Raw genomic sequence first — 67,983 nt, 5'->3', positions numbered from 1 at the left:
CAACGGAAAATTTTATTGTAAGAAATTGAGTTAATTGAAATTCATAAGATAGAAAACAATAAATAATTAAATAAAATTTTATAATTATCTAGCTATTTATATTTATATAATATTTATATATAAAATAACAAAAATATATGATTATAATTAATATTTAAATAAAAAATCCGGGCGTAGCCCGGACCGGCCCTAGTATATATATATATATATATCTCCTTGTACAATCATTTGTAAGAGTTATTCTTGGGTTCACCCCTAGGGTGAACCTCTAGGTTCACCAGCCAATAAGATTTCTTTATTTCAAATTTGATATCTTTTAAAAAAAGAAACAAAATATTATCAAGTTATATTATGTTTTTAAAATAAAAAAGTAAAAAAAAAATAACAGTTACAGAAAAAAAAATTAAAAAAAAAATTTTAACGTCGTCAGCAAAACACTAAACCCTAAATCCTAATCCCTAAATCCTAAATTCTAAACCCTAAACCCTTGGGTAAACCTAAACCCTTGGGTAAATCCTAAACCCTTGAGTAAACTCTAAACTATTGGGTAAACCAAACCCTAAACCCTTGGATAAATCCTAAACTCTAAATAAAAACACTAAACCCTGAAACTCTAAATCCTAAATCCTAAACCCTAAACTCTTGAGTGTTTTAGTGTTTAGTGATTTTGATTTAGAGTTTAAGATTTATCCTAGAGTTTAAGATTTATCTTAGGGTTTAGGGTTTACCCAAGGGTTTAGGATTTAGGGTTTAGGATTTAGGATTTAGGGTTTAATGTTTTGCTGACGACGTTAAAAATATTTTTTTTTGTAATTACTACTATTTTTTATTTATTTCTTTTTACTTTTTAACTTTAAAAAGATAATATAATTTGACAATATTTGTTTCTTTTTTTAAAAGATACCAAATATGGCATAACACAATCATAGTGGTTGGTGAACCTAGAGGTTTAACCTATGGGGTAAACCCAAGAATAAGTCCATTTGTAATGAAAAATTTAAACTGTCTTGAGAACTGGTTGTGTTAGAGAATTTGAAATTGTTTGGAGGCAACTGCCCCTACTTACTATTTATATATCTGCTTCTGATTGTGCTTATGGTTTGTCTGAAGATTCATATGTTACAGAGTTCTCTCAGTTTTCTCTTTCCTGTCGAGAATGATGCTCTTAATGCTTGCAGCATAAATATTTGGATAATAGTATGGTTGCAGAAAGACGGTTGTTTTTGTACAAAAAACTTAATGCACTGCTATACATTATCATATACTTTATATAGGTAAACAACATCTCCATAATAAAAGTGACACATGATGTGAGTTATTGTATCATCAACAATCTTCGATTTGTAGGCTTCTCTTAATGTTGTGGAGCGTGACAGAGACGAGGTTTGTAACGGATTCCACAGACTCCATATTCAGCTTTGCTGCAGGAGATTGGTTGACGAGCGTTTGGAGGGCCAGTGTGAGCAGAGACCCTCCTTGTGTGTTTCTGTCCTCTTGTGCAGACGAGATGACCAATTGTCGTGATTCTACTCCATCAGGTATGATTGAGAATCCACAAGGGAGGATTTGGATGTTGCTTGGATCATGTCCGGCAATCACGAGCTGTGTCGTGTTGATATCTACAGGAGCGTATACAACCACCGACTCATATGAGTTTGTGCAGCTGTCCTGCAGCACCCATGTGCTCTTTTCTCTCGATTTCACTGTCTGGAATTTTTGGGGAGACAATTATAAAAAAATTGATTTAAGATTTACACCAAAAAAAAATAATAAAAAATTTAGAATATATGGAAGTCGAGCAGAAAAACTGAAATGACAAAGCAAACATACCTGGATAGACACGGAGTTGCCCCTGTCTTGTCCCTTGGATAAGCTTACAATAGACTGAACATGAGCTCCGTTTGACAAAGCATCCCACTGTTGATATAGATATATATATATATGAGTGGAATTAATCAAAACGGTTGTACATGGTTGATTGTATGTAAGTGTATGTGTGGGTTTTAGAAAGGTACCTCATGGCGACGAGTTTCATCTCTAAAGAAATCAAAGAGAAGAGTAGGAGAAACAGGTAACCAGAGGGAGGAAGAAGCGCAAACTATGACTCCGGTAGGCTCGCCAGGATCATGGAGGTTTTTTCTGGATGAAACCCTCATGTCTTGTCCAGTTTTGGTGGTGATCTTGTTCCACTGATGGTAGCTAGAAGCAGCAATGGCGCGGTAGAAGCTTTGTGTCATCCTCTGCGCCATCTTGAGTACGCTCTTTCTCCCGGCCAGCGTTGTAACTCCTGAGATGATAATAATTTGGGTTAATTAATCTGGGAGGAATGCAAAAAAAAAAAATTAAAAAATAGAGAGAGTAAATGGACTGACCGAGAGAGTCCTTGGTGGGGACGTTGGTAGCCATGAAGAAGACAAGTCGTTCGCAGTGGAGCTGAAGGGTGGCAACCCAATGACGAGCACCAAAGGCCAAACCGGTGTTGACAAAGGAGCGGAAGAGAGGCTGAACTGTGGAAGCAGACAAGTCAAGGTGCTCCACCCAGGTGACCTTGGAATGGCCGTTGGAGGTGTCCTCTATAATGCACCCTGAAGGGCGCTTCCGACATCTCAGCAGTGAACCCTCCTTCTCTGTACTGTTGTTGTCCTCCTCCACAGAAACAGATACATCCACGATGACCCATTTCTCGGGACTCAGCTGCCGGCAACTTCTCACAAAGTAGACTTCTCTTGTGGGGACAACTGGAGTGAGCAGCTGCATCTCCCCAAACATCTGCCAATGTTAACAATATCAATATTGACAATATAATATAATATGACCATGCATGTATTAGCTCAGTTGTATTCATTAGTTATCACTAAAGGTTATTAGTACTCACCAATTGAATGGCACCGTCGATCCTTGAAGGCCCTTCACCCTGTCGAATTACATCAACCGTCACCGCCTTTGAGATCAAACATGCAAACATCTCTTTCCATTGCTCCTGCACAGATACACACATCAATATTTTTCGTTTCTACATAATGATGTGTGTATAGGATTAGTATATATTCTAAATGAAATAAGAAAAAAAAAAGTACCACGTCCATGAAACTTTGGGCAAGTTTATGTGCGTCCATAAACACGATCCCCACATCTCGGGATGCTTCAATGGTTTTCCTCCCATGAAATGAAGAGGCCTGAGCTTGAGGAAACTCCTTGAGATACTCATCGTAGTTGAGAATCTCACGGCCAGTCTCAAGGCTTCGGAGCCATAGAGGTTCGCCGGATGTGGCCATCTTCTGAACTTCGAGGGTGGCTCGGTTGGCAATCTCCACAATGCGGGACTTCTCGAGGGCAAAGACCCCCGTGTAGAGTTCTAGGGAGCCAACACGTCGATGTTGATCATCGGAGCATGAGGCCTGAAGGGGATAGGGAGTCCGTCCGAGAGCCGCACGAAGCTTGTCGAGCTCGGCTTTTAGTTTGGTGTTTTCAAGGTGGAGATCATCGGGGCTTCCTCCTCCTCCTCCTCCTCCTCCGCAGTTGGGGCACGAGGAGGAATTAGCCTTGGAAAATGACTCTCTCATCGCTTTGTTTTCCTCTCTCAGCTTCTCTAGCTCCGCTTTCAGCAATGAGTTTTCATGCCGTTCTTGAATAGCCTGTATTCATGTTTTATTTTAATTATTAACTATATTTGTTTTCTATCTTTTAAAATCCATATCATCACGAGTAGTAGCTAGCTAGACGATACACATATATACCTTGATCTGGGTGCGGCGGTTTTGGAACCAGAACTTGACCTGGCGAGGAGCAAGACCTAATTGCTTGCTCAGCTGCTGTCTTTGCTTCTCGTCCGGATGAGGTGTTTCTTTGAACAGCCTGCATGCAACCTCATCAAATTCACATTCCGACCTTTCCAAATTTCCATCATTGTTCAGATATAAAACTACCCATTACATTTATTTTTTTGTATTCTAAAACATGAAACTCTTAGATATGCTTGCAAATGAACCCTAACTACCTATACATATAGCGCTCTCGATCGGCTATAATTATGATCGAATGAAACAGTTTAACATATGTCCAACCAGAAACCAAATCATGTACGGAATAAGAGAGAGAGAAAAATAAAGTGTAACTAAACCAAATCATTGTAACTAAACATCGGCAATATATTTTTCCATTACATGAAATATGCCCTCTCTATATACATAGGGCATGATGATCGATGACTAGTAGTACTCATTAACGTATATATGTATGTGGAGACGTGGTGATGTACATTAAATAAACATATATATTTGGGGAAAAGTTGAGATAATTGTTTTTTTCATCAAGTTGAGATAATTTATAATCATCATATTCATATATGAAATATATATATATATATATATATACATATATAGAGTGTGTTAACATGAGCAAGTACGCACAGAGAGGCAAGACCAATGTAATGAATATGTTTCTTGTTATGAAACCCTAATATCAAATAATGGGAATACCTGAATTGTCATATTCATGTATGAATTAATTGTATGAAGAAAAGGTTACTGGTCAAGGGAAGAAAGAACATACGCTTCCATGTGTCTAATCTGATCGGTGGTGTGGCGATGATACTTCTTCCTCTTCCTCTTGTTTCCCTTGTTTCCTGCACCATCCTCTTCCTCTTGATCCTCCTCACCCTCCAAATTGTCCTCTGATCTGGATCTCGTGGGTCCAGAGTTCTCGCTGCTCATCTCCACCGTCCGATCCTCATCGTCAGCTACTCTTCTTCCCAGAAAGTCCTCCTCAGGGTTCGTGCTGCCGGAGGATGCATTCCGAAATATCCCAGCCTTTTATACATATAAATCACCATTAAAATGTAAATTTATACAATAATATATATAACAGTATATGGATTTGTGCGAGTAGAAGTTAAAGATGGTATACGTACGAGAGAGAGGGAGAGGGCTGGAGAGGAGAAGAAGTCTTTGGTGGGTTGTTTCGATGACATCTCGACGGCCATTGACATACGCTCCGAAATCTTAATTTGCTTTATCTTCCCTCTCCTCCTTCCTTCTATTTATATTAATCTCTATATTTATTGTTTCTATTTATTATTTTATACCAAAATGTACTCTTATATTACATATACAGATAAGGCTATATATATTCCAATTATATAAACGGTCGTTTTTCAGATATTTCTCTATTGCTTGACTTTTAGGTGCTTCGTTTAATTATAATTTAACCCTTTCTTTCTGGTTATATACATATGCATATATATACTCACCATTTAGTTTACAATTATCACACTTGATTACTTTAAAACATGGCCAGCTTATACATCACTGCAGCCATTGATGTAGATTATTTTCAAAAAATAAATATTAGACATGTTCGTATGAGAAATTCGGTTGTGGATTTGGAAAATATCCGTTCCTATACAGATTTAATTTTGTTAACAAAAAAACAAAAAAAAATGTTAACAAAATGTTCGAATTATTTCTGCACCGCACAAACGATTGAAAATTAGGTATTTGAACATAAGTTTGCCATTACTCATGAAGTTAATCGGTTTAAACTACATAATTAAGTTCATATAAATTACTGTAGACAGGGAGTAGGAATGAGAATAAGGGGTTGCATGATTTAAGGGTATACAAACAAAGACGAACTTCTCTGTCTCTTCTTTAATTGAATTGAATTACATGTGTAGAGAGTAGAGAGAGAAAAGACATATGCATATGTCAGGTCATTGTTTTAAAATAAAAATAATAATAATAGCTAGGTAAAGAGAGAGAGAGAGAGAGAGTTGACTGTTAGATACTGGGATAGACTCAACTAACTTTAAGCACCTAATTTTCCAACCGCATTTTCTGCTTTCTTCTTTCCTCCTTAATTACCATCATTACTCCTAATATTATGACTTCTATTTCTTTATTAGAGATATTGTAATAGTTATAGGATTTATAATATGTACTATCTATTAATATGACATCTTCTTTCAAACAACATCCAAGTAACTTGCGTATACAGAATGCAACATTACATCTCTATATTTGTTCTAAAAACATATCAATATATAAACTTGGTTGCAACTATAAAGCAAGTATCTTTTCAAAAAAAAAAAAAAAACTATAAAGCAAGTAATTGCGTGAGCATAGGAAAATGAAAAAACATTGGTAGAGAGAACAGGATAATAGTATCAGAGTACTTACATGGAAACCTTAAATGCCTTGTGCTGTGTAACTTAATTATAATAATGCTAATAAATATTCCTGAATCCCAAACTTACATGCTTGTAGAGTCAAGCAGTGTATAGTACTCCGTAATAAACAATAGTACTAGTAATTAGGAGTAGCTAATAATTAATTGTGAAGGCCGGAGAAGAGTTGTTGAAAGCTAAAAGAATAATAGATGACGTGAGCAGGGACATACAATTTGCAAGGGAAAGATAACTTGGGGTTATTTTGGGTGGTCAACGAGAGGGAGAGAGGGCATTGACGGATCGTTACTCATTAGTTTCAGTGACCTTAAAAGGAAATGAATGCTCTTAATGGGTTTGCCTCCAACCCCTTTCCATTTCCTTCAGCCTCTCTTTATTACTTAATCACCATGCACCTAGACCTACATATGATACTCTACATCATCATCTTTCATTCTCTCTCTCTCTATATATTATAATATATACTCACTCCGTTTCCGAAATTAAGATGTTTTAGATTTTTTATTTGTTCCACAAAGATATATTTTTCATATGTTTAAAGTACTTTTTATACTTTTAAGAAACATTAAATGAAAAAAATTTGAATTGATTAAATTTCATTGGTGAAAAGTTATTGAAAAGTGTATAATAAAGTAAAAAAAAAATTAGATATTAAACATTTATTGAATTATTAATAAGCGTGAACATTTTAGAAAATCATACTTTCGATAACAGAGGGAGTATATATGTACAACGCCACCTAAGTACATGCATGTGATCTACTTGACATGTTAATTTGATTATCTTATTATATAAAACGGAAAGATTTGTACAGTTTAAACATTAATATATAGGGGATATGCGACATCCATGACATATCGCACAGGTTGTTACTTGCGTATATATATGTTATTGTAACCATCGTTCAAACAAAGTAGAGTACGTACGTAAATGAAACCCCTATACGTACGTTAATAGAGGAAGGTGTAGGGAAGGAAACTGTTTAAGGTGTTAATTATTAATTACATTAATTTATATATACATATAGAGAGAGAATGTGTAGTGGCAATTAAGATGGAGAAGCAATTATCAAAAGCTTTCATCAGATTAATTCATATTTTCTTCCTCTACTATTCTCTTTGTTAGTCGTACGGCCGATTGAATTGTTAGTTAGGAAAGGTAGATAGATAGCAAATGTATAATAGAGGGAAGCAACCATAACATTTACGTTTACCACATTCTCTTTAGTTAATTAATGCCTAACCTATCTATATCTGTATCCTCTCTGTATTACTTTCAATTACTACTTAGGATTTTGGGTAAAAGTTTCCCTTTCCACGATAAATCTCTTACACATGTTGGCAAACTCCAAAGGCAGTCCGTTTTTTTTGGGGGGTTTTCTTTATTCAGGGCGAAAGAAAACAACGAACTTTGGAAGTGTGCGTAGGGCCTACCGAACCAATTAATACAAACATCTAGCTTGGTTCATGCAACTGGCTATATTTTTTCTGGTTTTAACAACTGACCATCCTTTTTATTTACATCCTTACAAATTACTACAATCCATAAAGAGAATTGACCCGCCAAAATATGTTCTCACACTAAAGCAAACGTGTTATGCAAATGTGACACTGAGTGTTCAAACGTGTAAGGAGAGAATGGTGTCATAGGAGATTGTGCCAGCTGATAAAGACTGTGAAGACGACCTGCTAACTTTATTTCTTAGTACAATGCATACGATTCACTTTTATACAAGATAATTCATAAATACATATATGTCAAACGTTCCTACTATTCTTGCTACTTCCAACCACAAAACGAAAGATGGATAGTTAGTTGCGGACAATCAGATGAAACTAATTTAAGACACGATATTGTGACAGAGCTAGCTAACCAGCCACTAGCCAATGACTACGTACGTACCATATATATTGAGATACACCATAAATTAGATCTCGCACATTTTGCCGTAGGAATCTTACATAGAAAAAGAAGAAAAGACACACACAACTGACAGTAAATATATAAAAAAAGCAGATCATTATATTTAGGGAAAATTCTCAAAAATATGTGAAGTAATTTTTATTTGCATAGTACATATTGGTGGAGATTCTTTCTTCTTTTACTGTGATGATATCGCAAATTCCCGCGGGGATAAGACATTTGATATCAACAAGATACTCGTTCAAAAATCACTAAAGAAGAAGAAGAGAAACCGACCAAACTAAACCTTACACTCTTGGACCCAACATATCGGATTTGGGTGAACAATGATCTGACTGGTAGCTAAAAACCCTAGTTTCTCTATTTTCATCGGACAACTCACGTGTTTTATGGACAATATATATATTTTTTTTTTTGAGAAAATTTTATGGACAATATTCCCTTTTAAAATAAATAAAATTAAATATTTTGAGGGTAAAATAAAGTTTTTCTAAATAATAATATATAATTTAACAATGTATGAAACTTTTTGAGAATTTAAGTATAAATCAAATAAAAACTATGCCATATATATTTTCCATACATATATCAAATATCAACAACATAATTCAAATTTAAATCCTAAAATTATTTTGCTTACACACGTGGCTAAGTGTATCCAGTTGCCCCCTATCTCTATAATATTATTTGAGAATTCACTTTCATACATGGCGCACTCACGTTAACTCTCACAATGGTTGATTACATAGATACCCTTAATGAACTAAAATATTATAGATGATTGATATTAATAATCTATTTCCTTTTTCATAATAATACTTTAGTTAACTTTTTAATTTAATTTTCCTTTTTGAAAACTCACATAAATAAAAAAAGTAAATATTTTATAAAATATAAACATATAAATTTTTATATATAAGCGAACTTTAATTATTTTTTCTAAATTTTCCTAAAACAATATAAATAAAAAAGAAAATATATAAACTTTTAATATATATATACATATATAACGTAGCTTCACGAAATTTTTTTATAATATAAAATCTTTTAAAATCTTCTTCTAAAAGATAATAATATTTTTACTTTGAATATATTAACTTTAATATATTTATTGTTATTTCTTTTTCATAATAATATTTTAGTTAAATTTTAATTTAATTTTCCTTTAACAAAACACATAAATATAAAAGTAAGTATCTATAAAATATAAACATAAGAAAATTTATATATACAGAAATTTTAATTATTTTTTTTTAATTTTCTCAAAAGACCACAAATAAAAAGGGAAAATATATAAACTTTTACTGTATATGTATATAACCTAGCTTCACAAAAAAAACTGAAAATATAAATTCTTATAGAAATCTTCTTCTAAAAAATAATTTTTTAAAAAAAAAATTGAATATAATAAATTTAATATATTGTATTGTTATTTCCCTTTTTATTAAAACTTTAATACGTTTATAACTTAAATTTCCTTTTTTAAAATCACATAAATAATAAAAGGTATATATATAATAGAAATTATATAGATTCTTTTATATAAACGAATTTTTTATTCTTTGTATTTATTAAAAACATAAGCAAAAAAGAAATATATATAAACTTGTAAGATATACTTTACAGAATAAATTGAAAAAATAAAATAACATAGATATCCTTATTCAAAAATAATAATTTTATTATAATTTTTTTTTTATCAAATGATTAAAAGGTAATGTTAAACAACATAAACTGAATATATAATATCATTTTTTTCCAAAAAAAAACAAACAATAAGATTTTGTGACTCTTACCAAATACATATTTAAAAATGTGACGCTAATAAACAAGATAAAATAATATTTTTTGATGAATATTAGTTTGACTAAATTATTATAATTTTTAGTAACAAAAATTTATCATATAATATTCCTTTTATAATTACCAACTGAAAACTGAATATACAATTCAAACAATGTTAGAATGAACATTAGACTTATTAATATTTCTTGATTTGAAATGAATATAAGCAAATTGATGGGGAGAAAACTTATGAGTTTTTGGTGTAGCTATCTTATGAATTTCTCAACACTTCAATCTTTTAATTTTATCAAAAACAACATATATCTAATTATACACAATATTACAAAATATATTATTCAATCTAAGCAAAATCTAACTAACAAGGTTATTCTTATTTTAGTCTAATTGTAAAAAATCTTTTGATTTTTTTTTTAAATAGAACCCAATACCAAACTATGAAGAATCAAATCAACCAATTGTTATGATTTAATTATTTTATGTATTCAGAAATGTGCATGAATTTTTAAAACATTAAATGTTATGTATATTAATGCAACTTTGATTTAATATATTATTTCCTATTTTTCTGAAACAACATATATCAGATATACAAAATTTTATAAAATATATGTGCAAATATAAGACGATGAACTGAAATTTTATCAAAAAAAAAGGATGAACTGAACTACTTGAAGTTAAAAAGATAATAATTCAACTTTAACATAATTAAGAAAATAAACAAAAATCATTGCTCAATTTAAAAAGAATAAAAGTAACTCAATATATCAAAATAAATATTTGAATAAAAATCACATGCCTAATTAAGATGGTAACATAATGATACTTAATACTATTTATCATACATATAAATTACAGAATAACCTAATACTTATAGACAAACAAAAGAATATATTTAATAATTCTTATAATTTAATTATTTCACAAATGTTTATGCACATGCACATGATAAACACCAAAGTATTATTTCACATATATTTTTACTGTGAATATATTAACTTTAATCCAAGATTAAAAGCCAACTAGAACGAAAAGAAAGAAAGCTGTAAATGATAAACACTAACGCTCCAATCGCATCTTGGATGAAGAACTTAAAAGTTGAAACCTTCCGTAATGAATAAGTATAGCAATTTAACCAAAGAAACCTAATTAGCTTCAAACCGGCAAACATCGTTCTTACTTTGATCACCATGTATATTATTTCAAGTTAGTTTGAAAATGTCTCCTTAAGTGAGGACTTTGTCTCCGGAGAACTTGTTTATGTCGGCTTTGATTCTGGAGAAATCCTTTATTTTCTCCGTTTTTGTTATCCGATCAATGTTTCTCTCTGTTGTAAAATACTTTGATCAATATAATCTTCCTCAATCCCTACATCCCCTAAATGTTGAACGCTCTTATGCGACTTTAAAGGCGATTAGGGTTTCTCCCTAGCGCCACCGTCGGAGCCTCCTCTCGCTCTCCGTCGAAAACATCTGTCAGTCAGCCATGTCTCTTGCAATCTCCTCTTCGATTCTTCCACCCCCTCCTGTGCCTCCAGATCTGTTGTTTCTCCAGCCTTTCTCAGATCTCAAGCCAGTTCCTGCCAGTCGCGATCTTTTACTTTCTCCGTCACCTTCCGAAATTTCAGTCCTTCCTCTGGTTTCTCCTGTCGAAGCAGAGGCGGGTTGTTCTTTTCAGCCACCGACGTCTCTTCAGGAAAAGCCCGTGCTTTGGGTAGACAAGGTTAAATCCAGTTTTCAGTCTCTTTCAAAGGTAGTTTCACCTTCTATCTCAGACGACGGTATTCCCTCCATTCTAGCACCGGATTCGATTTCTCTGGTTTCTTCAGATCTCTGGAAGGACCATCTGGTGGTTTTTTTTCATGGGACTCCCCCTTCAGCTGCGAAAGTTTTTAATGATCTAAACCCAATATGGGGGAAGAACGGTCGGATTTCAGTCAAGCTTCATTCAAAGTTCAGCTATCTCATTTACATTCCCTGTGTCATTTCGAGGAAATGGGCATTAGACGTGGGATTTTGGCACTCAGGCAATTGCTCGTTCACGGTTGCTGCTTGGTATCCTTCGATAAACCTATCTTCAATGAACCTGGTTTATGCTCCAGTTTGGGTTCTGTTCCGGAAAGTTCCCAAAGAGTTATGGTCCTTGGTTGGTTTCAACACTCTAGCGTCTGCTGTTGGGTTCCCTGTGCACTCTGAATTCTCAGACCTGAAGCCCTATTCTAATGGAGTTATAAAGCTGCGTGTTGTTGTTGAACTCGACAAACCGCGTCCGTCTACGGTTAGAATCTCGGATAGGAAGGGCAATTCAGTTCTTGTTTCAACAGAATTCCCCAAGATGCCTCCCAAATGCTCAGGTTGTGGGGAGTTCGGCCATTTCAAAATGAGATGTCCCTCTTCAATAATCTCGCCACCGAATGAAAGGAGGGGTCTTGGTGGTCAGGCCTTAGCTGCCTCTCAAGTGTTGGAAGATAACAGTAATTTTCAGCTTGAACAATTTGCAGTGGATGTCTCTGCTGTTCAAGCAGCTTCTGATCAGTCCTCCAAATCAAAAGCTCTTATTGTTGATGAGGGTTTATCGTCCACTGCAGATACTCTAGATGATGTTCAAGCTCGCAGATTAGTTCGATCTAGAAGCCTACCTATTCATCACGGTTTGCGAGCTGAAAAGTGCTCCTCGCTTGTCTGGGTTGAAGTTGCGAGTCGTTCTAAACCGAAACCAAAAGAGCCTCCTTCTCAGTCGAGATCATCTGTCCCTGTCACCAATTCCAAATTTGCTGAAGAGGAGGAGTTAATTTATGAAGCTCAGTGCATTTTAAGAGCTCGTTTGGCCGCTGTAGGCACCTCCAATCCGGAGCCCTCGGCATCTATGTCAAGAAAACATGCTCGAAGGAAGATAAGACAGCAGCTTTATCTTCTGACAACTAGTGATACGGGAGATGGTTCTTCCAACTCTACTGCGGTTTCAGTTAAGAATAAAGATTTCGGTTTAGCTTCTGGTGGACAGGCGCACTCGCGTTCTGTTCATTCTCAGGAGGCTTAGTGCTCAGCACCCCCTTTTTTGTCTCTCAATGAAGAGTTTTTTTTGGAATGTAAGAGGCCTTAATGGCAATAGAAGGAAAAATACGGTTATTAATTGGATTAGGTTAAACCGTCCACTTTTAGGTGGGTTTTTGGAAACACATGTGCAACAGTCTAATCTTCAACAAATAATGAGCAACGTTGTTCCTGGATGGAGATTTGAAGGAAATTATTCGCAGGAAGCTCAAAATGGTCGTATAGTGGTTGCTTGGGATCCATCAATTTCAGTGATGTTTTACTTCTCCTCTCCTCAGCTGGTGCTTTGCGGTATTTTAAACCCTCAGACAAACGAGTCTTTTTCAGCAGCTTTTGTCTATGCGAGAAATACAAGAGAGGAAAGGATTGTTCTTTGGGCTAAAATTTTGGAGTTCGCTCAGTCAATGGCTTTGCGTAACTCTCCTCTCATTGTCTTAGGGGACTTCAATCAAGTTCTCTCTACATCGGAAATCTACTCACTGACTCCTTCGGAGGTCTGCTTGCAAGGCATTCAAGATTTTTCAGACTGTCTCTCAGAAAGTGGCATTTTTGATTTGGCGTTCAGGGGATGTCCCTTAACTTGGACAAATATGAGTATTTCTAATCCTAAAGCTAGGAAACTCGATAGGGCCTTGGTTAATGAAGCATGGCTAGATCGGTTTCCAGACTCTAACGCCTTCTTTGATGTCCCGGGGACTTCTGATCATTGCCCCTGTTTATTATCTTTGTCAAACAGTTTGGCTCCAAGGAAATCTCGTTTCATGTTCTTTGCAATGTTTGCTTCTCATCCCGATTATCGCCATCTTATGGAAGAGGCTTGGAGGTCTCCTATCAGAACGGCAGACCCAATGTTTTCCTTGTATCAGAGGATGAGAAATGCAAAAGCATGTTGTCGGTCTCTCAACAGAAATAGTTTCAGCAATATTCAAGCCAGGGTCAAGGAGTCTCTTTCTGTTCTTCAGGACATTCAGAGGCAAGCCTTATCTAATCCGTCACCTCAGCTGTTTAATGATGAGAACAGAGCTCGTGCATCTTGGATGTTTCTAGCAGCTGCGGAGGAATCTTTTTTGCACCAAAAGAGTAGAATACGGTGGCTGAATGTTGGGGACCTTAATACATGGGTTTTTCACAAGGCAGTTCGGGCTAATCTCTCAAAGAATGTAATTCATTATCTCCTTGACGAATTGGACATGAGAGTTTATGATTCTTCAGCTCTGAAAAGCATGGTCCTCAATTATTATATGAGTCTTCTTGGAACGACAAATCAGGATGTCTCACCTTTTTCAGTAGTGCAAATACAAAATATTCACCCATACAGGTGCTCTGAAGACTTATCAGCTCAGCTGAGCGCCTTGCCAAGTGACGAAGAGATCCGTAATACTATCTTTTCTTTACCCAAGAGTAAAGCTCCTGGTCCCGATGGGTTCTCGGTGGAATTCTTTCTTTCTTCTTGGGAGTTGGTTGGCGCAGATCTGATTAATGCAGTAAATGATTTTTTCGTCAATCCTTTTTTATCTCGTCAGGTCAATTCCACGGTCATTGCGTTGCTTCCTTAAGTACCTGGCGCTACAAGGCTTTCTGAGTTTCGTCCTATATCTTTGTGCAACACGGTCTATAAGATAATCTCCAAGATTATAGGAAGCAGGTTGAAACTTATCACTCCTCTAGCGGTTCAACGAAACCAGGTTGGTTTTATCACTGGTGGCCTCCTGTGTGAGAATGTTCTGCTTGCTTCAGAGCTTGTAGCAGACTTTAATAAGCCAGGCGAGGTTTCCAGGGGATGCTTGCAGATTGATATCACCTAGGCTTATGACAATGTCGATTGGCAGTTTGTGTTGAATATACTCGAAGCTTTCGGTTTGCCTGAGTTGTTTATTATTTGGATTCGAAGCTGTGTTACTTCTCCCCATTATTCTGTAGCATTTAATGGAGAGTTAGTGGGTTTTTTCCCTGGAGAAAAGGGCTTGCGTCAAGGAGATCCGATTTCTTCATCTTTATTTGTCTTGGCTATGGACATCTTATCTAAGAGTTTGGATAGAGCAGCACGAAACAGTTTATTTGGGATACATCCTCGTTGCTCTTACCCACTGATCACTCACCTTTGTTTCGCCGACGACATGCTGATATTCTTTGACGGCTCATCGGAATCCTTGGGAGGAATTATTGACCTGCTAAACGAATTCTACTATGGCTCTGGTCTTCAGCTTAATCTAGCCAAAACATGACTTTTTCTCGATGGGGCAAATCATTCGGTAACTAGAGAGTTGGCAGAGTCTTTTGGTTTAAGTCAAGGCAGCCTACCAGTTCGTTACTTAGGCGTGCCCTTGATGCCTCATAAGCTGCGTCCTCAAGATTACCAGCCGTTAATTGACAGAGTCAAAAAGAAGATCAAATCGTGGACAATCCGTAATCTCTCTTTTGCTGGTCGACTCCAGTTAATACAATCAGTTCTCTATGGTATGTTCAATTTTTGGGCCTCGGTTTTTCCCCTACCCAAAGGTTGTATTGATGCTATAGAAAGATTGTGTAATGCTTTTCTTTGGACGGGAGATTCGGAGTCTGCTCAAGGAGCTAAGATATGCTGGGAATCGGTGTGTACTCCAAGGAAAGCTGGAGGCCTGGGTTTGCGGCGTTTACAGGATTCAAACAAAGTGTTCAGTCTTAAGCTTATTTGGCTGCTCTTTGCAGCAACAGGATCCCTATGGGTGGCTTGGGTAAAGCACAATATTATCTCTGGTCGCTTGTTTTGGGATGCTGATTTTTCTGCTTTGGGTTCTTGGATTTGGAGAAGGTTGATGGACCTGAGACCTCTTGCTCGCCCTTTTCTATCATGTTTCATACGGTCGGGAGAAACGGCGTTGTTTTGGCACGACAACTGGACCGGGTTGGGTCCCTTGATCGAGATAACCGGAGCAAACGGTCCGCAAGTTTCAGGTATAGCTTTGTCAAGTGTGGTGTCTCAGGCTATTTTCGAAGGGGAGTGGACCGTGACGAGAGGCCGTCACAGAGTCATTCAGTTGATGCGTGCGTGCCTGCCTGCTCAACCTCCTACACTTATACATGGTTCAGACGATTACTTTTTATGGAGAACTTCTGCTGATACTGCACCTAGCCAATTCTCAGCTTCTAGAACGTGGAAGGCGTTGCATCCTACACCAGCAACGGTGCCGTGGTATAGCTCAATTTGGTTCAAATCTGGAATTCCAAAGCACGCTTTCCATGCTTGGGTCTCGGTCCGACGTAGGCTTCCAACACGAGATAGACTTCTAAATTGGGGAATGAGTGTTCCCTCCACATGTATGCTCTGCGGTTTAGCTGATGAATCAACAGATCACATATATTTCTCTTGTTCTTATTCTAGGTCAGTATGGGATTCTTTCTTTACTCAAACAAGTTTTAATCAGCCATATACTTTCCGTGAGGTCATCAGGTGGGTTCATCACTCTACCCCGCCTGGAAAAATAAGAACAATTTGCAAATTGGTTACGCAAGCCGTTTTCTATGCTATATGGAATGAGAGGAACAAAAGATTGCATACTTCGGTGGCAAGGCACCCTCAGCTTATTATAAGGGAGATTCAAATCATTCTGAAAGCCAAATTGTATGGTATGGATCAGAATGTAGGGAACACCAATAGGATCAGTTCAGTTCGACCAAATCCAGGGGACAGATATCTTCACTTATGGTTCCAGAACTTTCCATCATGACCTGCTTCCTTCAAATCGTCATCTAAAATTATTTTCTTGTTGCACATGTGTTTATCTGTTGCTGCCTATTAAGCCTGCTTCTACTATGTATTTTCTGAAACAATATCCCTTCCGGGAAGTAGGAAAGATGAATAAAGGTTTTAGTTAAAAAAAAAAAAAAAAAAAAAAAAGAATATAATCTTCCTCGTTGAAAAAGAAAATCTGCCACTGAGTGTATCAACCCATTCACTGGCACCACTACAAACGATAACCATAACATGTATATATATACATAATGTTTGGTTTAGTGTCTCAACTCTCAACCCATCCACTACTAGTCTACAAATGATCATGGTAACCATAACACGTATATATCCCTTATATACTAAAGCACAAGTCATTAATCCAATCATATTTTGCCATTTGGTTTATATTAAAAAAAAATTAATTAAACAAAAAACAAAAGATTAAAGTAAAAATTCTCTAATCAAAAAAAATATTACGATCCATAATTTTTAAAACCGTAAAATTTCAAAACCCAAAAATTTTCTCAAGCATTACCACCACGTTTAAAGTGAATCATGTCATTTATATAACTGTCATACTCACGATTCAAACTGTTTATCTTCTATATAATTTTTAACCTATCATTTTGTTTCGTTTATATCCTCTCCCTCTCTATCTCTCTCTTTTCATAGTTTCACCTTTTTAATCATCTTTTAGGTTTTGAGTGAGGAAAGAAATCGATACAGGTTTATAATTACTTTTTATCCAGATTGAATTTTCTCTTCTTCACAACTTGATACTCTCTTTTCACATAATTCACAAAATTTTCAGTTGAGTTTCCTCAAGCTTCATTCTTCAAATACTAATAGAAATAAAAGCATTGTCTTTATAAAAATGAACGCATTGTCTTGTCAACAATGAAGGTAATAAGAAGTATAGAAACTTTTATTTATATATATTATTTTTGAGGTGGGTTATCTTTTCTGTTTTTTTGAGCCAATATAATTTATTCATAGAATATACTTTCATATGTAACTCTTTCAAAGTCTTCGTTCCTGGAAAATGAATATGACTATCTCACTACAAGAAAATATGCCTATAACGAGGAAAAATTACGAGGAAATATATTCCTCGTAAATTTAAGAGAAAATTACTACGATTTTACGACAAAACTGAATTTCATCGTAAAGTCGTAGTAAAGTTACAAGGAAAATGTTTCGTGGTAATTTACATGTAAATATACGTCGATTTTACGAGGAAAGAGAAAATTCGTTGTAAAGTCCTTGTAACTTTACAAGGCTTTTACGACGAAACATGTTACCATTAATTTTTGTGAAAACGTGTTTTAAGCATGCTTTACCAAACTGATACCCTCGGTTTAGAGATTTTGGAATAACTTGATTAGCTGCTATCAAAGTTACACCTCGTGAACGAATAATTGCTAGAGAAGAATCACTTTTGCAAGAAGAAGTGTGTATCACTGAAGTGAAAGTATCTGAACAACAAACTGATGACATCCTTCTAATTGATGTGGATAACCGTCAATATGAAGATCTTTTCTACGATATGACGGATGAAGAAAGTGAAGAAGAGTTCGATGCAAGCGATGATAATCATTGTACTGATATTGTTTAAAACTCGAATGATTCAGAATGATGTAATATATGTTTTAAATATTTTTAAAAAAATATATATATCAGTTTAAGACTTAATGCAAGTGTATATTGTTTGGTTATAATAATTATTTGTTGGCTTTTAAGGATTTAATTGGAGTTTAGGGTTTAAGAGAAAATAGGATAAATGGGAGAATGGGGGGAATGGGGTAAAAGGGATATGAGGTTATAGGTAAGAGACTTTGGGGGTTAGGGATTTGATTTTCAGGGATTCAGATATAGTCGTAGTAAATTCGTCGTAATGGAAAACACGGGCCTGGTATATTCCTTGTAGATACACGTGTCCTTGTAAATTCGTTGTAATCATTTTCTTGTAAGTTCGTTGTAAAGATTTCCTTGTAAATTCGTTGTAATGCTCCCTTGCAAATTCGTTGTAACTCTAAAAACGCGGGCCTGGTAGATTTGTCGTAAACATGTGTCCTTGTAAATTCGTTGTAATTCTTTCTTTGTAAATTCGTTGTAATGCTTTCCTTGTGAATTCGTTGTAACTTTACAAGGGTTTTTTTCACGAAACATGTTACCATTATTTTTGGTGAAAACGTGTTTAAGCTGTTTTACCAAACTGATTTTGTTGTAAGCATTCTCAAGCCAAGCAAGTTAACTTCATTTCATACCTTCGGTTTAGAGATTACAGAATAATTTGATTATTTGCTATCAAGTGGTTGTTTGATTATAGTACTTATAACTTGCGTTTTAAGGATTCAATTGGAGTTTATGGTTTAAGAAAAAATATGATAAAGGGGATGATGTGGTAAAAGGGTATGGTGTAAATAGATAAGTGATTTTGGGGTTTAGGGATTTGATTTTCGGGGTTTCAGATATAGTCCTAGTAAATTCGTCGTAATAGAAAACACACGGGCCTGGTAGATTCCTCGTAATACATGTGTCCTTGTAAATTCGTTGTAATGTTTTCCTTGTAATTTCATTGTAAAGCTTTCCTTGTAAAGTCGTCGTAAAATTTTCCTTGTAAATTCGTCGTAAATATTCCTTGTAAATTCGTTGTAATTCTAAAAACGCAGACCTGGTAGATTCCTCGTAACACTAAAAACGCGGGCCTGGTAGATTCCTCGTAAAATTACGACGACTTTACGAGGAATGTTGTTTTCTTATATAAACTCGAAACATGAATGAGGAATGCCTCCTTCATTCATCTCAAACCACTCCTCTTCTTCTCTCAAAGGTATGTTGTTTTTAATATTAATTTAGGTTTAGGTGGTTAGTTTAGGTGGTTAGTTTAGGTAATTAGTTTAGGTGATTAGTTTAGTTAATTAGATTAGGTGGTTAGTTTAGGTGGTAATTTTAGGTAACAAAACTATATTCAAATATTAGGTTGAGACATTTAAACGACTGATTAGATATTTTTTTTTAAAAATTAAATATATTTTAGTTTTTTATAATTTTATATAATTAATTATATGAATATGTTTCTTTTTTCAAGGTGGCTCCTAAAAAGATGGAACTGACGGTATGAATAAGCTTCATCAATGAAGCCACAAAGACGACTTCATCCTACTCTTCGAGACGGAACCCATAGATGAAGTACGAGACTCTCCAGGAAGAAACACCTCCAACAACTACTTCGACGGCGTTCTCCCTTAGCCTTTTATTTTTCAATTTTTTGTTTTCTATTATTAATTTGAATATTATTTTATGACATTTATATATTTTTTTAAAAAAATATTTTAATTTTCAATATTTTATTTTATAAATTATATATTTTGATTTTGAATATTTTATAATAATATAATAATATGACAATGATATGTAAATTTCTTGTAAAGATTACGAGGATTTTACAGGACTTTACATTAAAAGACTTGTAAATTCGTCGTAAATTGTACAAGTACTTAAAGACGACTTTACAAGGAAACTATACGAGTCTTTTACGATGAAGCGTAACTACGAAACTACGACGAAATACTCTCTTTCGCTTTTACAACGAATTTATTTCGTCGTAAATGTTACATGGAAGTTACGACGAATCTTGCATTACGACGGACGTTTTACAACAAAACGCTATTCCTTGTTAATTCGTTGTAACCCTTCTATTATAACGAATTAACAAGGAATATGACCATTGTAATAAATATGTTTTCTTGTAGTGTTTGTACCATTGATCAGTTGCAGAACTTTGATTTAAAAGTAAAAAGCAAAATGATTTCTTATGTTTAGATGATAATAAATCCAATCATTTGTTGTTTCCTATATGTTTAGTCATCACTATAATTCCAAAAAGTCACGCTTAACATTACCTGAGTTAGTACATGTAACTCAAGTATTGACTATGTATGTAAATTTAGTTGATTTGTTTTCTACAAAAAGTATATGATTTTGTTTTACAATATGCATCAAAATTAATTAAGGAATCCGCGCAATAGCGCGGGCAAATATCTAGTGTTGTATAAATTGTTATAACTCAGTCATAACTATTATTAACCGTCCGTTTATACACGAGCTTAACTCTGTGATTGTCTTTGCGTGCGCGTATACATGCTATATATAATTAATCTTCTTTTCAGGAATTCAAATAGAAATACAAATGAAAATGCAATCGTAAATATATACGACCGTGTCCTAAAATAAGGTAGTGACGAAATGTATGTATTTAGCAAAACATACCAACAAAGAAGTTAAATAACAGCTAGAGACAAGCATCAGATCATGATCCCCTTTTTCCAGTGTGAGAGAAAAAAACTAGCAGTGATTTGTAATGAATATTAAAGCCACCGACAGAGTACGTATACTTGAAGAAAACAAATAATACTGACCGGATTCGTACTGGAAAAGACTAACGAAAAAACATATGGTGAATAGACTGTGGGAAGATGCGGCTAGGCCTGCGGTTATTATCCGAACTGAACCTTCCAAACCGAACCGAACCAAAAAATTAGGTTTGAAAGTTTGGTAACTTAAAAAATAAGGTTTTTGATTTGGTAATTGGTTAGTTTGACTTTTAATTTTTTTTTACCAAACAATTTCATTCTTAACCAAAATTCCGAATTAAATTAACCAAAATCCGAATTGAAATAACCAAACTTAGCGAAATCTTTAAATTTTATTCAATTTAAATCAAAACTTAACCGGAATTCAAAAAATTCAGTAGAAAATTTTGAAACCGAACTAACCGAATTCTTTTCACTTCGCCGAGATTTCGACCGATCCGAACTAACGGAAAAGCCTGAACCTGCATGCCTAGATGTGGCTATATATCCAGAAAGAGTCGCTGGAAACACTGGAAACGAATATCATGTTTGTGAGCCTTGGTGGACCGATTTGTTTGCTGCCCAAATTAGTGGGCTCGGATAGGCCCGTCGTACTTTATAAGCTCGATCTTTCTGGTTTTCCCATTAGTGTAATTGGGTTTTAATTGGCGTATTCTATCAAGAAACAAAACAATTCGTCAAGTAAATGATATAAAAAAAAGCATAGAACGACGCCGTTTATGACACCCGCTGGTGGCACCAGAGGAGGAGAAAACAAAAAAAAAAAACTTGGATTTGGATCTAAAAATTCGATCACGACGCATCTCCTAAGCTCGCTCTTTCTGATTGATCCCAATAGCCAGGTAGGCAATATTAATAAGGAGATGCTCACCTCGATTGAATCTCTCTCTCTCTACCGTACATCAATGATTTGATTCGTATTGATACGTCTCTGAATTTCGTAATTTTAAGCACAGGCGCTTGAGATGGATCTGATCCGGTGGTGATTTGTGAGATTCACGTCGAACAAGTTTCAGATTCGTGGAGATGGCTTGGTTCAGTGACAAAATATCTCTGGGAGGATTCCCGGATCTCACTGGGGCAGTTAATAAATTCCAGGAGAGCGTTAAGAACATCGAGAAGAATTTCGACAACGCCCTTGGCTTTGATGACAAGCCCGAATCTGCCGGTGAAGGTACCTTTTGATCGATCTTCTGTTGCAAATAATGATACCATTTTTGGATTGTGTTGAGAGAGAATTTGCACATTGTATTTTTTGGATTTTAGTTTCTGATTAGCTTAGTCCTGTGCTCACAACATGAATCTATTTTTTTCTTTTTAATGTAGCTTCAAGTATGTGGCCACCTGTAATGTCCTTCATGGGTAACACCTCTGATGAGAAACTTGATACATTGGAAGACTCTGAGAAATCAGAAAATCCACCTCAAATCGAAAGCAATGAAGAAGAAGGATCTGGTGAGGTAGCCACTGAACAAGCAGTATCCGTTGAAGCAAATAAAGAAACAAATGTGACAACAGAAGCTGACCAAGCTGAGGTAACAGAGACTGTTCTTTTAGATCCCAAAGATGGTGAACCTGAATCTCAGATGGCTCTAGAAGATTCTCGAGGAAACTCGGTTCAACAGCCGGGTGACACGAGTAGTTTAGAACCTGATGAGAAGCCTGAATTGGCAGCTGTTTCACAAGAGTCACAGCTAGAGCCACCCAAGTCCGAAGATACTGGATCAGAGGCAGAGGAGCCTATGCCTGAGGAGGATGCTGGAACAAATGAAGTTTCTGTAGGAAACAGTGATGCTGTTTTCTCTCCTGTGGTTGCTGATACGGATGAGACAAAAAACGAGCAGGAAAGCCAGAGTGAAAATCTGGAGAAGAGAACATCGTCTGTAAATGTTGAAGTTTCACCTGATACAGATAATATTAACAGGGTAGAGCCCTCTGATGCTCATCTGTCTTTAAGTACTGAGTCGGCTGGTTCTGCTAACGAGTCTTCTGTGCTGAAGAGATCCCCTTCAGATGAAATTTCAGAGAGAGTTGTAGATTTTGTTTCTCGTGAACTGGATTCAAGACTTGATGGTAGTGAATTAATTGACAGCCAGCGTTCGAGCTCTGCAATAAATGCTTCCGACTCTGTTGATGTTGTTATGGAATTAGAGAAGACAAAAAAGGAAGTGCAAATGTTGGAAAATGCACTGCAAGGTGCTGCAAGGCAAGCTCAGGTACAATCTTAAGGTTTCCATTACAGGGTTGTTCTACAGCTATGGTGGTTCTAGACCAATTTTTTATGGTAATTTGTTTTTACAGGCAAAGGCTGATGAGATTGCGAAATTAATGCATGAAAATGAGCAGCTAAAATCTGCCACTGAGGATTTGAAGGTACTAGAGAGTACGCTGAAAGTTCATATTTAATTAGATGAAATGTTGATTGTCTGACTCATTCTTCCTACCATCTTTGTTTCCTTTGTGTTGATTCTTAACCTAAATTCTTATACCCTTTGTGCTCTGAAACAGAGGAAATCCAATGAAGCTGAAGTTGAGTCTTTGCGAGAAGAATACCATCAGAGAGTTGCTACTCTTGAGAGGAAGGTATATTTTCCTCTTTTGATTCTTCTTTTTCTTTATAAATATACCTTCATGGTTCATATCTTTGTAGGTTTACGCACTCACCAAAGAAAGGGATACACTTAGAAGAGAACAGAACAAGAAAAGTGATGCTGCGGCCCTTCTGAAGGAGAAAGATGAAATAATAAATCAAGTTATGGCTGAAGGTAATGAAACCTTTTGGAGTGCTTGGGATCATGGATAGTTATTTCGGTGCTCATTGTTAATTGTTTAATGCATCCCGAGAGCGAACTGTAACCGTTTGAAAAATGAAAGGACTTCATTTTTTACTCAGCTTGAGCCTTTGATGTTAATGCCCGTCATTTCAGGCGAAGAGCTTTCGAAGAAACAAGCTGCTCAAGAGGGCCAGATCAGGAAGCTGAGAGCTCAGGTATGTAATGAATGTTTACGCCTTTCACTTTTACTTGTACCTACAATCTTATTGCTTCTTCTCTCACCTGTTTATTTTGTTCGCGTGTTAGATTAGAGAGGTGGAAGAAGAGAAGAAAGGACTGATCACAAAGCTTCAGGTAATTGATGTCGCGAGCGATGCTTTTGTTTTTTTTTTCACTATGTCATTAAGGATGAAACATTTTGGAGGGCCAGTCTTGATTTTCCAGAAGCTTTTGTTATAGCATTGTTCGAAATTTATCTTCTTGTAGGCATGATAAATATCTAAAAGAGCAAAACTTTGGTGTCTTGTTTTTTCTGTCATTTGTCAGTCAGAAGAAAATAAGGTAGAGAGTATTAAAAGGGACAAGACAGCTACAGAGAAGCTGCTGCAAGAGACAATAGAAAAACATCAAGCCGAACTTGCTTCTCAGAAAGAGTATTACTCGAATGCATTAGCTGCAGCAAAGGAAGCTCAAGCATTAGCGGAGGAGCGTACCAACAATGAGGCGAGAATAGAGTTAGAGAATCGTCTAAAGGAGGCCGGAGAGCGGGAATCTATGCTAGTACAGGCGCTGGAAGAATTGAGGCAAACCTTAAGCAAAAAGGAGCAACAGGTTTGGTCTAGTCGATCATATTCGGGACATTTACTACAGGGATCGGTGATATTTGTTATTATTTTGTTGCAGGTAGTGTTTAGGGAAGACATGTTCCGCAGAGAACTTGAAGACCTTCAAAGACGTTATCAGGTAAATCAAGACGTTTTGGGATGAAATAATAGCTCGTTTTGTTTACGCTTTCTAAACTTAATTTTCCTGTAGGCTAGTGAACGAAGGTGTGAGGAATTAATCACCCAAGTTCCGGAGTCTACAAGGCCTCTCCTAAGACAGATTGAGGCAATGCAGGTAGTAGCTGATCCTTATGGGTTTTTGGGAGAGGTTTTCCTGAGATTAGAAACTTAAAATAAAATATCTAACATTGCATCCTTCTTATCTGATTGACTATAGGAAACTACTGCCAGAAGAGCAGAAGCTTGGGGTGCTGTAGAGAGAACTTTGAATGCCCGACTGCAGGTATTTTGAACATCACTACTTTACCGCTCATATTCAACTATTTATTGTTATGCTCACTTATCGTTTTGTTCATTTTCTACGAATATTCAGGAAGCAGAAACTAAAGCTGCCACAGCTGAAGAGCGAGAGCGCTCTGTGAATGAACGCCTCTCTCAAACCTTATCAAGGATCAATGTTCTAGAGGCCCAGGTTTTCTATGATCCTTGACAGTGTTCTTCATCATTGTCACGTCTTTTCTCTAAATTCCAGCTTACCCGTTTCTCCTATCCAGCTTTCATGTCTTAGAGCAGAACAGGGCCAGTTAAGTAAGTCGCTCGAGAAGGAGAGGCAACGAGCGGCAGAGAATAGACAGGAGTATCTGGCAGCTAAGGAAGAAGCAGATACCTTAGGAGGTCGAGCAAACCAACTTGAAGTGGAAATCATGGAACTGCGGAGAAAACATAAGCAAGAGTTGCAAGAAGTGCTGCTCCACAACGAGCTTATTCAAAAGGTGCTACATAGTTTTTCAGACACTACTTTGATTAGTTAAAAAAAACCCCGATGAATTTTCTTTACATGGCGAGAACTTTTCCAGGACCTAGAAAGGGAGAAGGCTACCCGTTCGGATCTTGAAAGAACTGCCCGTATCAATTCCTCGACAGCCTCTGAACAGCTTCCCATATCAAGGCAAAATTCTACCTATGAGAATGGTATGATGCATCTCAATATGGTTTAATAGTCAATAATCCAGGCCTTGCGCATCTGTGATATTTTAAACTGTGTCATCAGGAGGCTTGCAAAGAAAGCTCTCAAGCGCAAGCAGCCTTGGCAGCATGGAGGAGAGCTATTTTCTGCAAGCTTCGCTTGATTCGTCAGATAAATCTTCTGAGAAGAGAAGCATGCCGGAAGCAACTATGAGTCCATACTACATGAAGAGCATCACACCGAGTGCTTATGAAGCCACGCTTCGACAGAAAGAGGGTGAACTTGCTTCTTACATGTCCCGCTTGGTAGGTGTAAAAAGTATACAACTTGTTCATTTCTGTGTAGCTCCATTGGTAGGCTTTTGGAAACTGGCGTTGAAATGGGAATTAGGTTCACATCAGTTTGTAATCTCAGACCCCACCTTGGATAGGTTTAAAATAGATGTTGGGGATCATACTGGGAAATTACCGTTCTTTTATAAGCTGGTTTAGAATGATTAGCTTTAGTTGTATAGGCTTGTTCTTAGTATCTATCATCCCCTAATTAGGCTTGTTCTTAGAATCTATCATCCCCTAATTTAGAATATAACTGTAAAAAAACTAACACATTCTGGTGGAATATTGTCCTGCGACAGGCGTCAATGGAGTCTATCCGAGATTCCTTAGCTGAAGAACTAGTCAAAGTGACCGCAGAGGTATGTGTATATAACGCCGAGAGTTTTAGAGTTGTTGTTTTATTAAGGATGTGACGTCTAATATTTTGGTCACTTTGGATGTAGTGTGAGAAATTAAGGGGGGAAGCGGATAGGGTGCCGGGCATAAAAGCAGAGCTGGAAGCACTAAGACAAAGGCATGCGGCTGCTCTGGAACTGATGGGTGAACGAGATGAGGAGGTAAGAGATGTGAAAATAAATTACAGTGGCAGGCGTAGAGTTTTAATGTAATAATAATAATAAAAATGTTGGATTTGGTGGTAGTTGGAGGAACTTCGAGCGGATATAGTGGATTTGAAGGAAATGTACAAGGAGCAAGTGAACATGCTGGTGAACAAGGTAAGTCAAACATACACCAAAGTTTAGTCAAGATGTTTGACAGGGTTTTCATGGTCTCAAGGGTTTGTGCATTTTTTAACAGATCCAATGAGAAAGCAACAAAGTGTTGACAGGCTCAGGCTCGTGTGTAGGACCATCATCCTGGTTTCCTCCTATTGGCTATACCACCAACCCTAAGGCCATTTCTTTCTTTTTTCTTTCTTTTTTTTTTTCTCAGAAAAGGGTTTGTAAAACAAACTATTACTGCTCGAACTAAGATTTTCCATACTGTGTTTATTCGTAATTATATGGAGACAATGTAAAAGTGCCTCGTTCTTTGAGAGAGTTGACTGAAGTCATTAGTGGCTTCGTTAAAAGAACCATAGTATATATCATCAATTAACAAAAGCCTGACTCGGATGAAGGCCAAAAAACCATGATTCGAAGGAAAATTAATAACTCAAGAGATGTAACAATTAGGAAAAAGATAGGTTTCTGCTTACTGTAGTGTATGATGATGATAGAAGCGTAAGAGGCGTGGTGATAAATAAAGAAAGGCCCAAGAGGCCTCTGTCCTTTTGCATGGAGCCCCTCAGAAGTTAGTACACTATTGTTGATATTTACTTAGTGTGGCATAGGGGAGGTCGGTGGAGGCGAAGCAGGTGATTAAAACACGTCGTATTATCGTCTCTCTCGGGAGAAGAGTGAAGCGCATCTGGGTGGCGGGTGGCCAGAGCATATGTTATATAAAGTGTTTGCGTAGGAGGAGGAATGATTAAGTTCCAAACTTCAAAAACAAATAAAAAGGAAAGAAAAAACTTATTTCTTCGACTCGACGATTCCTTTTGATCATTTATCGTCTGCCTGCAGGTACTATAATCACCGCTTCTCGCTTTTTATTTTCCTCCTTGATGCTAGATCTTGCCATTGCCTTTTTTTTTTTTTTTTTTTTTCTATTGTAACTTTTTGTTTCTGATCTACATTGCGGATCAATGTTGGGTAAACTTTTTGGCTGTCAGATCCGACGATCTCACTTTGTCATGTTGTGACGAAATCCTTGATTCTGGAACTTTCCCAGTAGCTAACGTCACGTCACGTCACGTGTGCTTTCACTTTTTTTCTAATTTCTAATTGATTTGAGTTCATACGGACACTTTAAGTAGCAGCGGAAGGTTTAATTTAAGGTAAAATGCGCGTGTTTGTATGTATATGTGTACTGCTGAACTTAAAAATTTTCATGTGCAGCGGGGATGGATTCTGTTAGACGCACGTACACGATGATGCGAGGTCGTCACATTGAGAAACGTGTTCCTTCCAAAGAGTTACTCTCTGTTCTCGATAAAGCTGAAACTGCAGGTTCCTTTTTTTTAATCACTAATTCCTTCCTTTTCAAAATGTTGACCGGAATGGAAAAGCCCAGAGTCATTAGAAAGAAGAACCCATGTCATCTTCCGACGTGTCAAATGTTTAAAGATGTTTAAACCATAATAATAAAAATCGAATTTGGTATATGACTCTGTTAAGTGAAGATAAAAGCTAGAAACTGATCTATAACCTTTCCTTGCTTGGACTCATGAACTTCTTTTAACTTTTGCCATTTACCTATGGATCTCTGCTCTGTGTTTTGTGCCCTCGACCTACCCATTGTAATTTAGATTTACCAACGCACTACATTTTGGCATCTGCCTGTCCTATATAACTGTGACTGTGACTGTGAATTTCCAGTGACTGGGACGGGAAAAGATATCGGGAATCCTTCATGGAAGCGATCTCTGCCTCACGTATTCGTTGCATCCCTCACCTCCCTTTTATTCGGCTATCACCTTGGGTGCGTGCCAATATTAGACTTTGGAATTGCCTTACTCTTTGTCCATGTTACTAAAGCATTCATCTTTTACATACCTCAGTGACTCTGTTTCTTTTAATTATATGTAAATTGGGGAAGCGGGAAGCTCAAACTCATGCTTTCTTTTCTGGACGTAGGGTTGTTAATGAAACTCTCGAAAGCATTTCAATTGACCTTGGCTTTAGTGGCAACACCATCGCCGAAGGTATATATAGCTTTATTTTTTTCTGTTTCTTCACTCATCGTGTCTATATCCTTCTGTCTGATCTTTCTTTTTTTTTTTTTTTTTAATTCTGGTGTATGAAGGTCTTGTTGTTAGTACGTGCTTAGGCGGCGCCTTTATTGGATCTCTGTTCAGTGGTTTGGTCGCGGATGGTGTTGGCCGCCGTAGAGCTTTCCAGTTGAGCGCTTTACCAATGATTATCGGAGCTTCAGTGAGGTTATCCGTTTTTCTTCTGCTTAACCATTTTTTGTTTAGGCTGTTGATTATATGCATGATGAATGTTTTCTCTTACAAGTTGGAACCTACCCTTACAGATTTGAACATGTATGTGTCAACTTATTTGAACATTCTAGTCATTATGCAATCAGGGTTACATTTATTCTCATTGTGGCTTTCTGAGTGGGTGTCGACAATTTATTATGATGCAATTGGTTATTCCTTTTAACATATTTGCCCTCTAGTCCTCGCCTTGGTGGGTTTTCATTTATTGTGAGGTGCCTCTTTTTTTAATAACGAGATCTCTGTGCTTACAAATGTATTGGTTGCAGTGCAACAACTGAGAGTCTTGAGGGCATGCTCCTGGGAAGGTTTTTTGTCGGAATTGGGATGGGCATAGGTCCTTCTGTTACGGCTCTCTATGTCACTGAGGTACTTTGTTCATGCACTTGTTTTTCTATGATCGCTACTTGCATCCCCACAGACTGTTGATATGAATATAATTTGATGTACAATTCAGTGGCTAGTCTTAGATTTCATCCTTTACATCAACATGTTTACAACAATAACAAAATTTCTTCTACAGTTTGGGTTCAACACCAATTTATTTTATTTTATCAAAAGCTGTTTTGGGAAAATTTAAGTAGATTCACGTTTCAGACATAAAAAGACATGAACTAGACCATTAGCACGCAGAAGTTAATTGGTACACTTAAAATTCATTTTAATTAAAGCTTCTATCTTGAAAGCTTTATTCGCATTAGTGGATTTACCTAACGTGAGCAGAAGGCTCCCTAGGCGCATAACTTTCACTAACTTGTTGTTATCCATACATCTTGTTTAGAGCGAGGCTCACATTTCCACTTTGCAGGTGTCACCTGCTTATGTGAGAGGCACATATGGCAGCTCTACCCAAATTGCGACTTGTCTTGGGCTCTTGGCTTCACTATTTGCTGGAATCCCAGCAAAAGACAACTTTGGCTGGTAAGATATTGACAAGAACTTGGGGGAGGCCTCAATGACCTATTACAATGCTGTAAACTTAAACCTAGAACTGGTCTGTGCCGGCGAAGTTTAGGGCTCTAATAGGCCTCGAACCAACTATTTCTTCTAGGTAGAATTCGTAAATTCCAAACGCATGGTAGTCCCCTCTTTCTGTCTTGCTGGCATGGTTGATTGTAGTTGTCCATCCTAAACGACCTATCTGCAATGTGGATCTTTGGTGTTTGGTTGAAATGCTGGAAACCTATAAGAATTCACCCATCTTAGGTCTAAGTCTTTTGCTGCAAATTCATATAGAATACCTGCTAGCAGACCACATGCTTTGGTCATTATTGACAAGACTATGCCGTCTGGACATCTTGGCAGAATGATCAGCTAATAGGTTTCATGTACTTTGATTGTCTAAGGTGGCGTATATGTTTTTGGATATCCACAGTCCCAGCTGTGGTCCTTGCTGTTTTCATGGAACTCTGCGCCGAAAGTCCTCAGTGGCTTTTCAAGGTGACTTTTTCTCATTTAAAAACATCATAGCTCCTAAAGACATTTTCATAAACAATTGATTTGTTGATTCACTTTCCCTGTTTTACATTCTCAGAGAGGAAGGGCAGCTGAAGCTGAAGTCGTGTTTGAGAAGTTACTGGGAGGGGCATACGTCAAAGCTGCCATGGCAGAGTTAGTGAAGTCAGATAGGGGAGATGACGCCGATTCGGCCAAATTGTCGGAATTGCTTTTTGGGCGCAGTTTTAGAGGTATGTGTGATCTTCAAACCAACAAGATTGTCATAACTTTTGGCATTTTTATCTCAAATATTCCGGTTGTGGGGTTAGACCTGATCGTCATAGAGTTGATTCATCTAGGCGGAGAGTACGTTAGCTTGTTCAACTGGATCCCTAGACAAAAAGAAGAGTCATTGTCATTTGCAAAAAATCATATGAATGACATGTGAAGCCTCTAACTTCATTCATTTTACGTTTTAATTTTTCTCCGTTTGCAGTGGTTTTCATTGGATCTACCCTTTTTGCTTTACAACAGTTGTCTGGGATAAACGCTGTGTTCTATTTCTCATCAACTGTCTTCAAGAAAGCTGGTGTACCTTCAGCCTCCGCCAACATTTGTGTGGGAGTATGCAACCTCTTAGGTATTAAAGTGTAACATTTTCCCTTCGTGTCAGTAGATGAGGTGGTTGAGGTTAATTATGTAAATTAGAAATTATGAATGGTAAATGACTTACCTTCCTCTTATCACAAAGGTGATCATGAAAAGAAGAGATTCAAAAGTCTCCCTTTCAACATGTAGAAACTGTCAAGTGAAATGATGACCATTCATGCTGTTGTACAGGTTCTACTGTAGCAGTGGTTTTGATGGATAAGCTGGGGAGAAAAGTATTGCTTATTGGGAGTTTTGCGGGCATGGTAATATATGGCTGAGAGCGAGAATCGCTATTTGAATTAAACTTGACGCAGGCTGATACCTAAACAGAGCTCTTCCATCTTTAACAGGCAGTATCGCTGGGTCTCCAAGCATTAGCACATACTTCATATTCATCAACTTTTGGAACCTTGTTTCTCTCGGTCGGAGGAATGCTATTGTAAGTTTCTCTGTGACATGTCAACTATGATACTGGAAAGAGTATATTGGTGAACTCGACGATGAAAATGCAGGTTTGTGTTGTCGTTTGCAACTGGAGCTGGTCCTGTTCCAAGTATTCTCCTGTCCGAGATATGCCCTGGTCGTCTTCGGGCAACAGCATTGGCTGTTTGTCTTGCTGTTCACTGGGTATGGCTTTTGTGAATACTTTGCTTCTTAGGAAATGGATTTAATGTTGAAACAATAATAAGCTTGACGCAACAACAGGTAATAAACTTCTTCGTGGGGCTGCTGTTTCTAAGAATGCTGGAGCAACTAGGTTCGGTGCTTCTAAATGCAATCTTCGGCTTTTTCTGCGTGGTGGCAGTTATCTTTGTGCAGAAGAACGTGATTGAGACTAAAGGGAAGAGCCTCCAAGAGATAGAAATCAGTCTGCTCTCCGCCACCAGCCAGTGATTTGTTCTTCACATTGATCTTCTGCCACTTTATGGGGTATAATATAATATGTAAGACTACTAATATGGGAATAGGAGGGAGTAGTAGTGGGGTAGTAAGTAGGCACCACATGTAAGGAAATGGATTATTCAAATATTATAGCCGACATTCCAATTTGATTTGCTAATAAAGAAGTCCGAATCGTTTACAAACTTTTTTAATGTACAGAAGAAGTTCATCTAATCCCTAAAACTTGTTCCTTCCACAGTTTTTATCCTTCACATGTTGTTGTTCCTTTATTGTATAGCCTGTTTGCAAACACCCCTTCTAATCATGTTTCTGCTGTTTGTCTTAGCTCATTACACTTGGTTTCTTCAGGAATATTTGTAATTCTACCCCATTCATTTGCCACTTGAAACACCTTCCCGTTGTATAGCAACCACAGGCTCGTTACACCTAAGACACCGGAACGATGCTGCTGAGGCGCAGCGGGTCCTTATACAGTAGTAACAGTACCTGCCACAAGTCAATTCTTTCAACTGTAAGTAACACATACTCTGAATCGCCTATAACATCACTTCTGACTTGTCTAACTTCTCCCAAGAATCCTCATATACGCAATTACATGCAGTTACTTAGCTTCTAGTACAATTAACTAACTACTACATATGTAAGGAGAGAGGTGAGGTAATGACCCTACTCTCCACTAAATTGGCACCATACCTGTGCTGGCAAGGCAGAGCAATAAACGGAGTTGCAGGATCCACTTGGCAAATGGGGCAAGCAACTGTATCCTCTTTATTGCTTGAGGAACTTTCCTTGGCAAATGGACTAAGGATATTCTTTATAGCTGAAGAGTTGAGCAGTGGAAGAAGCAGCAAAAGCATTTCCTGAATAAAACCGAACAAATCCAGATATGAATGCCAAACAGAACCAGGAAATGAGATCCAACAGACTCTTCTGCCAGCACACAAGACCTATACTCTCATCAGATAAGCCAATCAGTTTGAAAAGAATGTGTGGACTTGTTGAGGGGCATCAAAGAGAGAAAACGCAACAAATCACAATGTCTTGAAACGTAAACAAGATATTTGAACTCCGTGAAGCTTTTGAGTCACAGACTCTACCTAGTTCCAGCAATGGACGCAAAACGTTTTGAGATTGTAACAGTTCAAGTTCGAGCAGTAAAAGTGTTTCCTCCAAAGACAACGGTAAAGGTTAGGCGAAAGAGGGTCGAAGTCATTTTGAGTTTCAATCATAGGCCAGAAAGCATAAGCGAAGGATGATACTCAGAATTGATAGAAGGTTGCCTAAACTTTGAAAAATGATTATGGCATCATGTGTAAGAGGGCGCAGAGAAGAAGAAGACGTACGGAAAATTCATTCCAGACAAGTTGGCGATTCATGTACTCGAAGCTGACAGATCGGTTCATATGGGGACTCCTATAGACAAGCCTTGCTCTCAAAGCTTTTTCAATGAGGTTCCTATACCTGGAACAACAAAGAAAGAAAGAAAGGTAAAGCATGTGCAAAATCATCAACAACGTGATTTTGGTTCTCGCTTCATCGTGAACTTTAATAAACGTGTTCCTTATAACTTTTCTGAATATCACAATATTTGTCGAGGCTACCAATAGATTTATTAGAAATAGCACCGCAAAACAGGAAGTTGGCAAGTCAATTTCAGTGAACAACAAGACATTGATTTAGGTATTAAATTACAGTGATTAATTCAATACGGTATTCCTAACAAAACAGCCTCATCAACTGATCCAGACGTATGTCGTCTCATAAAAGCTACATGCAATTCGCAAGGTCCGGTAAAAGCTGTTTGTCCTAGCGTTTAGTAACCATTAGCTGATTCTTAGCGCATTCAATCAATTCTAATCAAATCAAATGGTCATATCAAAAGTCACGGAACTTTACCTTCCGGTATAAAGAAACGACAAGAGGTTAAGAAAAGAAGCAGCTTTATAGATGCCTTCGATTCGTTGGACGAGGGTCCAAAGTCGCCTAGCCAATGGTCTCTGCTCAGAATCACCCCATCTACGGAAAGCAGAAAACGACTGCAAACGGGAGAAGAGGTACTGACCACCAACTGAGGCAACACAGTACCAAATCTTTTGGGGAGCAGTAAGTCCAGGGCCTTCTAGTCCTGTTCTGACTACACGAGAGACCGATTACATATGAGTAAGAAAAGTAAAAAAGAGAGTACTGAACAGAAATGAACTAATAAAATACCTTTCCCAGAGAGTTGGGCAGCAACACGTTCATCTCTGTATCGAAGATTCATGAGAGCGTTTCCAGGGGTAGGTTTGTCAACCCAAATAGAGAATCTCCAAATGAGAAACTCAAGGAATGCATCTAGCTCTGGTTCGTATTGAAACAGCATTCCTGGCTAATTCCCCCCCCCCCCCCCCCCCCCCCCCCCCAGACAAAATCAGTGATTTAAAAAAAAAAAAAGAAAAGACTGAGATTGAATTGAATTGAGCACCTTGGCCAAAGTGAAAACCTTAACCAACTGTTCCTTCAACATGGCAGACATTTCAACATCTAGCCTTGCAGCGTCGAACTGATTTACCCTTGAGATTGCAACCGCTATAACTGACTGTAAGATAACCCCCACACAGACATATAAGCGAGGAGAGAGAAAAAGGAAAATAAAACAAATTCGAAATCAACAGAGAATATATACCCGGTGGGAAGAGAGAAGCGATCGCGATTGGGGAAGTAAACGCTGATGAGAACGCACCCAAGCATCATCGTCAGGAGGCGGAGGCGGAGGCGACGTCATTGGCGGTGCGAGCTCGCTGAAAGGGCTGCGACTGCCACCGTCTTATCCTATTTATAGCTTGTTTTGTTTCTTTTACCTTCCGATATGGGATGGATCCGACAAGCTTCTTTTTTTTATTTAATTGACATATATGTGCCATTTTTATTTATCATTTTCTAGAAGCCCAAATTATTATTTCTTTCTTATTGGGCATGCTTTGCCAACTTAGCCCAAATACTACTAAAACTGCTGCGTTTTTTCTCCCTCGTTTCATCCTTTTCATTGGTTAAAAAGACCATTATCAAATTCATTTCGAATATTATTTACTGAGACGGCTTTTTCGTTAGGGAGGCTTTTCCCTTTATTAGCGAGGCCATAAATGCGATTGTTTCATTTATTTTGTAACACTTAATTAGCTCCTTAATATTTTCATTTATTTCCTTTTTAGCTCCGGTGGTTGAATTAGCTCCTTATTTTTATTTTATTGCGGTTGCTTTGTGATTGTTTTGTAACTTTTGTTTAAACGCAGTGACAAAACTTAGAAGTTAATGAAGAAAACATAAAAGTTAATAATATCATTAAAAGTTGGATAACAAAAAAACGTTAAAAAAATAGCAATGAAAGAAGACTAAGAATATGAATCAAAAGCGCTATGGTTGGCAGCAGAAAAGAGCAACAAGAAGTGCAGCAAAGGGAGGGAAGAAGGAGGCGAGCAGGGAGGAGGCAGCAGCAGAAGAAGCAGGATCATGAGAGTCAAATGCAGATTCAGAGGGAGAGCTGGCAGAGAGAGGCGACATGGATGGAGGCAAGGAAGCATCGTGGCGGTGGTGGTGGTGGATATGCATCACTTCCACGATGAGACGCTGTCCACTGGTGCAGTGGGCGTTGGAGCCGCTGATGAAGTAGAAGAGACCAGGACGATCAAGGTAAAACGTGCTGTTTCCATTGTCAAACGCTGTGATGGGATCGCTGGCGTTGCAGTGGTAGAAACCCCATTTGTCCACTTCCATCACCGAGTCCTTGTCGTACACAAACGCTGCATCCATTAATTCTCTTCAGTTAATTAATTAATCTACAAAAATTAACAAAAAAAATAGCAAAAATTAGGAAACAACTACACTCACAGAGAGAATCGCCGATGTGGAAGCGGTTGATGCTCGCCCAGCGGCTGTAAACCGATGTATCATTCTGGAGTGGAACTCTCCACTCGAACTCGTCTCCAACCTTGAAAACTCTAGGACCCTCTGACGCTACTGCCCTAATGCACAACACAATTATCATCAGACTGCACAGAGACAGAGGAGATGTCATTTTCATCATCATCTTCTTTGTATGCTTTGTTTGAGAGGAAACGAGTTCTCTGGTTAGCTTTGAGTAAAAAGTAAAATGGCAACGAGAGGCGTTTTTATAATGAAGATGGGAGAAAGAAGCATTAACCTATATTGGCGGTTGAGTTGAGCACTCGGAGTCGTGGATGATTTTTCGACGGTTACGGTTTGAGGTTCCGTGTGGAGCAAGTCATGGCCCCTAACCTTCCGCTTGACCACGTCACCCTCATTTAATGACGTGGACCAATCACCTTTCACCTATCCGATTTTCTCTCAAAACGCCGCGTTTCCCATGTGTGGCCTTTTCTTATCGCGATCTCGATGATGGCGATGATCGGGAGTAATAAGGCATTTCTGATGTCGGCGGCGGCGGCGACGGCGATGAATACATGGGAATTGTTCAATTCGAAACCCAACGTCATCGAGAAGAAGCGTAATCGGGCTTCGATTTCTTACGACGCTCCGAAACGGAAGCTCCCGGTTCTCCTCTTCGACGTGATGGACACCATCGTCCGTGATCCATTCTACCAAGATATTCCAGCCTTCTTCGGGTTCGAATCCCTATCATCCTACTCAATTTTTTTCTTTTTAGCTTCATCACTCGATTTTGATTCTCTTAATCAATCCACAGAATGCCGATGAAGGTGCTGCTCGAGTGCAAGCATCCCACCGCCTGGATCGAATTCGAAAAGGGATTGATTGATGAGGATGAGCTAGCAAGAAAGTTCTTCATTGATGGGAGGGACTTTGATTTGGAAGGTTGAGATTCATCATCCATCTCCTTTGATTCAAATAATATACTCAGCCTTTTGATTTTGCAGGGCTAAAGGATTGCATTAGATCAGGATACTCCTACTTAGATGGGATGCAAGAGCTTCTTCAAGCTTTGAGAGATGATAACTTGGAGATTCATGCTTTCACCAACTACCCCATCTGGTTTTTCACCTGTTTCAAACCTGTCTTTTATTAGAAATGGTTATGTTAATTGACTGAGACTCTTTGTGTTTCTTCATCTCATCTAAAGGTATAAAATGATAGAAGACAAGTTGAAGCTTTCAGCCTACTTGTCATGGACTTTTTGTTCCTGTATTACAGGTACAACACACATCTCTTGCCGCTTTATTGTTTATAGGATCCTGTTATTATATTTGTTTTTTTTTTTTTACTTCAGGAAAAAGAAAGCCTGATCCAGAGTTCTATCTCGAGGTTGTGGAACATCTCGGTGTTGAACCTTGCGACTGTGTATTCATTGATGACAGGTTTGTATCTTTTAAGTTAACTCATCCTAAAGACATCTTTCTTTTTGGCCTGAGGTTAGTGTCTGATACGCAGGCCAAGCAACGTCAAGTGTGCAGTAGAGATTGGGATGCGTGGGTTATGTTTTGAGAACGCTGATTCGCTCCGCAAGGATCTCTCACATCTAGGGGTCAATGTCTCTCTACCCAATATTTGATTGCTACTTCTTGGTTGTAATTTGTAAAATACTCTCGAAAAGGACAATACATTTGTTTCGGGAATGCAAGTGATCATAAATAATAATAATTAGAGTCTGTCTTAGATTATATAGAGCACCAACAATAGAGAATCCATGAGACTAGAGAGTGGAGAGCACAAGGACATTAAAGAGGGAAGAGGAGGCGAGAAAGATGAAGGAGAGCAAGACTAGGAGGAGGGAGAGGGCGACGTGATTGCAGAAATAAGAAAGGGTCTTGCAGAAGTCAGGGAGAGGAGTGTGTTTGATGCCGGTCTTGTTGAGGTTTGTAACTCCAATACCGGCTGATCCAGCGCTCATTATCAAATAGCTGAAGAGCTGCAGACACACCACAAAATACATGTATGGATTAAAAATCCAGACGACTAGCAGATGGAGAAAGGGGAGATGAGCGAACCTGATCGAAGATGAAACAAAGCCAAGCTTGGGAACGGGAGGGTGTGATGGGTGATCCAGTGAGGAGCCTGTAAATTCCTAGACAGAGGTGGAACAGGGAGTAGAGAATGGTCACCGTGCATGCCCCCACCACATACCTTCACACCAAACTCACTCTTTATTATAATCAAAAGTTTAAACACAATAATGTCATGTTCTTGTTAGGTTCACGGTTATATTTTCTGTTCACCGAAATTTTGGCATCTAAAATGCACGTTTTCACTCTTTTCTTCTCTCTTCTAGTTTCTATAATGCATCCATATTTGAGGGATTAAAATGGAAAAAGAACAAGACTTACTGGTAGGAGGGAGAAAAAGACCAGCTGGAGTTGAGAGGGAGCGGCAAGCCATAGATGTCAGCCACACCCTTCTCTGTTGCCATCAGCATTACCGCTATAGCAGTGGCTGAAGCAGCCAAGCAGCCTCCTCTGAGGGACACCTGCACCCCCTCCCTCCTCCTCCTCTTCTTCTCGGCCACTTCCTCCTCTCCATTTCTGTTCATTCGATCTACCTTTTTAACTTCTTCTTTTCTGCTCTCTACTCTAATATATGAAAAGCAACAATCAAAACTAACTCGTTCTTATACAACTAGTCCCCTTTTCTGCTCCACATTTTTCGTGTTGCTTCCTCTTCTCCTCTTTCATTCTCTTTTAGTTTATAATTATTATTAAATATTTAGTTTATAATTATTATTAAATATACTTCTTTATGTTCCTTACAAAAAAAAAAAAAAACGAAAACTGTGAATCCCCCATATTTCAAGCCACATTCCTTCCTTTCTTGTATATATATTTTGTATGAAAGAGAGAAAAATAAAACATCTCTGTTGGGACTTGCCAGGTACAATTAGCGTGCCGCATGTTCTCTGCAAATTCAAATTACCCAATTTTGAAAGGCATTTATACTATTTTTTGGTAAAAGGCATTTATATTTACTCTCTTATTGTTTTCATACTTGCTTTATGATACAGTTAGAACAACTGGGATAAGAGAAATATCAGGAATCACAATGAAAACTTAAATATGTCCTTGCCTTTGAAGTTTCAACAGAAACAGAATCCCACGACAAATGGAAACTACGTCAACAAATAAAAAGTGGACACATGTCGTAGACTTGGCACGTCCCAAGGACCCACCTATCAAATACAGATGGGCTCGACAAGAACGAACAACCATGGATCAGGCCCCATCGCTCATTCTTATGGATATGATAGCACAGTCAGGTGTAGACTAACTCTTATGATAGGTACAGAGGTTCACAAAAAAATATAATAAAAATCGTGCATGGCCCCATCATCCCAACGGGCATCTAGTGTTTAATTAATAATTACCATACTTGTAACATACACACTATACATTGAATGTTGTTGGCACACACTTAACCAGTTGGATCAAGAATATCTCATTTTATTAGCTTATATATATAATTAAGTGTGTATTAGGGACGAGTAAAATAAACGTTATGATAATGCTTATATTAGACAAATTAAGCGAGGTGATATATATATATATATATATATATATTAAAAGAGAGAGTGAAATTATTAATTAAGGTCTCTGGTGATGGCAGGCATACAGCTTGAAGTACGGGAAATGGCAGGCTTATTGTGAATAGTAGACATGGGTTTAGGGCTGATAGACTGACTTCTCCTCGTACTTTTCCTGAGCATATCTCTCATGGCCTCCGCTTGGAAGAGAGCAGGATACTTTCTTCCAAGCTTGTTGAACCTTAGGCAAGCGCTCATATGCTCCTTCAAGGCTCCTTCTAGCCCATTCTCCTCCTTCTTCTCTCTCTCCTCCTTCACCGCCTCTGAGCAGAGACCGCAAATCCACTTTCCCAAGAACTTCTCCCTCACCTTCTCTATGTACTCCATGGTGCACTCCTCCCTCATCCCGCAGCACTCGCACTTTGCCTTCTCCACCTCTGTTATCGTCCCCAGTCCTTTCTCTTCTCTGTGGAAATCCAATGATATGTCTGATAGGGTCCTATGTAGTGATGCCTGCGCTAGCTTCGATGGCGGTGGAGGCTTTACCACGCTTCCGCTCACGCTCTTCCTTCTCCCGTTTGCTGCCATGACCAAGCTTCTTATATTTTTTTTATATATTCAATATATGTCTCTGAAGGTTTTGTATTTATAAGCTGCAATATATTCATGTGTGGTTCAGCATTGCCATCTCACGTACGTGCTCATGCAATAGCGACCTCCTTTACAGCTTTACTTTTACTTTTCACAACTATACTAATTAATGAAGCCATCAAGTAATCACTAATTCACGTGTTTCATAATTAGTACAATGCAACTGGCAGCTAGCAACCTATAACTACAACTTAACTATCTCTAGTATTATCTATAATAATGAGATATAAAATTATATACTTGGGATAAAATATAAACAAACACGCGATTTAGTTTTTTTGTTTGTCATTAATCTCAACTTGATTTGGTTTGTCGATAAAACTTTGCGTCTGTTTTTCTGGACTTAACTTGGTGTGTCACTGCATTCTAAATTCTGTAGTTTCGTTAAAAATGGCAAATCGCATGGACTAATAAAACACTAGACACATTTCGTACAATTATAGAAAGAAATCTCATGAGCTAGTAGATGCATATGTCATATGTGAGCCAAACGTGAATATATATACCGACCTCAAGAATCGTGTGGACGTAAGTAAAAGGAACGATATGGATCCCAAAGACAATGATAGGTCACGTGTGTGTGTGTGTGTAGGTTTTCTCTAACCACACAAAACAGAGTAACAACATGGACTCGAAGAAGACCACTCATGATGAATTGAAAGTTGAGACTTGTAAATATTTTCAACTCCAAAAAAGAGACGGGCTGTTTTAAACTCATTTTTGCGGATAACTTGTAAATTGATGGAAGATCACGTGCATGCATATGTTGTATTAGATTCAGGGTTCACCACAAACTCTATATTTCCTGCTGTCGTCTCCATTTGCTTTGTTAACTATAGTTACATGCACCTTTAAGAAATAATATATTATATTATAGTTTCACATATTTTAAATCAAAATAGATATCAGTTTAGCCTCTGGACATATGCACGGTGTGCTTCCTTGTTGTGAAATTATAAAAAAAAATGAGTATATGTTTCTAACGCCAAATCTTGCGTGACATTGCAAAGTATCTATCTGATTCTTGTTTGTGTCAACTGTAAAGTATCTACCTCTCCGTACCAATTCACATTTGCACAGTAAACAGTACAAGATGGTTGGGCATGGAATATTGCATTGATGGATAAAATGCTAAAATGAGCCTGACACACTTGTTTATAAAAGAAATTATAAAAGAGGGAAGCAAGAAGTGTGAAATGATCAAGTAAAGAAGAAAGGGAGGAGGAGTGTGAGAATGAGAGCAAAAAAGAGCTGTTGGTAGATGGAAATGGTATTCTTCTGATGATGATGAATAATTCTTGAGGCATCACTGCTAGTAGTAGTAGTACTAGTAGTAGCAGTGTAGAGGAAGGAGATAGAAACGAAATTCCGAGGAAGAGATGCCTGAGCTGATCTGTGAAGAAGAGGCCTCCCCACAACAGCCTTAAACCTCCCGCTCCAGCCTTGATCTCCAACCGTCACTACGACCGCATCTGGACGTGGGGAGAAGGAGAGCCAACCTCTCTTGGAATAGACATGGAACTCTGCATGGCAGAAGCTGAGGCACAACGAATGTCTTTCATCATACCCTCTTATCAGCATCCTTATTGCTTCTTCCTCCTCCCACCCTTGTGATTCAATTTGGCTATTATGCTTCTTCACGTAGCAAACCCCTACACCTTCTTCCTCTTCTTCTTCTTCCTCTTGGCTTCTCCCTCCTAACTTTTCTCTTATCGCCTTCCCTATCCTCTCTGCCTCCCCCATCAACTCCCTGCATATCTTTCATATTAGTTCCTTTTTTCATTCTTAAAATCATAATAGGTTTCTTGTAGACAGTATAATAGCATGTGTATGTGGAGCTGTCGAAGATACGATCTGAGTCAAAAATAAAATAAATTAATAATTTTTCAAAATATCTATTTAAATTATGGTTTAGAATTTTAAAATTCTAAATATACTGCTAAATTTAGAACTAATTCTTTCAGAAACACGTCAAACATATAATATCTATTAACTTAAAAACTATTTTATTAAATATAGTGTTATTATTTTTGAACAAGTTTAGAAATAATTTGAGACTGTACTTTCTTGCCATACCTCAAATCTGAATTACAAGCATCAGCGACATCTTTATATAAAACGAACTCCTCTGTCTCATCTTGGAAAATGGTTTTGTCAGCGGCGGCTCTCACCTTAGCCTCGGGAACACCGTGATTGATGAGCTGAAAACAACCGATGGTGTCGATGGCATCCATGAGGAGTGGCGAGGCGGAGCCTAACCGGAGGAAATCAAAGGTGGGAGGGTTCAGAAGGAATCTGTGCTTGGGGAAGACTTTGTCGGGCAATACAAGATTTGGGACTCGACCACACTTATCCAAGAACTCCGAGAGGACGTCTTCATTGGCGGTGAAGGAGGACCGACGGCTGGATGCCACGGGAGAGGGAGGAGGGGCTCGGAAATCAGGAGATGAAACTCCCATTTTTGCTTAGTCAGTTAAGTTTAGTACTACTACAACATGTATATTTTTCTGGCTTTAATGTGTAGAGGAAGGATCATTGAACAAAAGAAAAAGGTTTGCCAAATAAAGCAAGAGCATAATGATGAGATGCAATTCTATTGTTTGCTTTTTCCACACACTCTTTCTTATATGTATTATTATGATTGTATATCTACTTTTTCTACTTTCAATTTCCGTTCCAGCGATAAAAGTTTCATTGATCATACTCTGGATGTATGTATTCGTCAATGGACCCAACTTGGGCCTTAACTTTCCTTTTTCTTGGATCTCCGGTCATCTAGCAAACGGGCTTTCATCGTTTCATGATATATATCGTTGAGTTTTTTTCTAAAATTCAGAGCTGATGATGATAGAGCTACAGCTGTCTCTTTACATTCAATCATACTACTATTATTTAATAATATACAGTCCCATTCTTCTTCTGGGGGTGTCAGTGTATTTTTAACACCTTAATGCTGCATTTCATTCACGTGCGCGTATTTTTGGTTGTAAGAAAAAAATTGTTTTTTATTTATCTTGTTTTTGTTATGGAAAATAGGAAAATCACAGTTTGTTAGAAAATGGTAAAAGAAGAAGAAATGTTAGTGTCTGCAAGAAAATTAAAGGAAGACGAATTGTACATTTGTGAGAGATTGAAAAGGAATTTAAGAGTCGTTATACTTGAAAAAAGATTTACTTGAAAACAATGTTTGTTTGACTTTTCTCATTCGCTTGCAAAACTCAGCGTTTCATCTGTTGACCAAGTCAGCCATCCTGGCATTTAAACCCGTTACCTGTAAACTAATAAACTCTACAAAAGTCTCCACAATCAAATTTATTTAAGAATTCTAGAAGTAGATATTGCTTTTCAAACCATCGCTGATTCCGGTCCTCTCCAAATGTGTTGAATTGACTCATTCATCCGCCCTTTCTCAAATTCCAGAACACAATGACTTAAAACCCCCACTTCCTGTCTTTCTTTTTCTTTTTACCTTCGGAAAAATGTACAAAAAGAAAAAACTTAACTCACTGGAATTTGAGGTCTTCTCCTCCTGTTGTTATCTTTTGTTGACTTTGAAGATAACGGAATCGATTAGTTTATTAAGGAAATGTTCAATTATTACGTATTTTGATAGAGATGATAATAATAAAATAAAAACGGGCGTAAGATAGCCGCCATCCTCAGTCAGCACCCCATATTTGAATAATAGTCCTCTTGCGCATTTTCCCATAGTAACCAAGAAAGAGAAATAGACAAGGAGGAAATATCAAGGAAAAGTCCACCTTGACGTTCCTTCTTCACTGCCTATATATCCATTTTCTAATCCCACCCTCCTCTCTGCATCCTTCTCTCTCTGTTCCTCCAACCAAAGTCTCAGACTTGTTCTCTTAGACCAGATCAGTCTCTAAACACCAAAACTTTTACCCCCCAGCCAAGTCAGAGAGAAGAGAAGTTCAGACAAAGATGGATTACAACCCAAACCTTCCGCTAGGCGGAGGTGGGAGTATGCGGCGAAGCATCAGCAGAAGCGTAAGCAGAGCCAGCAGAAACCTCGAAGACATCTTCTCCTCCGGTTCTAGACGAACGCAGTCCGTTAACGACGACGAAGAGGCTCTTAAATGGGCCGCCATCGAGAAACTCCCCACCTACAGCCGTCTCCGCACCACTCTCATGACCTCCGTCATCGAGGACGACGTCTACGGCAACCAGCTCCTCAGCAAGGAGGTCGACGTCACGAAGCTCGACGGAGAGGATCGCCAGAAGTTCATCGACATGGTTTTCAAAGTCGCCGAGCAAGACAACGAGCGGATCTTGACCAAGCTGAGAAACAGGATAGACAGGGTCGGCATCAAGCTACCCACTGTGGAGGTGAGGTACGAGCACCTGAGCATCAAAGCCGACTGTTACACTGGTAGTAGATCTCTCCCCACGCTTCTTAACGTGGTGAGGAACATGGCGGAATCTGCTCTGGGGTTGATTGGGATTCAGTTTGCCAAGAAAGCTCAGCTGACTATTCTTAAAGATATCTCTGGGAGCGTCAAACCTGGAAGGATGACGCTTTTGTTGGGTCCCCCTTCTTCTGGTAAGACCACGCTTCTATTGGCTCTCGCTGGAAAGCTCGACAAAGCCCTTGAGGTCACTGGTGATATTACCTATAACGGTTACCGCCTCGACGAGTTTGTTCCTAGAAAAACGTCTGCGTACATTAGCCAGAACGATCTACACGTTGGTATCATGACTGTTAAGGAGACTCTTGATTTCTCCGCTAGGTGCCAAGGTGTTGGTACCCGTTACGGTAATAACAACAATCTTGACTTCATTTTATTTTATGTTATTTTTGTGCTCTTGTTGAATGAATAATGAATGAATGGGATTCTGGTCTTGCAGATCTGTTGAATGAACTCGCAAGGAGAGAAAAGGACGCTGGGATCTTCCCTGAAGCCGATGTTGATCTCTTCATGAAAGCCTCGGCTGCTCAAGGTGTTAAGAGCAGTCTCGTCACTGATTACACTCTCAAAGTGAGCCCCTCTTCCCCTATTCGAATCTGTTTAAATTCATTTTTTTTTTCATTTTTTAATTAAAAACTGAATTCTAAGCTTAGGACTGGGCATTCAGGGTACTGCTCGGTTTTGGTTCGGGTTTATGGATTTTTTAGGTTTATGAATTTCAGCCCTGTTCGGATATTATAAAAGTTTGATTCGGATTTGAAAACTCAAGAATCACTATGATTGTTTCCAGAGATTTTCTATTGTTGTTGTGGCACAATACTGATACTAAAACTCTGATTCTTGGAACAGATTCTGGGGCTTGACATTTGCAAAGACACAATAGTTGGAGATGACATGATGAGAGGTATCTCCGGAGGCCAGAAGAAACGTGTCACAACCGGTGAGATGATTGTGGGACCTACCAAGACGCTTTTCATGGACGAGATATCCACCGGTCTTGACAGCTCCACCACTTTCCAAATCGTCAAGTGCCTTCAGCAGATCGTTCACCTCACTGACGCCACGGTCCTCATGTCCCTCCTCCAGCCCGCTCCCGAGACCTTTGATTTATTCGATGATATCATCTTGTTGTCCGAAGGGCAGATCGTGTACCAAGGACCCAGAGACCACATCCTCGAGTTCTTCGAGAGCTTTGGGTTCAAGTGTCCCGAGAGAAAAGGAACGGCTGATTTTTTGCAAGAGGTCACCTCCAAGAAAGACCAGGAGCAATACTGGGTGGTCCGGAACAGACCTTATCGGTACATTCCGGTTTCCGAGTTCGCCAGCAGGTTCAAGTCCTTCCACGTTGGACAGAAGCTTTCCAACGAGCTCTCTGTGCCTTTCGACAAGTCACGCGGCCACAAAGCAGCTCTCGTCTTCGACAAGTACTCGGTCTCGAAGATGGAGCTTCTCAAGAGCTGCTGGGACAAAGAGTGGCTGCTCATGCAGCGTAACGCCTTCTTCTACGTCTTCAAGACGGTGCAGATCATCATCATCGCCGCCATCACCTCCACGCTCTTCCTCAGAACCGAAATGCACACGAATAACGAGTCTGACGCCAACCTCTACGTAGGAGCGTTGCTGTTCGGAATGATCATCAACATGTTTAACGGGTTCGCGGAGATGGCTATGATGGTCTCGAGGCTCCCTGTGTTTTACAAACAGAGGGATCTCCTGTTTTATCCGTCATGGACATTCACGCTTCCAACCTTCTTGCTCGGGATTCCGACCTCGATCTTCGAATCAACGGCGTGGATGGTTGTAACTTATTACTCTATAGGTTTTGCACCGGACGCGGGGAGATTCTTCAAGCAGTTTCTATTGGTGTTTCTGATTCAGCAAATGGCTGCCGCGCTCTTTAGGTTGATCGCTTCTGTGTGCAGAACCATGATGATTGCTAATACTGGTGGTGCTCTCACTCTGCTTCTCGTCTTCTTGCTCGGTGGCTTCCTTCTTCCGCGAAGCGAGATTCCTGAGTGGTGGAGGTGGGCTTACTGGATATCTCCTCTCACCTATGCGTTCAATGGTCTGACCGTCAATGAAATGTTTGCTCCTCGATGGATGAATAAACTGGTGAGTTGCCTTGCTTGCTGCTTTATTCTGTATATATATATATATATATATATATATATATATCAAAGTAAAGTGATCTGACTTTTAAAAAAAAAAACTGTAGGCTTTCGACAACAGGACAAGGCTCGGAACCATGGTGCTTCGTAATTGGGATGTCTACCATAACAGAAACTGGTACTGGATTGGGGTTGGAGCCTTGCTTGGTTTCACAGTGCTCTTCAACCTTCTTTTCACTTTTGCACTTACCTATCTCAACCGTAAGTTCTTGTGGCGTTTTATTATTATATGCATCACCCACCCGTGCACAAAAATAGACTAATAATGTACCTTGTAAAACTACAGCTCTTGGGAAGAAGTCAGGTTTACTTCCAGAAGAAGAAAATGAAGACTCGGATCACAGGGGAGGAGAGGTTGCAATGGGAAGAATGGGTAGGAATGCAGACTCTGCGGGTGAAGCATCCAGCGGTGGAGCCGCTAAGAGAGGAATGGTTCTTCCTTTCAGTCCTTTGGCTATGTCCTTTGACGACGTTAGATACTTTGTTGACATGCCTGCGGTAAACCATCCTCCTCCTTGTGAAATCTTCACCATACCAAATATATATTAATATTTTGATTTGTTACAGGAAATGAGAGAGCAAGGAGTTACAGAAAACAGACTACAACTACTCAAAGGTGTGACTGGTGCATTTAGACCAGGAGTCTTGACGGCGCTCATGGGGGTGAGTGGTGCAGGCAAGACAACACTGATGGACGTTTTGGCCGGAAGGAAAACAGGAGGATACATCGAAGGAGACGTCAGAATCTCAGGATTCCCAAAGGTTCAAGAGACGTTTGCTAGAATCTCAGGGTACTGTGAGCAGACTGATATTCACTCCCCACAAGTGACAGTCAGAGAATCTCTGATTTTCTCTGCTTTCCTCCGTCTTCCAAAAGAAGTCGGCAAAGAAGAGAAAATGATGTTTGTGGACCAAGTGATGGAATTGGTGGAGCTGGACAGTCTGAAGGACTCCATCGTGGGTTTGCCGGGTGTCACGGGGCTTTCCACGGAGCAGAGGAAGAGATTGACAATCGCTGTGGAGCTTGTAGCCAACCCTTCCATCATCTTCATGGATGAGCCTACTTCAGGGCTGGACGCGAGAGCAGCAGCTATTGTGATGAGGGCGGTGAGGAACACAGTGGACACGGGAAGAACCGTGGTCTGCACCATCCACCAGCCCAGCATTGACATCTTTGAAGCGTTTGATGAGTTGATGCTGATGAAGAGAGGAGGACAAGTTATCTACGCAGGTCCATTGGGACGAAACTCTCACAAGGTGGTGGAGTACTTCGAATCCTTTCCCGGAGTTCCCAAGATTCCAGAAAAGTATAATCCAGCCACTTGGATGCTTGAAGCCAGCTCACTCGCCGCCGAGTTAAAGCTTGGAGTTGACTTTGCTGAGTTGTACAAGTCATCCGCCTTACACCAGTAAGTTGCTACTTTTTTTTTTTTTTTTGAGGATAATAAATAGTGAATGATAACTAAACAAAAATGATGATGTTGCAGGCGAAACAAAGCATTGGTGAAAGAACTGAGTGTACCTCCAGCAGGGGCCTCTGATCTCTACTTTGCTACACAATTCTCGCAGAACACATGGGGACAGTTCAAATCATGTCTATGGAAGCAGTGGTGGACTTATTGGAGATCACCCGACTACAACCTTGTCCGCTTCATCTTCACACTGGCAACATCACTCCTCATTGGTACAATCTTCTGGCAAATCGGAGGTAACAGGTCCAACGCAGCCGACCTGACGATGGTTATAGGAGCTTTGTATGCTGCGGTTATCTTTGTGGGAATAAACAATTGTTCGACCGTACAGCCTATGGTGGCAGTGGAGAGGACTGTGTTCTACAGGGAAAGAGCAGCAGGAATGTACTCAGCTATGCCTTACGCCATCTCCCAAGTCACCTGTGAGCTTCCATATGTCCTTATTCAGACCACTTACTACTCCCTCATCGTCTATGCCATGGTTGGGTTCGAGTGGACAGCTGCCAAGTTCTTCTGGTTCCTTTTTGTAAGCTACTTCTCCTTCCTTTACTGGACCTATTACGGCATGATGACTGTTTCCCTCACACCAAACCAGCAAGTCGCTTCCATCTTCGCTTCGGCGTTTTACGGCATTTTTAACCTCTTTTCGGGCTTCTTCATCCCAAGACCAAAGATCCCCAAGTGGTGGATATGGTACTACTGGATCTGCCCTGTCGCATGGACCGTCTATGGATTGATTGTGTCGCAGTATGGTGACGTGGAGACACCTATCACCGTCCTCGGAGGCCCTACTGGACTCACCGTTAAGCAATACATTAAGGACAATTACGGGTTCGAGTCTGACTTCATGGGACCAGTTGCTGCCGTCCTTGTCGCATTCACCGTCTTTTTTGCCTTCATCTTTGCCTTCTGCATAAGAACTCTCAACTTCCAGACCAGATAAAACCCTCAGAATCTCTTTCGTTCTTTCTTTCATTTTCTTTCTGTATCCTTGTGATTGATATATGCATTTGCCCTCTTTTCTTACTATGTATTCTAGAGTCATAAGGATTTGTTTTTAATAATTTGATTAAATACCTCATATAGTCGTATAGATAATGACAATGCAGATGTAATATAAACTCTCACCCTTCATGTTTTTTTTTTTTAATTTTGTTGAATATAAAACGCAATGATATCATGGTTCCATTATACAGCTTGATCCAAATCCGCCTTTTGAGCTTATGATAACTTGTTTCACAAAAAAAAAAAAAAGAGCTTATGATAAGGTAAGACTTTCATATACATCACCATTTGTCTATGGTGAATTGACCATCCAGCCATCTAGTCGAATGATATCATGGTTCCATTATACAGCTTTTGTTAGCATTTAGCAAGAAAGTTTATCATTGTCTTTTCTAATGAGCATCTTGTCTTTTAAAAAGCGATGATTATTATTTTGGCTATCAATATTATTTTAACCATCCAGCCCACATTATAACTTTCATTTCATTTTTTGTCGAACGGTGGGGTGGGCGTTCGGGTCTATTCGGGTTTTCTATTTTCAGGATTAAAAATTCTAGTGTCGTTCGGATATTTATAAATTTTGGTTTGGGTTCAGTTTAGATCTTTGTGGGTTTAGCTTGGATTCAGATAACATGTTTTCAATTATTATTTTTAATTTAAAATTCATATATATTTTTAAAATTCTTAAAATATAAAAACAAAAATAATATATTACATATATTTAAATAATGTATGCCAAAATAGTATTTAATCCTCACTTTTTCTTAATAATTACAACTAACTGCCACTACTCTAAACCAGCTTAATTTGCGTCATTAAATCTTAACTAAAATAAGAAAATCTTAACTAAAAAAAAGTCAAATCTCGTGATGGCCTTTAATAATATCTATAAAGCCCATTTCCTATATAATGATTAACATTTGTAATGCTCTGGCTACGTTCATTTCCCATTTCCCATATAAATTTTTGGTTTCAGGAGAAATGGATGCCAAATTAAATATTACTAATATATATATATGATTCCAAAGACGGAGAGGCCTACTAGGATGATGGAATTGAGACCAATCAGTCTTTGTAACGTAGGATATAAAATTATTTCAAAGGTTTTGTGTTAGAGATTAAAAATATATCTTCTTTTACTCATTTCAGAAACTCAATCGCTATGTTGCATGGAAACTCGGTTGAAGGTACGTTTTCAGAAACGTTTCGGAATCGGAATCTTTCGGAAACTCGCGGAAACGCATTGAAAACTCGTTTCTTAAAAATCTCAGTTTGAAAACTTAGTGGAAACTTACGTTTATATTTTGGAAACTCGTGTTTGTGTTCTGGAAACGCTAAAACTTTCCAATTAGTTATGATTTGTTGTTATGATTTTTATTTTAGTTAAACTATTTAATATTTAAGTGCTGGGTTTTTGTTATTTTGAATTTTTTATATGATTTTGATGTTTAATAATGACTTATTTTTTTTGTATGATTAAATAGAATGGATATTTGTTTATTTGTATTCTAAGATATAGTAAACATAATAAAAATGAATGCAAATATTAATCAGTTATATATATATATATATAGATGTTTCTAAAACGTTTCCAAAGCATAAAAAATCAAAAATCACGTTTCCACGTTTCGTTTCAACGTATCCGTTTCCGTTTCCATACAACCTAGCTCAATCGGCATTTGTAGCAGGAATATTGATTTCTGATAACATTCTTATAGCCCAGGAAATGTTCCATGGATTGCGAACCAATAAAGCATGTCAAGGCAAGTATATGGCGATTAAAACGGATATGAGCAAAGCGTATGATAGAGTAGAATGAGATTTTATCAAGGCATTACTACAGAAAATGAGTTTTGATCTTCATTGGATTAAATTGATGATGGAGTGCATCTCCTCGGTCCAATACCGGGTTCTACTAAACGGTCAACCTCGTGGTCTCATTGTTCCACATAGGGGCTTACGTCAAGGAGACCCTTTATCTCCTTATTTATTTATTCTTTGCACTGAGGCCTTAATTGCAAACATAAATAAGGCAGAGAGGGGGGAAACAACTAACGGGAATGAAGGTAGCCAGAGCATGTCCATCGATTTCTCATTTTCTTTTTGCGGATGATAGTCTCTTCTTCTGCAAAGCTCAGAAAGAAGAATGTCAAACCATTCTTAGGATTTTAAAGGAATATGAGGAAGTATCAGGTCAACTTATAAATTTTGATAAATTTTCGATTCAATTTGGCTATAAGATTGAAGAATCGGCCAGACAGGAGTTAAGGGCGATATACTGGGCATTCAGAATTTAGGAGGTATGGGGTCTTACCTTGGTTTACCAGAAAATTTGGGAGGCTCAAAGATACAAGTATTTAGCTTTGTTCAGGATCGGTTAAATACTTGAGTCACTAGGTGGGCTTTCAGATTTTTCACAAAAGGAGGAAAGGAAGTGATTATCAAATCAGTGGTTACGACATTACCAAATCATGTGATGTCCTGTTATCGTTTACCTAAGGCAACTGCAAAAAAACTGACGAGTGCGGTAACACAATTTTGGTGGAGTCCAGGGGGAAGCACGAGAGACATGCACTGGAAATCATGGGACAAAGTATGTGTCGATAAAGACGAAGGAGGTCTGGGGTTTAAAGACATCACTGATTTTAATACAGCGATGCTTGGTAAACAGCTTTGGCGTCTAAAAGAGAAGCTAAACACATTATTTTCTAGAGTTTTTAAAGGACCATATTACATGAATGCCTCACCCCTGGAACCGATTCGTTCATATTCTCCGTCATATGGGTGGCGGAGTATTGTATCTGCTAGATCTCTGGTAAGAAAATGACTAATTAAAAGGGTGGGATCAGGTTCTTCTATATCTGTATGGAATGATTCATGGCTCTCAACCACTCGCCCAAGACCAGCCAATAAAAATCAACACAATTTATACCCGGACCTTACAGTTGACTCTCTCGTTGACTTTACTTCGTGCACTTGGAACTCGCAGGCAATCCGGATCTTGGGGGACCCACAAGATGTGAAACTTATAGAAATTATACCACTGAGTAGGACTCAGAGGATATATAGGGATGGATGGCACTTTACAAAAAGTTGGAAATATACAGTTAAATCAGGATATCAGGTGGAACGGATTTATCTAGATAGGGTAAGACCACCACTTTTGATAGGCCCCACAGTTGACGTCTTGAAGGCCTTTTGTTGGAAAATACGGTGCCCACCAAAGTTAAAACATTTCCTATGGCAACTAGTGACAGGGTGTATCGCGGTTAAGAAGAATCTACAAGGGAGAGGGATTCAAGGGGATATCTGTTGTGCAAGATGTGGAGCTCATGAGGATTCGATAAACCATGTGTTTTTTGAATGTCCTCCAGCACTCTATGTTTGGGCTCTCTCGAAGATACCATCAAATCCCGAAATCTTTCCCACAAGTTTTCTATTCACAAACATGGATCATCTCTTCTGGAGAGTTCTACCACAGATGGAGGATCATCAGTTTGCTTGGATTCTATGGTACATATGGAAAGGTCGTAATAATAAAGTTTTTAGTAATTTGGATATTGATCCCATTGGCAGAAACAGAGTCAACATTATGGGCTGAGGCCCAGATGTTGAATGTACAGAGGATAGTACCACACGTTGCGGTTACGGCTCTGCCATCAATTCCAGGACGCTGGTGTTTCACGGATGGTTCCTGGAAAGAGGGCGATAGTTTTTCTGGACAAGGTTGGCTCAGCACTCTAGAAGGATTTGCTGGACTGTTGGGGGCGAGGAATGTTCGGGCTAGCCTCTATCCTCTTCATGCGGAAATGGAAGCGCTACTATGGGCAATGGAATGCATGAAAAATTTACATCAATTCCAGGTTACGTTTGCAACGGATTGTTCTCATTTGGTGAAGATGGTTTCAACACCAGAAGAATGACCAGCTTTTGCAACTTATTTGGAAGAATTCAAGGCCCTGAAAGAGAATTTCCTCCGAGCAGAAATCATCCACGTTCCAAGGACACAAAATTCAATGGCGGATAGTCTAGCCCGTAGTGCTAGGGTGCAACCGTCTTTCGTTGTCCACATGGATGCAGATCACCCGGTTTGGTTTACAGAGTCTGTATGAGTCTGTATAAGTTGATGACAAATAAAAAAGAAAGATTAAGAATAATTAATTGGGCGATATTAGATCATATCTTATATTTACCATCTAGATGATAATCCGCGCGCATGCGCGGAGTGAGTTCTTATAATAATGTTTGTTTATGAAATGATTTTAACATTTTGCAACACTACAATCTTTATCGATTATAAAATGATGAATACAAATATTGGTCTCTTAAATATATTATCGTTGTTGAAGAGTTAACGTACTACATCTCATTTTAATTACTTTTAAGACTTCATATGCACAAAAGAAAATTAAGTTTGCGGCTCACACAAATCACCAAAACCAAATAGGCAACATCGATTGTATAATGACGAAAGGAGATTAGGTTTTTTGCTCTCGATTTGTTTACTATTGACTCTCCTAAGTGATTTCATTTTCTACCTCTATAGAATTGTGCTTTCGTTCTCGTCTTTGTTTCATTGATATGAGTTAAGTTTCTTTTTTTAACTTCTTTTATGAATTCAGTGAATTACGTAAGTGTCAATTAAAAAAAATGGACATCTGTAAAAATTAGTTTCACTCCATATACATATTTAAGAATCAAAATTTTGAAAAACAAATCACTGGCAAACTATATTAACAGGTAAATGTTCAAATCTAATATATCAAGTTGTTATAGAATATAAGTGCAAACTCGAAATATAAATGTTTATCTAGTATATATTCACCAGCTCGGTCTAAAAATCATTTAATTAGAACAACAAAACAAATTACTTATTTCACCAGTTCGGGTAATATCTGAATCCGAACGGGTAATATATGAACCCGAATGGATATCCGAAGATAACCAAACATTAGTATACTTAACTCTATATTTCTAGTTTATTTCTCTCATTTTATTCAGAATATTTATATTAATGATTCTTATTGCTCAAAATTATATAATATACATATAATTATGGACAAAATTAGTTGCTACTCACTTAAAATACATATCAAGTTCTTGATTCTTGCATTAACAAAAGTTGCATCTAAAATTTAAAAACAATAACTAAAGTAGTGTCTTTTTATTTTTAAAGTTTTATCTCCAAACCTATTAATGGTTTAATCTTTTAAAAATTAAAAAAAAAAAATTAAGTTAAAATATATTTTAAATACAAAAAACTTAAACAATGAATAATTTATTTCTTTTTTCTTCAAAATTTTAATATCCGAACCCGGCCCAAAATATCCGAACCCGAACATAAAATACCCGAACCCGACTCGAAGTGTAGTAATACTAGAACGGGTTCTATACCTTTATACTAAAATATCCAATATAAACCCGAATGTGTATCCGAACTAGGGGTGGGGGTTCGGGTATCCGTTCGGGTTCGGGTCGGATATTTTAGATTTTCGGGTATTTCGGTATAGAGGTGTAGAACCCATTCGGGTATTTATGTACTTCGGGTCGGGTTCGGGTATTTTTAGTTCGGATTCGGTTATTTCGGATCGGGTTTGGATATTTAGATTTTGAAAAATAATATTAAAATATGCATTTCTCAAATTTCTTGTTTTTAAATATATAACTTTCACTTAACTAATTTTTTATTTTTAATAGATTGAATGCTTAATAGATTTGAACATAACATTTTCAAACTAAAAAGACATTAATTTGGTTATTGTTTTTAAAATTTAGATGTAACTTTTTGTTAATTCTTGAAATAAAAAGTTTGACATGCATTTTAAGTGAATAGCAAATCATTTTCTCCGTAATTGTATGTATATCATATGAACTTAAAGTATGTGTAGTATCAATATAAATATTTTATATAAAATCAGAGATGTAAACTAGAAATATAAGGTTAATTATACATATGTTCGGTTATCTTCGGATATCCATTCGGGTTCGGATATTACCCGTTCGGGTTCGGATATTACCCGTTCGGGTTCGGATATCCAATCTCTCCTAATTCAATACTCGTTCGGATATTTTGCTACTTTGGTTCAGATTTCGGTTTGGGTTTTTCGGATCGGGTTCGGGTGCGGCTTCGGATATCGGGTAAAGTGCCCACCCTTAATCCGAACGCCCACCCCTATGATATATGATCATTTATATCTTGCTTGAACAAAAAAAAAAGTTAAACCATTGATCACAAAATTTACCATTTTTAGTAATTTATAGTCGTTTTTAAAAATTCAAAATATAACATATAAGAAAAAAATCTAATTTTGTTATATGTTTGATGAGATTGTTTAATTTCTTTTAATAGTATAAAATTAAACAAAAAAGATAGATGTTAGAATTTTTTTTATCAAATATGTATTATTCATAATCATTCATTGTCATATATATGTTAACCGTATTATGTAATTCTGCACCTTTTATTTAATGAAAGAAAAAATATTCTCTTGTAAACTATTAATTAATTTGATAGTTAGTTTAATAAAAAAACATAGTATATGTTTATATGTATCAACTTATTTTTTTAACAATTTTAAAAATTATTCTCGTGATGATACGTAGATACGAAAACATGTTGTAATGCTCCAATGCTCCGAAGATTAATATACAGGGGATATAGTGATCGTACTCTTAGAAGATCGCTGGTCCTATATATCTCTTACCTACACAAAAGTTTGAAAGTAGATAAAAAAACCTATGCCGCCGAAAATCTTGCACACGTGTAAAAAATATTTACGTGCCACATAAGCTAGCACAACCAAATTTATAAACATCGTAAATAACCTATGGTATTTCCAAAATATATTGATATCAATCATATGATTATTTAAACAAATATTATGGTTAATATGATTATTTAACAATAAACTTTAAAAAGCGATGATTATTATTTTGGTTATCAATATTATTTTAACGATCCAGCCCAAATTATAATTGTCATTTCATTTTTTTGTTTGATGGTGGGGTGCGCGTTCGGATCTATTCAGGTTTCGTATTTTCAGAGTTAAAGATTTCAGTCCTATTCGGATATTTATAAATTTTGGTTTGGAATCGGTCTGCATCTTTGCGGCTTAGCTCGGGTTCAGATAACATGTTTTAAATTATTTCTAGAAAATTTAAATTCATATAGTTTTTAAAATTCTCAAAATCTAAAAACAAAAATAATATATTACATATATTTGAATAATGTAAGCCAAAATACCTGAACTTAACAAAAAGATTGGTTTCCTTTGATTATCTGGATAGAGAATCAATAGATATTTTAAATAATTTTGGTGTTTTGAGTATTATTTACCAATTTTTAGACTTCTATATTTGACTATTTGTATATATTTTAAAATATTTTGGAGAACTTCAAACTGTCTTATATATTTTAAATATTCTCATATATATTGAATATAATTGATCTATTTAAGTATATAAATATGATTTGGCTATATTCGGATGCCCGAAATACTTCAGTTCAGGCCGAATTCGGTTATGGTTCTTTAAATACAAAAATTTCAACCCGTTCGGATATTTAACTGATTTTGGTTCATGTTCGATTCTACTTTTTCGGATTGGATTCACTTCAGTTCTTCGGATTCAGAGTTTTTGCCCAGCCTTAAAGGTGATTATTATTTTGTTTAAAAAAAAATCTATATTTGATATTGTTAATAAAAAATTCTTCTCAAATTCTGTAAAAAAACAAAAAATTCACTTGAGTAATATAGATTTTGTCCCAGTAAAATCAGTAAATTTAGTGCATATTATTATTTACTAAATAATAAACATTTCAATATATAAAGGGAAATTGCCAAAAATATTACCTTCATAATACCACTTTTGTAAACCTAGGGTTAACTAATCTAGACTTAGAGTTTAGAGTTGAGGGGTGGAGCAAAGTTTTTGGAATGTGAAATTTAGGATTCTAATAAATATATAAATAAATACTTAATAAAATATATAAATATTAAAATAGTTTAAAAAATAATTTTCAATTTTCAAAAAGAAATTAAAAAAAAATTGATTCGAATTTGAAAAATTATAATTCGAAAACATTTTAAAAAATGTTTTTTTTAGTTTTTTAAATAATTATTTGATATATATATATATTTAGAATAATGGTATAAGAGTCTTCTATCACTTAATGAAGAATATATTTTTGAAAATATATTTTTAGTGGTAGTAAACATGAATAATTGTATCAAGAAGTGGTAAACATGAAAATTCTCTTATAATAAAGGGAAACTGGGGCAAATAACCATAAAAAAATAAATTAAGAAAGTAACCATTAAAAAAAATCCCATCACTATTCTTCATATTTCTATATTAATTGCCATTATACCTTTTTGAAGTTCCCCTTCTTTAATCTAAGTCATTTTTAGTATAAAAAATGATTATTTAACTTTGAAACTTACTAATAAAAAATACAGAATTTGTTTTATACATAACATATTTCAATTTTTAAGAAACGAATATATATTTGATTAATTCTGATATGTAATGTTGAAACGAGAAATGTGCATACACTACAAGAAAACACATGCTTAGCGAGGAAATTTAACGAGGAAAAACAATCCTCGTAAATTTACGTCAATTTTACGAGGAACTTACGTGGAAAACTAAAGTCATCTTTATTTCCTCGTAACGTAACGACAAAAGTGTTTCGTCGTAAAGTGGATGTAATTTAACGAGTATTTTACGAGGAAAAACTATTTCCTCGTAAATACGACGTAAACTTTGCGTTTTATTTACGAGGAAATAGTTTACGTGTATTTAGCGAGGAAATTTTGAATCCACCAACTTTGTAGGTGTTACAAGTTTTTTTTTTGCCACCTAATTAATTTTCGTCGTAAATTCATAGGAAAATTACAACTACCAGATTCGAAATTTCCTATAAATATGGATGTTTGAACATCATTTTATACACACCAACAACAAAAAACGTGAAAGAAAAAAAAATGGATGGCTCCGGGACTATTTACGAGTTGCGGAAGTGGATGTATATGCATAGAGATGCTAACGGGAGAGTGACGAAAGAATACCTTGCGGGTCTGGAGACATTTATGCATCAAGCATATTCAACACCGCTCGCCCAAGAAAGTGGTAAGATGTTCTGTCCTTGTCGGAAATGCAACAATTCGAAACTGGCAAACCGTGAAAATGTTTGGAAGCATTTAATAAATAGAGGTTTCACGCCAAATTACTATATCTGGTTTCAACATGGAGAAAGTTTTAATTATGATCAGAATGAAGCTAGTAGTAGTAATAGCAATTTTCAGGAAAAAGAACCGGTTGATCATCATTTGCATAATGAACATAGTTACCATCAGGAGGAGATGGTAGATTATGATAGGGTTCATGATATGGTAGCTGATGCATTCGTAGCTCATGATGAAGATGAAGAACCTAATATAGATGCAAAAAAGTTTTACGAAATGTTAAACGCGGCGAATCAACCACTTTACAGTGGTTGTAGAGAAGGTCTCTCTAAATTGTCGTTAGCTGCTAGAATGATGAATATTAAAACTGATCACAATCTACCTGAAAGTTGCATGAACGAATGGGCGGACTTGTTTAAAGAGTATTTGCCGGAAGACAATGTGTATGTTGATTCTTATTATGGGATTCAGAAACTGGTTTATAGTCTTGGGTTGCCTTCGGAGATGATAAATGTTTGCATCGACAACTGCATGATCTATTGGGGAGATGATGAGAAGCTAGAAGAATGTCGATTCTGCAAGAAGCCACGATTCAAGCCGCAAGGACGGGGACGTAATAGGGTACCGTACCAAAGGATGTGGTACCTACCAATTACAGACAGATTGAAAAGATTGTATCAATCAGAGCAGACTGCTGGAAAGATGAGATGGCATGCCTAGCATACTCAGACGGATGGTGAGATGACTCATCCATCAGATGCAAGAGCCTGGAAACATTTCAACAAAGTACATCCGGATTTCGCTAGCAATATCCGTAATGTGTATCTCGGACTATGCACAGATGGATTTAGTCCGTTCGGAATGTCAGGGAGACAATATTCATTGTGGCCAGTCTTTCTTACTCCATACAACCTGCCACCGGAGATGTGCATGCAACGGGAGTTGCTATTCTTGACCATTTTAATACCTGGTCCAAACCATCCAAAAGGTCCCTGGATATTTTCCTACAACCACTGATAAAAGAGTTGAAGGATTTGTGGTCAACAGGGGTGAGGACGTATGACTGTTCAACGAAGACGAATTTTACGATGCGAGCGATGATTTTGTGGACCATAAGTGATTTTCCTGCCTATGGGATGTTGTCTGGATGGACTACACGTGGGAGATTAGCTTGTCCATATTGTAATGGAACGACAGATGCGTTTCAACTGAAGAATGGTAGGAAGACAAGTTGGTTTGATTGTCACCGTCGATTTCTTCCCATTGGTCATCCTTACCGAAGAAACAAGAAATTGTTTAGGCACAAAAGGGTTGTGAGAGACACTCCTCCTCCATATTTATCTGGAGAAAAAATTGAAGCGCAAATCGACTACTACGGAGCTAACGAAACAGTTCGTTGGGGTGGTAATTGCCATGTCCCTCGTAATATGCCTGATTCTTACGGTATTCATCACAACTGGCACAAGAAGAGTATATTTTGGGAGTTGCCATATTGGAAGGATCTTCTTCTGCGCCACAACCTCGATGTGATGCATATAGAGAAGAATTTCTTTGAGAACATCATGAATACAATATTGAATGTCCCAGGGAAGACAAAAGACAACATAAAATCGAGGTTGGACTTGCCGGATATTTGCTCAAGAAGCGAGTTACATATTAAAAGCAATGGACAAGTTCCCGTTCCGATATTCAGATTATCTTCAGAAAAAAAGTCGGTGTTGTTCAACTGGGTGGCATCAGAAGTGAAGTTCCCTGATGGGTATGTTTCAAATCTCTCTAGATGTGTTGAAAAGGGTCAAAAGTTCTCCGGGATGAAGAGTCATGATTGTCATCTTTATGCAACGACTACTGCCCTTTGCATTTGCGGAGCTACTTCCAACAAACGTACATGAAGCACTTGCAGGTACGAAGTGTATTATATCACAATAATTTACAAAATAATATATGACTAACAATGTGTTTAATTTTTTTTGGAATATAAAAGGCATTGGAGCATTTTTCAGGGATCTGAGCACACGCACTCTTAAAGAAGAAGTTGTGGAACAGCTTCAGGAGAACATTCCCATCTTATTGTGCAACTTGGAAAAGATACTTCCTCCCTGATTTTTTGACGTCATGGAGCATCTAGCTGTCCACCTCCCATATGAGGCATTGCTTCGTGGACCTGTACATTACGGATGGATGTATCAGTATGAGCGAGCCATGAAATATTTGAAGGGAAAAGCAAAGAACCTCGCCAAAGTTGAAGGTTCTATAATTGCTGGAAGTTTGACGGAAGAAGTTTCTCACTTCACATCGTACTACTTTGCGTCAAAAGTACGTACCCGGAGAAGAGCTCCAAGAAGATATGATGATGGTGGTGTTGCACCAACATATGCAGTTGCTGGTGTTCCAGACATCTTTAGCCAGATTGGGCGACTCGGTGGGAAGTCTAAAGAGGTTTGGTGGTCGAGTGAACAAGACGCTCATAGTGCACACACCTATATTCTACTCAATTGCGAAGATCCATTGATGCGTTATTTTGAAAGGTAATATATATTGACCCTTCGAAACACATATAAGTATAATTAATTGTATAATTGCGAGAGATTCATTCCTATAAAATGTGATTTTACAGCCTATTTGTTTCTCAAGTCGAAGAAACATTTCCTGGTATATCCACAAGTGACGTAGACAAAAGAAAAAGATCAACACTTCATTAAGTGGTTGCGGAAGCAGGTATTAACTCAAACTCTTTTTTCATACATGATCTGTATTTCATTAACATTCTCTTTATTTTTGCAGGTTGATTATGACGACGACGATGCAGATTATCCTAAGTGGTTACACGAAGTAATTCAATCTCCATTTGTAAAGGTCACCACATCACATATGTATTTCACACGAGGCTATACTTTTCATACATATGAGTATGGTAGACCGCGGGCGACCAGTAACTATGGAATATGTGTGAAAGGGGAAACATATTTCTACGGGATCTTGACGGAGATTATTGAAGTCGAATTTCCAGGGATAATGAAGTTGAAATACGTCCTCTTCAAATGTGAATGGTTCGACCCCGTCGTCAACAAAGGTGTTCGGTCTAACAAATTCAGTGTAGTTGATGTCAACGGTGGACGAATATACAACAAATTCGAGCTTTTCATCTTAGCTTCACAAGCAGACCAAGTTACCTTCCTTCCATACCCTCGGATGAGAGATTCAGGTATAAATTGGTTAGCAGTGATCAAAGTTACACCTCGAGGACGAATCATCAGTGGAGAAGAACCACCATTGCAAGAAGAACAGATAAATGAAGTCGAGGAACCTGAACAAGAAATTGATGACATCCTTCTCATTGATCCGCATAATCACGAGTACGAAGATCTTACCGATGATGCCACAGACGAAGCTGTTGAAGACGAGTTTAATGAAAATGATGATGTTTCTAGTGATGGCGAGAATGTCGATGTATCCGATTGATGTATTTGTTTTATGAATAAGATGAGGGAGTTTGTTTTATGAATAAGATAATGTGGGGTTTGTTTTATGAATAAGATAAAGATGGGGTTTTGAATATATGAAGTAGAAAATAAGGAATATGGGGTTTGGGGTTTCGGATTCTAGGGATTTAAACATAACACTCGTTAATTCTACGTAAGCCAACAAGGAAATAACGACGAAATATTAAAATAAAGAACGCAGGCTCGTTAATTCCACGTAAGCACAAATCGTCGTAAAGACCACGTATAAGAAATCGTCGTAAATTCCACGTAGGCAGAAATCGTCGTAAAGACCACGTATAAGAAATCGTCGTAAATTCCACGTAGGCAGAAATCGTCGTAAATACCTCGTAAGCCAACGAGGAAATAACGACGAAATTTAAAAATAAAGATGGAGTTTGGAATATATGAAAATAAGGAATATGGAGTTTGGGGTTTGGAATATGGGGTTTGGGGTTTGGGGTTTCGGGTTTGGGGTTTAGAGGTTTCAGGGTTTGAGGTTTGGGGTTTGGGGTTTCAGGTTTGGGGTTTGGGGTTTGGGGTTTGGGGTTTGGGGTTTGGGGTTTGGAGGTTTCGGGGTTTGAGGTTTAGGGTTTGGGGTTTCAGGTTTGGGGTTTGGGGTTTGGGGTTTGGGGTTTGGAGGTTTCGGATTTTAGAGATTTAAACATAATACTCGTTAATTCCACGTAAGCAGAAATCGTCGTAAACACCACGTAAAAGTATTTAAACAAAACACTCGTTAATTCCACGTAAGCAGAAATCGTCGTAAAGACCACGTTTGATGAAATCGTCGTAAATACCACGTAAAAGGATTTAAACATAACACTCGTTAATTCCACGGAAGCAGAAATCGTCGTAAATACCTCGTAGTGTAAAAACTAGAAAAAAGGGAAAAGGATAAAAATACAAGATTAACATGTGGCAAGACTTCCAGCAATTATAATACGTAAGTCTCGCCCACATGAATTCTAATATCTTATCCTTTTCCTATTTTTTCAAATATTTATAATTTGAATAGGATTTTACTGAGGAATGTGATTTCAGATAGGGTGTGATTTGGGAGTTTGTGTGTGGTTTGAGAATGAGAGTTGTGGGTATATTTATAAGAAAGCAAGGCTCGTTAATTCCACGTAAGCAAAATCGTCGTTAATACCTCGTATATAAAAACACGGGCCTTTGCGATTCCTCGTAATTTCCTCGTATTGAAAAACACGGGCCTTTGTAACTGCTCGCTATTTCGTCGTAACCTTACGACGAATTTGCGACGATATGTAATCTTATATATACCCCCGAGCGCTCACTCTCTCTTTCCTCTCTACTTCCTCTCCACCTCCTCTCCATTTCGTAGCAATGGTAAGTCTCTCTAATTCCTCTCTAATTCGGTTAGTTTAGGATAGATTAGGTGGTTAGTATAGGGAATTTAGATAGGTTTACGGATTTTATGTTATTTAGTGTTCATTAGGTGGATAATGTTGGGAAATATACTGTTGATGTTAATTTTAAAAATTTAAGTTTTTTCTCAGGTTCGAAAAGGAAGACTTACTGCCCATTACAGAGAGATCTTCGGTGAACCGGGTAGTCGTTTAGACCCGGCCTCTTCTTCAGCTCCCGGTTCTTCGGGTCAGGAGACTGTCCCCGAGACTCAGTATACTCAGAGAGTCTCTGGGTCTACTTCTTCTAGTGCGCCATCGGCTCCTCATGTGTCTTCCCCGATGGCTCATCCGACGATGCCTCCTCCTGTGCCTCCTCCGATGGCACCTCCGATGGCCGCCGATATTCATCCCGATTTGATGGTGCCTCCGAGTGCTCCTTACTCGCAGTACACTGTAGAGGACATTCTCCGTCTGCCAGGCAGAGAAGGTTTACCAGTCATCGACCCCGACCGACCGGACGGAACTTTGTGGTATGTTGCATTAATTTTTTTTAATTCGTTTAAAATTCTTTTATAACATTAAAAAATAATTTATATTTTAAATTTGTATTTTCCAGGTGGGGGGTTGACGGATGTCTTGCATCGGACGTAACCGACACGATCAAATGTTACTTCTCCATGGCACATCCGAACTGGAGTAAGACGCCTCACTACGTCAGAAAGACGTGGTTCAAAATTTACGCTATAAGTTTCTATTAATTAATTATATATACTTTAATTTTTTCATGATTTATATATATACTTTCTAAAAAACTAATTGTTAATTTATTTTTTCCAATAGGAAAAATATAATTGGGTCTTGAGGATCACTGAGAGGGTGAGGAAGAAGTTTAACGCGAAAGCGAAAGTTCGCTTGTTGGACACGGTCTCCAACTGGAAGGGTGACTGGATCGTGAAGGGGTATGAGCGTGGCAAACCCGCTGAGCTCACCACAAATGTGTGGGATGGCCTCATCCGTTGTTGGCGCCTTCCTGATTCCATTAGAATCGCCCAGGCTTGCTCTAACTCCCGTAACACGGTCGATGAGCACGGAAATGGGCCGATGCTTCACACTACGGGCCAAAAATCTCACGCCGGTGTCCGTTTGGAAATGGTAATTAAATATTTTATTAAATAAATTTTTTAATATATATATTTTTATTCTAACTTTCTTAAATGTTTTTTAGGCCAAAGAGACGGGACATCTCCCGTCTCTTATGGAACTTTACGAGAGGACCCACAAGAACAAGGCGGGCGTATTTGTAGATGGCAAGTCCGAGCAAATCTACAACGACGTGGTTGCTCGGGTTAAAGACCGCCAGACTCAGCTGACCCAGCAGTCTACCGACGGATTACCCGTCACCTTATCCACACTTGAAGTGGATAAGATGTACGAGGAGGTAAATTTTCAAAAATTTTAATTTTTTATTATTCATTTAATATAACTTTAAATTTTTACTAACAATATTTATTTTTTGTTTTTAAGGTTGTCACTAAAAAAAAGGAACGGACGTTGGGGATTGGTTCCGTCAACGATGTTCCGAGAGCGACATCGTCTTATGGTCAGCGACGGGATGATGAAGTCACTGAGCTGCGTAGAGAGTCCGCTCAGCTGCGTAACGAGTTGCCCGCGACAAAATCTCGTATGGGTGGAGTCGAGGGTTTCTTGGACGTTATAGCGGCCACAAATCCGGAATGGGAGTCCATGTTGAGGAACATGCGACAACAACATCCCATTCGAGGCGAGTCATCCGACGTACATAACGAGGCGGATGTTACGAGGAGGAGTGATGAATTCTACCAGGCGATGAACGACCCTTAGTTTTTTTTTTCCGGTTGTTGTATTATAAATTCAAAACTTATTTATATATAAAATATTTTCATATTGATTTATTTTTAGTTTAAATTTTAATTTTATTAATAAATTAAATAATTTTATTTATTTTTTAATTATATTTTTAAATTCTGTAAAATAATAAAAACGAAGTAAATTCGTAGCTAAGGTACGACCTATTTACGTGGAAACCTTACGAGGAACTGACGAGAAATAATAAACGAGTATTTCACGAGAAAACATTTACGAGGAAATAACGAAGTAAGATAAACGAGTATTTTACGAGGAAACACTTTCAAGGTATTTACGTGTAGTTTACGAGGAACTTGTTTCGAGGTATTTACGAGGAAATATAGCGACCTCCTTACGTGGAATGTTGACGTGGTCTTTACGACGAAATGATCTACTTCGTCTTTACGACGAAATATATTCCTCGCTACGTTACGACGAATTAGCGAGGAAATATATGTTACGACAGATGAGTAACGAGCAAACGTGGTTCCTCGCTAATTCGTCGTAAAACCTCTTTTACGACGAACTCACGAGGAAAACCGCCATCGTTAAGATTATGTTTTCTTGTAGTGATACTATGCTATGGTAAATAGAATAGCACATACAAAATTTTATAATTATTTAATTTGTGAATTATATAAATTACAAAGAGATAGAGAAATTTATTTTTTTATGTTATACCTCATTTCTTATATATATAACGTGTATATATATATATATATTTTGTTTGTAAATAATATACTATACTATACTATTTTTTAGATATAATATAGTATGTCATAATATTTTTATTTTATTTTATTCTCTTCATCTTCTTTTCTTCTTCTTTTTCATCCCAATCATCATGTTTATACTCCTTCTCTTCTTTTTTTTCTCTTCCTTCCTCTTATTGTTCATCCCCTTACTATACTGTATGGTTACTCTATAAAAAATAGTACTTTGTTTTGTATAATATCAACTAGATATGCAGTATAATAGATGTTCAGCCGTTCCATCGCACAATGTCTATTTGTTTCAGATATTCATTTTAACGTATATTCTGACCATGTATTTAGATATATAATGTATTGTTTAGAAAAAGTTTTGATTAGTTACATGAATTGTAATCTTTATTGGAAATCATTTTTACAGTTATACATGTCTCTTACAGATCAATATGTTATTTTGTTGAGATATTACGCAAACTGCATTAAAATTTACAGTAAATAGAACTAAAAAAATCACATTTTTCCATTTGGTTGCATTTCTGTTTAAATAATCTATTATACATCAGTACTAGACATGTCAATTAGGACCGAAGTCCGTAGCCCGAGCCCGCCCAGCCCTAAAAATTACCGGGCTTGGGCTTAGCTTTATAAGCCCAAAAAAAATTGGGCCTTTCGGGCTAAGCCCATTTGGGCTTTGGGTATTTTGGGCTTAAGTCCGTTTGGGCTAGGGCCGTCCGAAAACCCGAAATTTATATTTTAGCGTAAATATTATCCTTCTTTCTTGTAATCGAAACTATTATTAGTATTGATATATTATTTTAATATTTTTATCTAAACTCTAATAAAGCAAATATAAAAGTTTTTAATGCACTTTATTGTTTCATCATTACAAGTGTTACATTTTAAATTTTACAAAAGTACATTCTTCTTTCATGTACAACATGTTTTTATTTTCAAAATATAAAGTATAAAACGTTTGACCATGTTTATCATAAATTTTGTTCCCTTATATTTTTTGTTTTAATTGATATTTGATTATTTAAATCTTATTAAATTTGGTTTGTGTATAAAATGTTTTTAAAACATACGAAAAAATAAAAAATTTGTGATAGACAAGAAAATTTTAAACTCACTTTATACTTTTTTATTTTTTAAAAATGAAACTCTTTTTTAGTGAAAATTCACATGTATTAAAACGATGGAAGTGACAATGACAAATTATTTTTCGAAAAACCCACAAAAGCCCGAAAAGCCCTGTAGCCCTATAAGGGTCGGGCCGGGCTTTGAATTCTAGGCCCAAATTATTTTCGGGCCGGGCCGGGCCGGGCTCAAATATTTACGGGCTTAGCGAGTTTGGGCCGGACCGGGCCGGGCCAGCCCGAATTGACACCCCTAATCAGTACTATAAATAGAATAGAATTTGGTTTTGGCGTTTGTTATACAAACTCTCACGCGCTGTAAAGAAGAGCAGTGTCCATTTGTGTTGCAAATTGACACACTTTCCAAAGCATGTCTAGTTTCTTAATTTGCTATCTCACAAATTAACCCTATAATAAATGAGAAAACATCAATTAAAACCTTGAACTTTCAAAAGCAAAAAAAGAATTACATGCCACTGGTTTTTAATAATGAAGTATAAATAAAATATGTGACCTTAATTTTTTTTTTCCTCTCAAACAGAAAACAAAGTTAGAATTTTCTGATATTTTTTTTTTGTAAATTTTAGAGATTTTTTAATTTTTTTTGAAATTTATTATTATTTTTAGTTAACATGAACACAGTTTGGATATTAAAATTGGCATATTTTTATAAGTTTGTATATTAAATGAGCAAAATAATTAGTTGAGATATTAAACTGGGTAGCAAAAAACTTTTGGGTTTTAAAAAGTTTAAAGAAATTTAGTTGGAGTATTTTAATGAACTTTTCCCATATATAAAATATTGATACCGTATAACTATATAACTGATCCAACACATAAAA

At 37.5% G+C, this 67,983-nt stretch overlaps 10 protein-coding genes across 12 annotated transcripts; 4 read left to right on the top strand and 6 right to left on the bottom strand.

Moving 5' to 3' along the window:
- Positions 1 to 1,162: 1,162 nt before the first annotated feature.
- Positions 1,163 to 5,068, bottom strand: LOC106385455 (homeobox-leucine zipper protein GLABRA 2). The gene is made up of 9 exons (XM_013825368.3): positions 4,910 to 5,068; positions 4,552 to 4,808; positions 3,738 to 3,855; positions 3,078 to 3,635; positions 2,876 to 2,980; positions 2,373 to 2,769; positions 2,016 to 2,287; positions 1,831 to 1,917; positions 1,163 to 1,707 (listed from the first exon to the last, which is right to left on the bottom strand). Exons 1-9 carry the CDS (start codon positions 4,985 to 4,987, stop codon positions 1,327 to 1,329), a joined length of 2,253 nt encoding a protein of 750 aa, XP_013680822.1. The 5' UTR covers positions 4,988 to 5,068; the 3' UTR covers positions 1,163 to 1,326.
- A 16,659-nt stretch (positions 5,069 to 21,727) lies between these two features.
- LOC106383065 (golgin candidate 5) lies at positions 21,728 to 27,161 on the top strand. 2 transcript variants are annotated; one of them, XM_013823178.3, is made up of 20 exons: positions 21,728 to 21,893; positions 22,008 to 22,225; positions 22,378 to 23,267; positions 23,353 to 23,424; positions 23,560 to 23,634; positions 23,702 to 23,816; positions 23,979 to 24,040; positions 24,132 to 24,179; positions 24,372 to 24,656; positions 24,729 to 24,788; positions 24,861 to 24,944; positions 25,047 to 25,112; positions 25,203 to 25,301; positions 25,384 to 25,602; positions 25,687 to 25,801; positions 25,881 to 26,101; positions 26,431 to 26,490; positions 26,575 to 26,688; positions 26,773 to 26,847; positions 26,930 to 27,161. In XM_013823178.3, exons 2-20 carry the CDS (start codon positions 22,078 to 22,080, stop codon positions 26,936 to 26,938), a joined length of 2,817 nt encoding a protein of 938 aa, XP_013678632.1. In that variant the 5' UTR covers positions 21,728 to 21,893; positions 22,008 to 22,077; the 3' UTR covers positions 26,939 to 27,161. The 2 variants fall into 2 exon arrangements, with proteins under 2 accessions (XP_013678632.1, XP_048616279.1); XM_048760322.1 differs by having other exon boundaries at positions 21,763 to 21,893; positions 22,003 to 22,225.
- Positions 27,162 to 27,417: 256 nt separating this feature from the next.
- Positions 27,418 to 32,350, top strand: LOC106383066 (probable plastidic glucose transporter 3). 2 transcript variants are annotated; one of them, XM_048760323.1, is made up of 15 exons: positions 27,418 to 27,696; positions 27,846 to 27,927; positions 28,072 to 28,182; positions 28,552 to 28,654; positions 28,810 to 28,877; positions 28,979 to 29,111; positions 29,444 to 29,543; positions 29,983 to 30,095; positions 30,521 to 30,614; positions 30,709 to 30,862; positions 31,108 to 31,251; positions 31,452 to 31,525; positions 31,613 to 31,701; positions 31,775 to 31,889; positions 31,968 to 32,350. In XM_048760323.1, exons 3-15 carry the CDS (start codon positions 28,077 to 28,079, stop codon positions 32,154 to 32,156), a joined length of 1,482 nt encoding a protein of 493 aa, XP_048616280.1. In that variant the 5' UTR covers positions 27,418 to 27,696; positions 27,846 to 27,927; positions 28,072 to 28,076; the 3' UTR covers positions 32,157 to 32,350. The 2 variants fall into 2 exon arrangements, with proteins under 2 accessions (XP_048616280.1, XP_013678634.1); XM_013823180.3 differs by lacking the exon at positions 27,846 to 27,927 and having other exon boundaries at positions 27,419 to 27,696.
- On the bottom strand, positions 32,269 to 35,060 carry LOC106383067 (peroxisome biogenesis protein 2). The gene is made up of 7 exons (XM_013823181.3): positions 34,831 to 35,060; positions 34,630 to 34,743; positions 34,377 to 34,533; positions 34,062 to 34,299; positions 33,509 to 33,626; positions 32,859 to 33,025; positions 32,269 to 32,651 (listed from the first exon to the last, which is right to left on the bottom strand). The coding sequence occupies exons 1-7, from the start codon at positions 34,927 to 34,929 to the stop codon at positions 32,537 to 32,539; spliced, it is 1,008 nt and encodes a 335-aa protein (XP_013678635.2). The 5' UTR covers positions 34,930 to 35,060; the 3' UTR covers positions 32,269 to 32,536.
- Positions 35,061 to 35,453: 393 nt separating this feature from the next.
- On the bottom strand, positions 35,454 to 36,530 carry LOC106383070 (early nodulin-like protein 3). Its single transcript, XM_048759826.1, has 4 exons — positions 36,519 to 36,530; positions 36,346 to 36,461; positions 36,033 to 36,166; positions 35,454 to 35,944 (listed from the first exon to the last, which is right to left on the bottom strand). Exons 1-4 carry the CDS (start codon positions 36,528 to 36,530, stop codon positions 35,559 to 35,561), a joined length of 648 nt encoding a protein of 215 aa, XP_048615783.1. The 3' UTR covers positions 35,454 to 35,558.
- On the top strand, positions 36,519 to 37,793 carry BNAC06G18900D (flavin mononucleotide hydrolase 1, chloroplatic). Its single transcript, XM_013823182.3, has 6 exons — positions 36,519 to 36,787; positions 36,868 to 36,995; positions 37,058 to 37,172; positions 37,261 to 37,331; positions 37,408 to 37,495; positions 37,569 to 37,793. The coding sequence occupies exons 1-6, from the start codon at positions 36,558 to 36,560 to the stop codon at positions 37,687 to 37,689; spliced, it is 753 nt and encodes a 250-aa protein (XP_013678636.1). The 5' UTR covers positions 36,519 to 36,557; the 3' UTR covers positions 37,690 to 37,793.
- LOC106383069 (CASP-like protein ARALYDRAFT_316979) lies at positions 37,760 to 38,738 on the bottom strand. The gene is made up of 3 exons (XM_013823183.3): positions 38,462 to 38,738; positions 38,126 to 38,261; positions 37,760 to 38,046 (listed from the first exon to the last, which is right to left on the bottom strand). Exons 1-3 carry the CDS (start codon positions 38,662 to 38,664, stop codon positions 37,831 to 37,833), a joined length of 555 nt encoding a protein of 184 aa, XP_013678637.1. The 5' UTR covers positions 38,665 to 38,738; the 3' UTR covers positions 37,760 to 37,830.
- A 418-nt stretch (positions 38,739 to 39,156) lies between these two features.
- On the bottom strand, positions 39,157 to 40,324 carry LOC106385044. The gene has a single exon (XM_013824992.3). The coding sequence runs from the start codon at positions 40,234 to 40,236 to the stop codon at positions 39,706 to 39,708; it is 531 nt and encodes a 176-aa protein (XP_013680446.1). The 5' UTR covers positions 40,237 to 40,324; the 3' UTR covers positions 39,157 to 39,705.
- Positions 40,325 to 41,393: 1,069 nt separating this feature from the next.
- Positions 41,394 to 42,905, bottom strand: BNAC06G18880D. Its single transcript, XM_013824993.3, has 2 exons — positions 42,376 to 42,905; positions 41,394 to 42,049 (listed from the first exon to the last, which is right to left on the bottom strand). The coding sequence occupies exons 1-2, from the start codon at positions 42,756 to 42,758 to the stop codon at positions 41,500 to 41,502; spliced, it is 933 nt and encodes a 310-aa protein (XP_013680447.1). The 5' UTR covers positions 42,759 to 42,905; the 3' UTR covers positions 41,394 to 41,499.
- A 1,201-nt stretch (positions 42,906 to 44,106) lies between these two features.
- On the top strand, positions 44,107 to 49,447 carry LOC106383071 (ABC transporter G family member 36). The gene is made up of 7 exons (XM_022711666.2): positions 44,107 to 45,073; positions 45,166 to 45,296; positions 45,576 to 46,838; positions 46,942 to 47,095; positions 47,181 to 47,392; positions 47,462 to 48,303; positions 48,382 to 49,447. The coding sequence occupies exons 1-7, from the start codon at positions 44,242 to 44,244 to the stop codon at positions 49,307 to 49,309; spliced, it is 4,362 nt and encodes a 1,453-aa protein (XP_022567387.1). The 5' UTR covers positions 44,107 to 44,241; the 3' UTR covers positions 49,310 to 49,447.
- The last annotated feature ends 18,536 nt before the right edge of the window (positions 49,448 to 67,983 follow it).

This window comes from Brassica napus, chromosome C6, assembly GCF_020379485.1.
Source record: "Brassica napus cultivar Da-Ae chromosome C6, Da-Ae, whole genome shotgun sequence".
Lineage (NCBI taxonomy): Eukaryota > Viridiplantae > Streptophyta > Magnoliopsida > Brassicales > Brassicaceae > Brassica > Brassica napus.
The sequence above is the reverse complement of the archived record's forward strand: the minus strand, read 5'-3'. Positions and strand labels throughout refer to the sequence as shown.

Coding starts and splice junctions, on each gene's coding strand:
- LOC106383069 (XM_013823183.3), bottom strand. CDS start 38,664: ATGAACAGAAATGGAGAGGAGGAAGTGGCCGAGAAGAAGAGGAGGAGG. Junction 38,262..38,461: donor TCTTTTTCTCCCTCCTACCA/GTAAGTCTTGTT, acceptor TTTGGTGTGAAG/GTATGTGGTGGGGGCATGCA. Junction 38,047..38,125: donor TTTGTTTCATCTTCGATCAG/GTTCGCTCATCT, acceptor GTGTGTCTGCAG/CTCTTCAGCTATTTGATAAT.
- LOC106383065 (XM_013823178.3), top strand. CDS start 22,078: ATGGCTTGGTTCAGTGACAAAATATCTCTGGGAGGATTCCCGGATCTC. Junction 23,425..23,559: donor CTGCCACTGAGGATTTGAAG/GTACTAGAGAGT, acceptor GCTCTGAAACAG/AGGAAATCCAATGAAGCTGA. Junction 25,302..25,383: donor TCAATGTTCTAGAGGCCCAG/GTTTTCTATGAT, acceptor TCTCCTATCCAG/CTTTCATGTCTTAGAGCAGA.
- BNAC06G18900D (XM_013823182.3), top strand. CDS start 36,558: ATGATGGCGATGATCGGGAGTAATAAGGCATTTCTGATGTCGGCGGCG. Junction 36,788..36,867: donor GATATTCCAGCCTTCTTCGG/GTTCGAATCCCT, acceptor ATCAATCCACAG/AATGCCGATGAAGGTGCTGC. Junction 37,496..37,568: donor TGTGTATTCATTGATGACAG/GTTTGTATCTTT, acceptor TCTGATACGCAG/GCCAAGCAACGTCAAGTGTG.
- LOC106383070 (XM_048759826.1), bottom strand. Junction 36,167..36,345: donor CAACTCAACCGCCAATATAG/GTTAATGCTTCT, acceptor GTTGTGCATTAG/GGCAGTAGCGTCAGAGGGTC. Junction 35,945..36,032: donor CCACATCGGCGATTCTCTCT/GTGAGTGTAGTT, acceptor TAATGGATGCAG/CGTTTGTGTACGACAAGGAC.
- LOC106385044 (XM_013824992.3), bottom strand. CDS start 40,236: ATGGCAGCAAACGGGAGAAGGAAGAGCGTGAGCGGAAGCGTGGTAAAG.
- LOC106383066 (XM_048760323.1), top strand. CDS start 28,077: ATGGATTCTGTTAGACGCACGTACACGATGATGCGAGGTCGTCACATT. Junction 29,544..29,982: donor CGGCTCTCTATGTCACTGAG/GTACTTTGTTCA, acceptor TCCACTTTGCAG/GTGTCACCTGCTTATGTGAG. Junction 31,890..31,967: donor TTTGTCTTGCTGTTCACTGG/GTATGGCTTTTG, acceptor ACGCAACAACAG/GTAATAAACTTCTTCGTGGG.
- LOC106385455 (XM_013825368.3), bottom strand. CDS start 4,987: ATGTCAATGGCCGTCGAGATGTCATCGAAACAACCCACCAAAGACTTC. Junction 2,288..2,372: donor CCCCACCAAGGACTCTCTCG/GTCAGTCCATTT, acceptor TTATCATCTCAG/GAGTTACAACGCTGGCCGGG. Junction 1,918..2,015: donor ATGAAACTCGTCGCCATGAG/GTACCTTTCTAA, acceptor CTATATCAACAG/TGGGATGCTTTGTCAAACGG.
- LOC106383067 (XM_013823181.3), bottom strand. CDS start 34,929: ATGACGTCGCCTCCGCCTCCGCCTCCTGACGATGATGCTTGGGTGCGT. Junction 34,534..34,629: donor AGGTTTTCACTTTGGCCAAG/GTGCTCAATTCA, acceptor GGGGGGAATTAG/CCAGGAATGCTGTTTCAATA. Junction 32,652..32,858: donor GCTCTGCCTTGCCAGCACAG/GTATGGTGCCAA, acceptor GACTTGTGGCAG/GTACTGTTACTACTGTATAA.
- BNAC06G18880D (XM_013824993.3), bottom strand. CDS start 42,758: ATGGGAGTTTCATCTCCTGATTTCCGAGCCCCTCCTCCCTCTCCCGTG. Junction 42,050..42,375: donor GCTTGTAATTCAGATTTGAG/GTATGGCAAGAA, acceptor AAAGATATGCAG/GGAGTTGATGGGGGAGGCAG.
- LOC106383071 (XM_022711666.2), top strand. CDS start 44,242: ATGGATTACAACCCAAACCTTCCGCTAGGCGGAGGTGGGAGTATGCGG. Junction 47,096..47,180: donor TGCACTTACCTATCTCAACC/GTAAGTTCTTGT, acceptor GTAAAACTACAG/CTCTTGGGAAGAAGTCAGGT. Junction 47,393..47,461: donor ACTTTGTTGACATGCCTGCG/GTAAACCATCCT, acceptor GATTTGTTACAG/GAAATGAGAGAGCAAGGAGT.